The sequence below is a fragment of the Rosa rugosa genome, chromosome 2 (assembly GCF_958449725.1).
Source record: "Rosa rugosa chromosome 2, drRosRugo1.1, whole genome shotgun sequence".
In the NCBI taxonomy this organism is placed as follows: domain Eukaryota; kingdom Viridiplantae; phylum Streptophyta; class Magnoliopsida; order Rosales; family Rosaceae; genus Rosa; species Rosa rugosa.
In genome coordinates, this window is record NC_084821.1 from 50,460,174 (window position 1) to 50,531,992 (window position 71,819).

General features: G+C 40.1%; 5 protein-coding genes and 2 long non-coding RNA genes across 8 annotated transcripts in view; 5 read left to right on the forward strand and 2 right to left on the reverse strand.

The window, feature by feature from the left end:
- LOC133730929 (uncharacterized) overlaps positions 1–256 on the forward strand; it is a 1,525-nt gene extending 1,269 nt beyond the window's left edge. Inside the window, exon 2 of the mRNA XM_062158428.1 lies at positions 1–256. This exon is cut by the window's left edge and continues 482 nt beyond it. Coding sequence (XP_062014412.1) covers positions 1–256 — 256 coding nt within the window.
- A 541-nt stretch (positions 257–797) lies between these two features.
- On the forward strand, positions 798–3,530 carry LOC133732169 (uncharacterized). Its single transcript, XR_009856971.1, has 2 exons — positions 798–2,200; positions 3,069–3,530. It is a non-coding gene; the product is annotated as an uncharacterized LOC133732169 (long non-coding RNA).
- A 9,658-nt stretch (positions 3,531–13,188) lies between these two features.
- LOC133729050 (uncharacterized) lies at positions 13,189–13,979 on the forward strand. The gene is made up of 2 exons (XM_062156529.1): positions 13,189–13,629; positions 13,838–13,979. The coding sequence occupies exons 1-2, from the start codon at positions 13,217–13,219 to the stop codon at positions 13,923–13,925; spliced, it is 501 nt and encodes a 166-aa protein (XP_062012513.1). The 5' UTR covers positions 13,189–13,216; the 3' UTR covers positions 13,926–13,979.
- A 14,071-nt stretch (positions 13,980–28,050) lies between these two features.
- On the reverse strand, positions 28,051–29,739 carry LOC133734665 (uncharacterized). Of its 2 annotated transcripts, none has more exons than XM_062162280.1 (2): positions 28,648–29,739; positions 28,051–28,327 (listed from the first exon to the last, which is right to left on the reverse strand). In XM_062162280.1, the coding sequence occupies exons 1-2, from the start codon at positions 29,672–29,674 to the stop codon at positions 28,203–28,205; spliced, it is 1,152 nt and encodes a 383-aa protein (XP_062018264.1). In that variant the 5' UTR covers positions 29,675–29,739; the 3' UTR covers positions 28,051–28,202. The 2 variants fall into 2 exon arrangements, with proteins under 2 accessions (XP_062018264.1, XP_062018263.1); XM_062162279.1 differs by having other exon boundaries at positions 28,639–29,739.
- Positions 29,740–31,436: 1,697 nt separating this feature from the next.
- On the forward strand, positions 31,437–33,332 carry LOC133733434 (uncharacterized). The gene is made up of 2 exons (XR_009857714.1): positions 31,437–31,900; positions 32,869–33,332. It is a non-coding gene; the product is annotated as an uncharacterized LOC133733434 (long non-coding RNA).
- A 6,932-nt stretch (positions 33,333–40,264) lies between these two features.
- LOC133728451 (protein GRIM REAPER) lies at positions 40,265–41,044 on the reverse strand. Its single transcript, XM_062155866.1, has one exon. It carries the CDS (start codon positions 41,036–41,038, stop codon positions 40,580–40,582), a length of 459 nt encoding a protein of 152 aa, XP_062011850.1. The 5' UTR covers positions 41,039–41,044; the 3' UTR covers positions 40,265–40,579.
- Positions 41,045–52,239: 11,195 nt separating this feature from the next.
- LOC133732415 (dynamin-related protein 5A) lies at positions 52,240–57,310 on the forward strand. The gene is made up of 8 exons (XM_062159957.1): positions 52,240–52,611; positions 53,135–53,326; positions 53,406–53,612; positions 53,779–54,207; positions 54,554–54,781; positions 54,871–55,066; positions 55,387–56,053; positions 56,839–57,310. Exons 1-8 carry the CDS (start codon positions 52,240–52,242, stop codon positions 57,023–57,025), a joined length of 2,478 nt encoding a protein of 825 aa, XP_062015941.1. The 3' UTR covers positions 57,026–57,310.
- Positions 57,311–71,819: the final 14,509 nt, after the last annotated feature.

Below are 71,819 nucleotides of genomic sequence, written 5' to 3' on the forward strand. Positions count from 1 at the left end.
TTGTCTTGAAGCAGTGCAAGAGATTTCATGCAGTGATCATGACCTAACTAAGTTTGGAGCTATTTTGGATGACATACATGAACTTATGACCAGTATTCATGGAGTGCAAATTCTACATGCACCTAGAAGTTGTAATACTGTGGCACATAGACTAGCTAGCATAGCTTTTGAGTCTGATCAACAGGAGTTTTGGCTCCATAGTGCGCCAAATTGCATACTTGATGTAGTGCAACACGATTGTAACCATGACACTTAATCATCAATGAAATTCAGTCTTTTACTCAAAAAAAAAAAAAAAAAAAAAAACTATAGCTCCTTTTCTAATATGGATGTCTTTTTAGTCATTTCATTTACCCATATAATCTTATTTTAAATGTAGAAAAATTAGAATTTGTATTAAGTATCTAGGGATGTGTTAATAAAATTTCTCAAACTTTTATTACCCCTCCCCCCAATAAATTTTTTATTTTATTTGGGGGGGGGGGGGGGGGGGGGGGGGGCAACAAAAGTCTCTAACGACCTCTTCGAAGATCTCCGGCGAAGTCTAGCAACTGGTTACAAGAGTCCCGCAAAGTCTCCGATGACTTCTCTCTCTCTCTCTCTGTGTAACAAAGGGAGATGGGGCAACATTGTCCAAAAAATAAACAAACAACAATTAAAAAAAGTTAATTGGGTATTATAATTTGTTAGGTAAGTGGGCAACATCCAGAACAATTCTTGGAGTGTTATCAAACGAGAATGAATTTGTACTAGCATCAAGCCAGAGTGACCATTATATATCCTTCCACTGTCTTCCACTGTTATCTATAGACAAAACAAAATGTGTTAGTACCCACGAGGAGTCGTTCAACACCCACCGACTCTCTCGTCTTTAATCCACCTTGGTGCAGTCCCGTTGCCAAAATCGCGTTGGATTGACGCCACCTCACCTAGAGGCCTTGATCCAATCCTCTGCTGCCAAAGGTCGTCCAAGCCAGATTCGATTATCAGAGTCCTTGAGTCTAGCCCGATGCGGTCGGCTCTTCCATCCCAACCTAGCAACAACCATTGGGAACTCGCTCAACCACCGAGTTCTCATAGGGAAACAAGACCTGATGTCCAAACTACGAGGCTTCGAAATGGGTTGGATGCTTGTCGAGCAAGACCGATCGACCTTAGATAGCTGTATAGAGGCAGCGAGAATACAACTTCGTTTAAGACCCGCGCCGAACACCAAAGATAGAACATGGAAAACTTAGGCATCAAATGAACAAAGAACATGAAATTTTCATCAAATTAGACTTAAATATTGCTTGAACGAAGGCTTTAAAGAACCGACATATTAATCACGTCTAGAAAAGTTATAAAAATAATAATAATAAAAGAATAAAAATAAGCGTCACTACATCACAATGTAAAATACACCGCTCATAAAGCATAAAGCAGAATTCTCAGAAAAATAAAGAAAGAAACAGACACCTCTTACATTACTCGTTCTGATTGAGAAGGAAGAAAATCAAGAAAGAAACACACACCGAAAACTCAAGCTTGCATCAATGGCGACGGCGCTTCTGTCTGAGATTACCGCCCTCATTCCGATCAAGCTCGACTTCTCTCGACCTTATCAGGTGTGGAGGTACGCGATGACGGCCGTTCTTGAGTCCATGAACTTGATGGGGTATGTTGATTCGACAACTGATCTAAAGGGGCATTCGTCCGATTCAGAAGACGTGCGTATGTGGTGTTCTGATGGAGAGCTCAGTCATTGGCATGAGGCTGAAGACAGGGCGGTAATGGCTGTGATAAACGCGACGCTTGCCCCTTCAGTTCTTGCTTGAGTCATCAGGTGCGTGTCGGCCCGAAGCCTTTGGCTTGAGCTTGAGGAAATCTTCACAAAGATGGAACCTTTTCATGTCAAGTGTCTTTACAACAAGCTGAGCAACCTGGTTTATAAACGTGGGCAGACGGTGGAGGGTTTTGTTGGAGAAGTTGAGAGTGTCCGGTTCGATATGGTTTCTAGAGATGCTGCAATTCCAGAGGCTGACATGGTGGATTTTGTTCTGAGTCGCTTTCCATTTCCCATCTCTAATGGAGAGGAATTCCAGCGTCCTCAAAGCCTGAGACAATTATATACCTTGCTTCTGCAAGAGACAATTGTCCAAGACGGAAGGACCAGAGCTGAGACCCAGGCTGTTCTGTTCAGCCATTATATCTGATTCAGGTAAACAAATTGTTCGTCTTTCACCTGCCTTGATATGTATATTCAGATTCAGATGATGGGTGTCTTTCGTTTATGGTGGTCTGTGAATTGATGATGGCTTTAAAGTTCCATTCTTTTTCATTTTCTTGCTAGTCTGGATGACTTTTGCCGTTGCACTTTGCGCACACACATATTGCACCACTAAGCCAATTGGTTGGTTTGTTGCTACTATAATGATGCTTTAGGGTGATGGTGTTGTGTTGCATTTAGGGTGATTCTGTGTGATTCCACCATGTTTCCTTTTCCTGTTGATTTTGCGTTTGCATTGTGTTTGCCAAGCTTACTCGGTCCTCCATTAGTCCCAATTGGCATTTCACTAAATGGGTTTCCCCGTTCAGCCTCCCATATTATCTGGCATATATTCATGTGTAGGTTTTCACATTGGATTTCGGTTGCTGGCACTTTTGGTTAAGTAATGTTTAATTTTATAGGCTAGATTCAAGCAACAATTATACAATGAGGATACTCTTTGATCTTTACTGACTTGTGAGTAGTATTGCCCAATTGCACTTTCGCCAACTGGGTTTCCCTGGTTGGCCTCCCAAGCCTCCAAAACTCAATGCATGAGGCATCCAGGAACTTAAGCTTTGAGCAATCAGGAACTAGTCTTGATGGCATTTTGGAATATTTGGATTGTATATATGTTTAATTTTATACAATGAGGGTAGTCTTTGTTCGTACTGACTTGTGAGTAGCATTGCCCAATTGCACTTTTGCCAACAAGTATATAAAACATAGAGGTGTCAATTTGGGTCATATGTGTAGTTTGTTTAGATTATATATGTAGTTTATGCTACAACTGACTCAAATCTTTACATCGATATTGCAGGAAGGAGTACTTTGCTGTTCTAGAATGTCAGTGAGTAGAGAGCATTATGTTTTTGAATTGAAAAAGTGGTGTTCTTTATGTTCAAAGGATCAATTCAAAGGATCAACAGGTGACGTCCAATTCAAAGGATCATTCTTTACATTCTTCATTTCATTTTGGAGTAGATGATGAGACTTAAGCAATTTAATGTTAAGCTGTAGGCAGTGTAGATTCTGTTAATTGATAGTCCAGTTGAGTTAGTCAGTGGGGTGTTTCCTGTTAATATGAGTTGATGATTCTGATTAGGGATTGTTAATTCCGAGTGCAGTTACTCAATCTCTTAAACTTTCATGATATAATGTGGTGTTTCCTGTTAATATGAAATTCATGACTCTTGGAATTGATGTCATAGTAAACCCCTGTTTTGATGACAATACAGCTAAATGTGTTAGCTTGATGATTTTGAAAGTGCCATTTTTTTCATTTTCCTACTGGTCTGATGCTTTTTATCTTGAATTCAAAATATTTGGTTGGATTTTTGGTACTATACTGATGCTCAAGGGTGATTGTGTTGTGGTGCATTTAAATTATCTGTAGTGTCATTCGACCATGTTCACTGTTCGAAGCAACTCAAACCCTGCCTCATTTTGCATTTTCATTGTGTTTGCCACCCTACTCGGTCTTCCATAGTCCCAAATAGCATTTCATAACTCGGGTTTCCCAGGTTGGCCTCCCAAACCCAACCCCATCAGGGACTCCCAACACCTCAACCCCTTTCCCTTTGGTTTGGGGAGGCGGTGATTTTAGACAGCATACGATAGTGACTTGGGTTATCCGTCTTCCTTATGAATGCCAAAAGCCTCCTCTTAAGTCACTTGCGAGGTGTCATTGTATCCTTCTGCATTACCTCCCTCTCAGGTAATACAGGTGGACCTCCTCCTAACTTCTGTATTAGACTTGAGTGTGGTGGTGTGATGATGTTACAGAAAATTTCAGATGACTCAAAGTAGTGGGATATCTATAAAGAACAGGGATATATATGGTATTCAAATACAAACCACAGAGTGCTTCAGATTTTAGGAAACCTCTTTTTCATCTACTAGCTCATATAAGTGCTTCAGTTATCTCCTCTGTTTTCTGATTGTAAAATTTCCACAAACCCAGAACTTTTAGCTTTGCAAGCGCCTGCTTATTTTGAAACTCTCACTAATTCCTTTAGAAGGGTAGGAATCGGAAGTTCAAACGGGTTGACTAAGGTTAATGTGTGTAAGGGTACATTGCTCATCTAGTCACAGTGGAAATCCTAATGTTTCACGATGCTTAAGAACTTCTTCTTCCTCTCTGTATTCTAATCAGTTATTTAAATGAGGCAACATAAAAGATATCAAATTGTGTATGCTTTGCTCAGTCCCTTTGTTTCGTCGAGTATAGATGTTTGCAAAAGTAGTACGGACTTGATCTTAACCAGAAGGTGTTGCCCAATGAATAGTGCTTGACAAAAGCTCGGCTAGCTAAAACAAGAGTTACTTCCAATTTTTCTTTCAGGAAAAAAAAAAAAAAAAAAACAAGAGTAACACCGCGTTGCTCAAGAACTAACTGTTAAACAGTTAAACTTAAGGAAAAATTTCAGTTTAGTACCCTGAGGTTTGGGGGTAACATCATGTCAGTCCTTGCCATTTCAATTTAATCAGCAACACCCCTATACTTTCAATTTCAATCAGCCGTGTCCAAATTTTACTGTTCCGTCCAAATCAGATGTTAAATGCTGACGTGGCAGCGACAAACTCAGCTAGTGGGCCCAGATAGAGGGGTAAATTCGACATTTCACTTAATGGTTTTCTTCTTTTGTCCTCCTCTCTCTCAGCTCTGAATCCTCTGATGGTTTCTCTCTCTTTATCTCTTTCTCTCCTCCCTCTCTGTCCTCTCCTCCTTCTGTCTTGTCCGATCGAGCTCTCTCCTCACCTCAACCACCATCGCCTTCTTCTTTCTCTCCCTCCTGTACTCTGCTCAGTCGTTCGACCTGGCTAGATCGTACTCTTCTGGCATCTTCATCTTCGTCTTCTGGGATTTTTTGGTTTCGTTTTTCCGTTTTGGTCTTTTCCCCAAGGAATGGATCGGAGAATGGCCAAATTGATTGGAGGTGTTTGGCTTGGGATTATCGATCTCCATAGACGACATCGGATTGGGATTGTCGATCTCCATAGACGACATCGGATTGGGATTGTCGATCTCCATAGACGACATCGGCTTGGGATTGTCGATCTCCGATGTTTCTGCATTTTCCGATGACTCCAACCACTGTTTGACATGCACTCCACTTTAGTCTACTTAGTTTTTCAATTCGATCGATTTTGACTGATTTTGGTTTTGGGGTTGCTTCTGCCTCATGGCTGTCTTTGACGCCGGCAAGTTTTTCCGGCGCTTCTGGGCTTTTTCTGGCTTGGCAGCACTTGTGGATCAAACATTGAGAAGCTTGCCGGGTTGTAGCATCAAACATCATCAGTTCATCATCAACCCAGTTTCGGCAGTGAGTCAGGGGAGCTGAATTCGGTTGATCGAAGTCGATTTTCGAAGGTATATCCCGAACTTTGAATCAAAGTGTGGAAGTTGAATGTATTGTGGTTGATTAAGTTCAGATCAAGTTCTCCCTGATTATTGCTTTTATCAGATTGCCATAACTATACTAGTTATTTGAGTTGAGAAGGAAATTTGGATGAGTTAATGAATTTGTTATTGGTTTTTGGACTGGAATTGGTTGCTTGCGTTGTATGCTGATTGTAAAGTGCAGTAGAAAATGGTGATTTGAGTTTGTTTCAGATTTGGTGGTTAATTTGCAGGTGAATTGGGATATGTATCAATGATAGGGCTTGAATTTTTGTGATACAAGAGACAATCAGATTCGGTGTAGTGTGATTGCCGCTCGTGGTGGCGAGCGAGGAATCGAATTCAGAATTTGGCAGAAGCTGGCGGAGGCCACCTCAACATTCCCTTCATCTTCATTTGGATTTGCTGGGCGCCGGAGATAGTTGCGGGGAGAGGAGGATCAGAGGAAGAGAAGAATAAGAGTGTTTTTTTTTTTTAATGTGGAAATTAAGTGAAATGTCGAATTTACCCCTCTATCTGGGCCCACTAGCTGAGTTTGTCGCTGCCACGTCAGCATTTAACATCTTATTTGGACGAAACAGTAAAATTTGGACACGGCTGATTGAAATTGAAAGCACAGGGGTGTTGCTGATCAAATTGAAAGGGCAGGGACTGACATGATGTTACCCCCAAACCTCAGGGTACTAAACTGAAATTTTTCCTAAACTTAAACTATTATAATGTTTGGATTTGATTTTGAAACGCTTAAAAACGATTTTCAAATTATTGAAAAACGTTTTTTTATACAAACCATCTCAACAATGTTTAAGGAAAATGAAATTGGGAGAGAATTTGTTGTGTTTTCGTTGATAATAGGACCCCTTTTATATAAAGGATTACAAACTTAGAAGTAGTGTTATACATGGAAATATAATCGTACAATGATTGGATATCTACGAATATCTTCGAGAATATCTCTAAGATTAACCCTATTACAACTTGCACAAGTAACCTAGAGTTTGGGCCAGACACATATTCTGGATTTACTTGAACACTCTCCCTTGTGTCACCCAAACGTAGTGCTTCTCTCGTTGCCTCGTCAAAAACCTTGCCGAATAACAAAAACTCAGTGGGACAAAAATAAGCTAAATCGAAGGAGAAAAAGAGTACAACACACCTTTCACGTTTTGAGACCATACATGTAAACATCTCTCCCTGATGTCTGCATCTTCTCTTGATGACTACGGTCATGGGAGTTCGGATAACTTTCGCACACGATGCTACCAACATGTTTCTCAAAAGTGGAATTTAGGCAATGACTTAGCGAACAAGTCTGCCACACTGCCCTCAGATTGAACCTAATTCACTCTGATCTTGAGGAGAGTCTGTTGTTGCTGATTATGCTTGGTGTTGTCGCTTTTGATGTAGCCTTACTTCATTTGTTCAATACAAGCAACATTATCCTCATAAATGCTAGTAGGCTCATCTGTGGTAGACTTCAAACCACAATTGCTTCGAACATGCGTAATTATGGATCCAATCCACATACATTCACGAACCGCTTCGTGAAGAGAAACAATCTCTGCATGGTTCGAAGATATGGCGACTAGGGTCTGTTTTATAGACCTCCAAGATATCGTGGTCTTACCCATGGTGAACACATAACCAGTTTGGGAACGACCTTTATGTGGGTCAGAGAGGTACCCAGTATCAGCAAAACCTTCCAAAACACTAATATTGTTTTGGGATGGGGATAAAGGATGCAGACCAGTGTTGGAAGCGTTCCTGGTGTATGATGGGTCCAAATCCATCATCTCTCTGTAGGGATAGAACAAGCCCATATCACCAGTCCAATGGCGTCGCGTTGGCGCAAAGCTATATCTAGCTAACAAGTTTTCTGGAAATGAGATGTCCGGTCTTGTGCATGCAGTTAAGTACAATAATGCGCCTATTTTACTTAAGTAAGGCACTTCTACCTCTAGCACATCTTCATCATCATCCTTCGGACGAAGAGGACCCTTTTTAGGATCAAGACTACGGACAATCATGGGTGTGCTTAAAGGCTTGACCTTGTCAAAAAGTCTAAGCAGGCATCAACACGATGCTCAAGTTCCAAACCGAGGCATAATCGTGTTCTCCCAAGATCCTTCATCTCAAAGTCGAATTTCAAGTGTTCAGCGGTTTCCCTTAACTTTTTAAGGGCTTCCAATGAAGATTATGTTACCAACGTGAACCGCGATAGAATCCAGAACCTGTCATAGAAACGCGTGGGCATTTACATATCCCTTCCCAATCAAGTAATCACTTAGTGAGCATTTCAACCTATTTGCAAACGAGCTCCGTGGTCTAGAGCACTTGACTTGGGTAAATGAAGTTCACCATGAACCTTCACGTATATTCTGTATCTAAATCCTCATAGAAATACGTAGTGATCACATTCGTAAGCTGCATGTTCAGTTATTTTGAAACTACCAAACTGACAAGGTAGTGGAGTGCAAAGACATCCATTACGAGAGAATATGTCTCATCGTAGTCGATTCCAGGACGCTTTGTGAGAAGTCTTGCACCATAAGGCGAGATTACCATCTCCTTTTCTCATCACTCTTTCTAACGAAGACCCATTAGTCAACAGGTTTTATGTTAGGAGGTGTTGGTAACATTGGCTCGAAAACCTTCCTATTCGTTAGAGAGTTCAACTTAACCTGGATCGCATCTTTCCATTTAGGCCAAATTTCTCTACATTGGCATCATTCATCAACGGAACATAGTTCGATATCATCGGACTCAACAAACTCATGCGCAATGAAATGCATAAATACATCATTAATCATGATGGAGTTTTTATTCCACGTCTCATGTACACTAGTGTAATTTTCATAGAGTTCTATATTCTCAGGAATAGGTTCTAACATTGAGGCGTCCCCCAACGATAACCATAATCCGGAAAATTATCATGAGACGGATTTTGAGTGTCGATGATCCAATGATTGAGTTGTGCCAAAGTATCATTCGAATGCACGGGTCTCCCACGCATCCTAGCTGGGGCCATGGCCTGTAACGCCAGAGTGTCATTCTCTATGATGTTAGCGTCATGCCTACCTCCATGTAGGGTGGCACTACGTCCTCTTGTAGAGACGTCCATCCTTGCAGGCATGTTTGCAGCAGATATTTATGATCTTATCACTTTAGCGGGGATCGAGATGAGACATAGTGGAGACAGACCATGACAACTCTTGTCATTCCTGCGGAACATCCATGTTCTTATCTCCCCCTAACGATGGAAAGATTGTCTCATCAAAGTGACAATCCGCAAATATAGCGGTAAGGAGATCGCCTAGCAAGGGCATTAAGTGGCGGACGATTGTTCGAGTTTCAAATCCAACTTAGTTGCCCATTCGTTTGTAAGGATCCATCATAGTGCGTTGTGGTGGTGTAATTGGCACATAAATGGCACACTCAAATATGCGTAAGTACGAGATACTGGTAGCTGCATGCGATATTGCATCACCCCAAGCGGATATAAAGAGATTGGTGCGCATTATCAATTTCCGGGCTACCATTGTAGTCATTTCCGCGAGACCATTTGGGTGTGTACATGGGAATATGATGTCCAACATCAATCCTATTGCAATAATCATTTAAAGTCTTCGATGTAAACTCTCTAGCATTGTCAAGTCCAATTGACTGAATAGGATGATATGGGGAGTGAGCCCGTCGTCATATGATATGTGCTAGGAGTGTAGTATAAGCAGCATTTACAGGTGGACAATGACACACCACGTGACCAGCATGTTTGCGTGTCAACCAACATCATGAAATATTTAAACGTCCGCAAGTTGGTTGAATCAGTCCACAGAATCCCCACGGATTCTATGTAAGAACAGAATGCGTATTTTCATATCCTTTGCATAGGACGGTCTCAGTCCTAATTTCCCTAAGGAACGGGCTTTGTAGAACGAGCGAGAGGCCTTAGAAGCAACCAATGAGGATTTTGGTTGGGCCAGAGCGTTTGAAAACGCTATTAGAAGCAAAGTTTGTAATCACAACATCACCTAGGGCGCCATTACCATGATATAAGCCATCCATGGCATCATGGATAGGGACTGCGCCAGCCCTAGGTTGGTGTTCGACGGCGGCAGCGCCAGAGGCAGCGGCGGCGGTCTCACTTAGTCCAGGAATCAACTTTTGGTTCATGCTTCGTTTTGCTCGAAAGATTGGATGTCCATGTGAAGTCTTTAGTAGATGGATCATCATATCATGACTAGGATGACCTATCTCGTGGTGACAATGCCAATATATGTCTAAATCTAAGAGATCTTTTTTCATAACTTTATTAGATTTAATAGCTTGAATAGTGGTGACATAAAATCCACTAAAGAGACACATAAGTTTCTCTAAGATGCGTCTTTATTCGCAATGATTAGAGGTAGTGCAAAGGAACTCTTTTCCGTTCTCTACATGCATTTCTGCATGGAGTCCGTTGGCCATTCATAGAGTGCAATTTGCCCTAGGAGCGTAGAGAGTTTCTATGACAGTAATCAAGGTGCCATTTGGTAAGGGGAACTTGGGCTATACCATGTCCTTGAACTAATACTGATGGCCCAACCATTGTAGTTACAAAGTAATATGCTTAGAATCAAAATGGAGTCATAATGAAAAGAACTCGAAATTTTATTCATAAGCCAATGGAGTACATCATTGTTTCTTAACCATTAAGAGAATCTAATCCAAATTCTAACTAATGCAAAACAATGGTAGTCTTTTGATTTCTTTCGGTAACTCCAAAATAAATATGATCAGGTGAGTAGAGAGATGTCGGTGGAGCAAAGCTCACTTACGTTCCACTTATCTCAAAACCTTCCTAGACATCATACTCACTTTGGATGAGCCTAGTGGAAGAAAAACTAAACCAATGGCATTTACTACAAAATATATGGCAATTGCCTATTACATCTCTTGGAAAAATAAAGACTTAAACAGAATTGGCAATCTATTGATCCTAGCCAGATTTGAAGTCTTCAACCCTTCACTCTAGATCACCTTCTTGATCTTCTTGTTCCACATAGTGAGCTTCTCTTGCTTCACAATATGCTTTGTAAGCAGTGACAATATCTTCACGAGTTCTACAAATGTGTGCTCAATGACCGGATAACCCACATCAGGAACATACATCTCTGTGCTCAGACTCCATTGATTGATGCGCTTTGAAAGCATCATTTGGATGGCTCTTAGTGTTGGTGGCGCCACCAACATGGCCAGAGGCGGCGCCTCCCTCTCTCTTTCCACGTTGACCTCTTCGGTTCCGTGTTCGCCTATTTTAGCTGTTACATTCCTCATTAGAGCGAGAATATAGACCAAAACGTCCAGAAATGTCCCTAGATTTAGGGTTTTGCTCTTGGCACCCTCCCTTAGGGGCGCGACTATAATTGGACTCCGGAATATGCTCTTTTCAACAACATTTATAGCTCCAATGAGCTCATGAAACCTTGTGTTCCGTCCTGCAGTAACATCGATTCGATAGTTCTTAGCAACCATCACAACAGAGACGGGAAAGGTAAAGAGAGTCTTCTCAATCAACATATCGCATTTGTGACATCTTTTCTACAGAATTCCATTAAAGATTTAATGCGAAGTGATTCCGAGCTGTAGTCAATAACTGACTTGAAATCACAAAAGCGGAGGCTATTCCATCTCACTTTTAGGTCAGGAAGCAGGTAGTCACGGACGTTGCCAAATCTTTCTTCGAGTGAGATCCACAGCCTTCTGGGGTCTTCTTCATTCATATACTTGTATTGAAGTGAATCATCCATATGACGAGTCACGAGTCATTAGGATGATGGCTTTCGCCTTATTTGCCTCCAAGGCTGCTTTATTTGTTTCTAAATCTTGAGCTTGCTCAACAATTAGCACGTCCTGGCTAGGCTCAAGAATCGTATCCAGGATTCCTTCAGCCTTGAGATGCTGGTGAACATCATGGACCCACTTGTGATATCTAGAGCCAGTTGTTCCAAATGGAGCAAAGTCCAGTTTGTTAAGGTTACTCATCCTAAAAAGAGAGCAAGAAATTAGGGTTTGTTTCGGAGCAAAAAAAGGCTACCACGAAAACATATAAAATTTCTGAGCGTAGTCGCTCCTAAGAAATTAGAAGTTTCTGAGCGTAGATGTTTCCAAGAAATCCAATTCCAAGAGGTATTGGATTGGATCGAAACAATGATGTGTTTGTGGTCGATCATAACTTCTCAACAAACTCTAAGTTTGGAGGACTCTACAAACTCCAAGCTTGGAGTAAGCACGAACCCCCACAGTTCGGCTTTTGGTCTCCCCTATGAAGAAGAAAGGGCGGTAGAAGAAAAGAGGTTGCAAGTCCCCGAGAAAAAGAAGAGAAATTGAAAAAACTCAAAAACGGAAACTTTTAGTAAAACATACCTCTTAGGGTTGCAGAGTGCCTTTGATCCTTATTGTAAGATTGCAGACGAGCTTCAGTCCTAGTTATGTGCAGGCGGACGGACTTGCAGGATTGCAGTGTGCTTTCGATCCTTGGTCGGGATTACAGAGGCTGCTTCAATCCTGATTATGTGCAGGTGCTTTTTCGATGTAGGATTGTAGTATAACTTCAATCCTAATCTAGGATTGCAACTAGTTTGCAATCCTGGTTGCGGCAGATGGCGAAGCAGGTACTAGGTGGATGCGGTGCTACAAGGGCAAGCGACAAAACTTGTGCATAGGCTTGTAGCGGTAGAGGTTTGCAGCAGGAACAGGCGCACGGGCGCGCAAGGGAGGTGCACGGCGAATGGCAACGAACGAGAAAAAAGATTTTTGGGTTTTTGGCTTCTTGAAGCTAGGGTTAGGACTCATACTAATAACGTACGCGTGTTTAAGGAAAATGAAATTGGGAGAGAATTTGTTGTGTTTTCATAGAGGATCTTGTATAGTTGTACATAGAAACATAATCGTATAATGATTAGATATTTACGAATATCTCCGAGAATATCTAAGATTAACCCTATTACAACTTGCACAAGTAACCTAGAGTTTGGGCCAGACACATATTCTGGATTTACTTGAACAGACTTTTTTTTTTTTTTTTGATCAATTGAACAGACATTTTTTAGTAGAGGGTAAATTGATAGGAAAATAAATATTAAAAGTTATTGCTCCATCGAAATATAAAATTCAAACTCGAGTCCTAGAGTGAAAAGATAATCAAACCAACCCGGGTTTGGACTAAAGGATAATTATAACTCGAAGTAATAATCCGAGAAGGAAACCAACTCCCCCAAACCAATCAACTTGAACCAAATCACTGTATACACACAAGAACATACACGCATATATATATTTTTTATTTTATTTTATTTTTTTATGACATATATACACGCATATATTCATTCTGTGATTTCTGTCCAACTAATTATGGTCCTGCAAGTTCTGAATGACCCGGGTTTGGACTACGAGGATAATTATAACTCGAAGTAATAATCCGAGAAGGAAACCAACTCCCCAACCAATCAACATGCACCAAGTCACTATATATACAGACAGATATACACGCACATGTTCATTCTGTGATATCTGTCCAACTAATTATGGTCCTGCAAGTTCTGAATAATTCCTCATCATCAAGCTCAGAATTGCCTGATCTGCTTTCGAACGTACACAATCTCGTACCCTTCAAATTGGAAAACGAAAACTTCTTCGCTTGGAGGTATGTAATTATCACCATACTCAAGGCTTACAATCTCTTCGGCTACTTGGATGGTTCACTCGAGTGCCCTGAGAAATTTGTTCGAGTCCGGAACGACGATGAAGGAGAATCATCATCAACAACTACTGCACAGATTAATCCAAGCTACGAAATTTGGTGCAGGGAGGATCTAAGAGTGATGTTGTTCATCAATGCTACACTGTCAGCAGACGCACTCCGGGGCATGCGCCTAAACTGCCCCACTACGACTAGACAGCTATGGATTCAACTTTGTGAGGCCACCCATATCTCAAAGTATTGATAAATCCATCTAATTATTTCATGTCGTAATTTCCTATGTAGTTTTTTTCGATTAAGTAATTTCCTGTGTAGTTTCAGTATTGATTTTTCATACTTTTCAAGTCGGATTAATATACACAGATTGTTGTCTTCTTAGTTACTTGTTAATGTTTTCAACGTTGATATTAACTTGTGATCCGTGTTTTCTTTTTTCTTTTTCTAGGAAAATGAGTTTTGTTCATAACGATGTACCGTACCTCGAGAGCATAAAGGCTGGTCTTGAGGGTTGTGGGATGAAGCCGCCACCTTAGGTTACCGAAAAATTGGGGGAAAAGAGATTCTGATGGTGAGGCGCAAGTTGGGAGTCTTGCTAGTATCATGTGTTTTGTTTAATAATAATTTATTGTTTTTTTTTGTTTGTTTTTTAGAAAACATTTTGTGTTAGCAAATATAATAATAATTAGAGGTTGGCTTTATTTTTTATTTTTTGAATAAATCATCTTTAGAGATTTCATTTATTAAAAAGGTCAGGCCAGAATGATCATTACATACCATTTCGCTGCCATTTGTAGACAGATAAGAAGTTGTGGTGAGACCACAGTGATACATAGGATAGGTCCATTCATTAGATATGTCTTACTCACTTATTTAAATTAAGCATAATGCATAGTAATAGGCCAAGTCTAAAACATAAACTAGCTAAAAAAGAAGGCCATGAAAACCCAATAGCCATTCTGGACCCAAGAAAATCAAGCCTGAAAGCTATCTTCAAGGCTCCAGGCCCAGCAAGGGGCCCAAGGAGCCCATTAAGGCCGAAACCTAGCTGCCTCCAAGATGTCCTCGTCGCCATTAGAAAAGTTGATGTTGGTCGCCAAACAACCATTGTCCGACGCATGCTAACCAATTCGAAGCTGCCTCATTGTCAACTCCAAAATCATCAAGAGATGGGCAAGGATTTGAGCCATAAAACTAGGGTAGGCACGGTGCGGGGCGGTGCGGGGCAGTGCGGTTTGAGGCCCAAACCGCAACCAAACAACTTCTATTGGTTAGACCATATTTCAAACTGCAACCGCGTTTCAAATGGGCTAGACCAATTAATTTTGTTGCATCGTTTTTCAGTGCAGTGCTGTGCGATTCAGTTTCGGGTTGGACGCGATTACTGTTTTTACTTTTTAAGTCCAAAAAATGAGATCCAAAAGGCCAGACCCAATTTGGCCCAACTTGTAAAATTGCTACGCTCTGCTACATAATTTGTAAAATTTCCAAGTTTCAAGTCTTTTCTATTTGTCCAAACACCTAATACATTGTGCAACAACTGCCTACTAAACTAATAGCACAATAGCCTCCTATACACATAACTTTCTGCTAAGAAACAACTCGTAAAAGAAATTCACAGCCAAAGGAGAGATCAATCTTTCATAACTGTTGTTAAGATGTAATAATGATTCAAAATAGGGAATAAAGGAAAATCAATAATGAGGATTCAAATAAATAAAATAAAATGTGGGTCGGTGCGGTTTAAATTAGGCGGGTCAAGATCTGAAACTGAATCTGCACCGTATTCACTCGGGTCAGTGCAGTTTGGTGTCAAAACGATGACGCTTTGTTTCAATTTGGTTTCCAACCCGCTTTTTCTGGTGCGAAACAGTGCGTTACAGCATTTCCAGTGCATAATGTCCACCCCTACAAAAAACGGCCCATCCACATGACTCGCCTCACTGATCTAAACACCCAGATCCAACTACGCTCCACCATAAGGTCCGGCATCATCTGGACCTCTGGCCACGACCAGCCCGACATTGATGATAGTGCAATGTGATGACGGTCGGCAAATTTTCTGTCAAAATTACAGAGAATAAGAGATCTCCTTCAGCTTGACTGCAACACCACGATCTACATAGCTTGGAATATTGTCTCCCTCATTGAGAACATAGAGCCCATCCTTCATTGTCAACCATGGTGCGACATGTCTCCCCCCAAAATCAAGTTCGGGACACCCAAACTGCATCCCATGTCTAGGGATTTGGAAATTTGGCTGCCACAAATATTCAAGCCGCCTATCGAGCCACTGTGATGCATCCTACACGAGAAGACAACAGTTGGAGCATAAAGACCATAGGGGTTATGGGCCTCCTTACAGCAACCATAGAGAGAGATTGGATGAAAACAACCTTGTATTAAAGAGTAGCTAAAGCCACCACTATAGAACCTGTCGCCATCACAAGTTGGCAATACTAGGGTTACCGCAAAGAAGAGTGCGACTAGAGAGAGAGAAAAGGGTTTCTTATAGTTTTTTTTTTTAGTATGCAAATGTGGTGAATATCAAAAAATTATTTGTTCTTGGTTAAGGAAAACTAAAATTGGGAGAGAATTGAGTCGTGCTTTCATTGACAATAGGGGCCTCTTTATATAGAAGATTACAAAGCATAGAATCAGAGTTGTACAAGGAAAGATAATCGTACAATTAATCGGATATCTATGAATATCTCCGAGAATATCTCCGAGAATATCTCTTCAAAACTCTATTACAACTAGGTCAAGTAATCTAGGGTTTGGGCCAGACACATATTCTGGATTTACTTGAACACTCCCCCTTGTGTCGCTCAAACGTGGTGCTCCTCTCGTTGCCTCATTAAAAACCTTGCCAAGTAACAAAAACCTAGTGGGACAAAAATAACCTCAGTCGAAGGGGAAAAAGTGCACAACGCACCCTTCATGTTTCGAGACCATACATGTAGACATCTCCCCCTGATGTCTGCATCTCCCCCAGATGACAATGGTCATGGGAGTTCGGATAACTTCCGCAAACGATGCTACCAACACGTTTCTCGAAAGTGGAATTTAGGCAATGACTTAGTGAGCAAGTCTGCTACACTGTCCTCAGATCAAACCTAGTTCACTTTGATCTTGAGGGGAGTCTGTTGTTGCTGATTATGCTTGGTGTTGTCGCTTTTGATGTAGCCTTGCTTCATTTGTTCAAAATAAGCAGCATTATCCTATAGGCTCATCTGTGGTAGACTTCAAACAACAATTGTTCGAACAATGCGTAATTATGGATCCAATCCATATACATTCACGAACCACTTCGTGAAGAGCAATAATCTCTGCATGGTTCGAAGATATAGCGAATAGGTTATGTTCTGTAGACCTCCAAGATATCGCAGTCTTACCCATGGTGACCACTTATCCAGTTTGGGAATGACCTTTATGTAGGTTAGAGAGATACCCAACATCAGGAAAACTTTCCAAAACACATGTCGTTTTGGGATGGGGATAGAGGACGCAAGCCAGTGTTGGCGGCGTTCCTGGTGTGTGATGGGTCTGAATCCATCGTCTCTCTGTAGGGATAGAACAAGCCCATAACAATCGATCGTACATATCAAGTACCAAAAGATATCTTTTACACCAATCCAATGGCGTTCCGTTGGCGCAAAGCTATATCTAGCTAACAAGTTCACTGCAAATGAGATGTCCGGTCTTGCGTATTAAGCTAAGTACAATAATGCGCCTATTGTACTTAAGTAAGGCACTTCTGCATCGTCATCATCCTTTGGACGAAGAGGATCCTTTTCAGGATCAAGACTATGGACGATCATGGGGGTGCTTTAAGGCTTGACCTTGTCAAAATGCCTAAGCATCTATCAACACGATGCTCAAGTTCCAAACTGAGACATAATCGTGTTCTCCCAAAATCCTTCATCTCAAAATCAGATTTCAAATGTTCAGCAGTTTCCCTTAACTCTTTAAGGGCTTCCAATGAAGATCATGTCCAGCAGTTTCCCTTAACTCTTTAAGCCAAATTTCTCTACGTTGTCATTCATTCATCAACAGAGTGTGGTTCGATATCATCAGACTCAATAAACTCATGCGCTATAAGTGCGCAAATACATCATCAATCATGATGGAGTTTCTATCCCACGTCTCATGTACACTAGTGTAATTTTCATGGAGCTCTATAGTCTCAAGAGTAGGTTCAGACTCTTTCTCATACCTCCGAGTTACGACCTTTAGGGCCTCCTCTTCTTCTGTTCATTTCTCTCGAACGACAAAGACTTGCTTTAACTTGATCAAACCAGGCTCAAACCCTAGAGCGAAGAGGTCGACGAACTTCGAATTGGTTCCTTCGAGTGCAGACAGGAGCTCCATCAAGCCACGGTGGACATCGATTTTGGAGCTGTCGTCGGCGACGAGGTTGCAGAGCCGCGAACGGATTGGTCGACGGGGGGGGGAGTGGAGTGGAGGCACTGGCAAATGGCGTCTCTGCCGTGTTCGGAGTCAGAGTCTAGATAGTTCTGAGCAAATCGAAGCCTCGAGAAGATTGAAATCACGGCGTATTTTTGGAGGGAGGATTGGGGAACCCGAGTTTTCTCCAGTAGGGGAGTGTAGGAGTCCATAAAGAGAGAGGGAGAGAGTGTGTGTGCAAATCAGAGGAATGAAAGAGAGAGATTGTGTGCAGATCGGAGGAGGAAGGAGAGAGACATAATGTAATTGTTTAATTTGGTTGAGGGTAAAATTGTCTTTTTACATTAAATTGAGTATCTGGTAATAAAAATCTGTTGTTGGAGTAAGTGAGATAATTTTTACTTATTTTAGTATTTTAGTACTTATTTTCTAATGATGCTTCTTCGTTATAGAGTTATCTTTCCGGTATGTCACCGCTATATCAAAGCAAATGGAGTAGCCATTCGTGCACTCTTTGCTAATTGGTGCTTTAGAATACATAGATTTTGTGGAGAGTTCTGGTATTATTTCAGGATGTTCTCTCTATGCTTATTGTAATCTGGGGTTCAGGCTCTATGTCCCCCCCCCCCTTGTATTCTGCAATTTCATTAATCAAGGCTTGAGGGCAGCCGCACCAGTCCTTTTTCAAAAAAGAAAAAAAAAAAATCAAACTCAAGTCCTAGAGTGGAAAGATAATCAAACCAACGCGCTGCTGATCACCTGCTCACTGAAATCATTTGGTCATTTGGTCACTCACCGTCTGATTTCAATCGGACGGTTGACAGAAGTCAGCATATATCTGAGTACTTACCTGTCAACCGTCCGATTTCAATCGGACGGTGAGTGACCAAATGACCAAATGATTTCAGTGAGCAGGGGAACAGCACACTCAAACCAATCCTAACTCTTTTCTTATTTGAGTTTGGACTACGAGGATAATTATAACTCGAAGTAATAATCCGAGAAGGAAACCAACTCCCCCAACCAATCAACATGGACCAAGTCACTATATATACACGCACATGTTCATTCTGTGATATCATGTCCAACTAATTATGGTCCTGCAAGTTCTGAATAATTCCTCATCATCAAGCTCAGAATTGCCTGATCTGCTTTCGAACGTACACAACCTCGTACCCTTCAAATTGGAAAACGAAAACTTCTTCGCTTGGAGGTATGTAATAATCACCATTCTCAAGGCTTACAATCTCCTCGGCTACTTGGATGGTTCACTTGAGTGCCCTGAGAAATTCGTTCGAGCCCAGGACGACGATGAAGGAGAATCATCATCAACAACTACTGCACAGATTAATCCAAGCTACGAAATCTGGTGCAGAGAGGATCTAAGAGTAATGTTGTTCATCAATGCTACACTGTCAGCAGACGCACTCTGGGGCATGCGCCTAAACTGCCCCACTACGACTAGACAGCTGTGGATTCAACTTTGTGACCATATCTCACAGTATTATTAAATCCCTCTAAATATTGTATGTCGCAGTTTCCTATCATTTAGTTCCATTATTGATTTTTCATACCTTTCAAGTCGGATTACTTTGCACACAGATTGTTGTCTTCCAGTTGTTCAATTTCTTCTTCGTATGCTTTCTCCGGTGGCATGAACTTGGTGATTATTTTTTTTATATATATTTTTTTTTTGGAGGAGAATGAGTTTCGTTCATATATAACGATATACCCATCATCGAGAGCATAACTAGATAGTATAGTATTACATACCCCAAGATAAGCTACCGGCAGCTTCAAATATGCCTGGACTATTTTGGCAAGAAACGAGAACCAACCCTAGCGATCGAATAAAACTCATTAGGCCAAGAGAGGAGTACACTTTATTGAAAGCAAAATAACTAAAAACAATTGGATCATCACCCATGCAGTCATGTCTAACCTCGCCAAAGCACGCAATTCTGAGACACGTATAGTGCTATCACGGTGTATGGGGGTTGCACTTTGTTTAGGATTTATATAAGCATGGTTGATAAGCTGTCTATTAGAAAAGCCACCCCATATTAGTCACACTTGCCATTAATCTAGTCGAACAATATGCAGCACAACTAATGTTTCGTTGAAATTAGGGAAAAATGCACGAACAGTGTCTGGAGACTCTGAGGACTGTCAAAATGATACCTGAACTTTCAAACGTATCAATGTGATACCTTGACTTATATTTTCTTGTCAACGTAGTACCTATATCAACTTTCCGTCACGGCACCGTTAAATTTACCACTTGTGAGGCCCGTGACATACAAAATGAAGGTAAAAAGACTGATTTGCCCTATAACTGACATTTAAAATGCACGAACAGTGTCTGGAGACTCTTAGGACTGTCAAAATGATACCTGAACTTTCAAACGTATCAATGTGATACCTGGACTTATATTTTCTTGTCAACGTAGTACCTACATCAACTTTCCGTCACGGCACCGTTAAATGTACCACGTGTGACTGTGTGAGGCACATGAGGTACAAAATGAAGGTAAAAAGACTGATTTGCCCTATAACTGAAATTTTAAATATTTTTTTTGGTAAAAACATTTTAAATATTTTTTTTTGGTAAAAAGACTGATTTACCTTTAATTTTTTTAATTAATTTTTTGGGCTAAATACTGGTTACTACCCTGTGGTTTAGGTCCAAAATCAATTCAGTCCCTGGACTTGTAATTTCATCAAAAACACCCCTATACTTTCAATTTTGATATAATAGGTCCAATTCGTTAATATTCTGCTATGGTTCAACTTATAGTTGGATTATTTGATGAAAAACTTTTTATTTGATAGATTTCTAATAGTGAGATCCACTCCTAAATTGACTCTGCATGCCACCTCAACACCACATCATAAAACATATGTCATATATGAGCCACGTCAACAAGTTAAATGACTCAATTATCGGAAGACTAACAAATTGGACCTATTAGATCAAAATTGAAACTGCAGAGGTGTTTTTGATGAAATTAGAAGTCCAGGGACTGAATTGATTTTGGACCTAAACCACAGGGTAGTAACCAGTATTTCACCCCTCCACCTCTCGTCTTCTTCCTCTCCCCTCGATCAACCACTCTCTAAAAAGACTGGTTGTCCTCGCCAATTCCTCCCGCAACAACACCTTAGTACTCCTCGATTTCAGGCACATAGCGCTGACGCTGTTGACCACGACGAAAGGATCGGCGGCGCACTTCATCGCCGATTTCAGATCTTTGACAAGCGAGGCTTCAAGAAGACTATGTCCTTCATTTTGGAGGACGAAATTGAAATTGAAATTGGGATTGGGATTGGGATTGGGATTGGGATTTGGATTTGGATTTGGATTTGGATTGGGTTCTCTGGAAACTTCGACGGTACTCAAAGCGGGACTTGAGATCGAGGAAGGAGGAGGGCGGAGAGATCATCTATATCATTACTTGCTGGTGTTTTTGTTGTAGTTAATAACTTGATATTAATGGATTTTGAGTTTGAGTTCGAGTTTTGGTGGAGGTGTGGGTGTGGGTGGTGACGAAAAATAAAATTCAGGGTTTCTGCAACGTCTTTTTGGTTCTTCTTCTTTATTGCCCATTTCACAACAGGTCTGCATTGATGTTGTTGAGGCGATTTCAAAAGAGGAATGAAATTTTGTGTTAATTCGATCTGATACATCTGTGATTGTTTTGGTTGTTTTGCAATCCAAGTCTTCGTGCTTTCTCTGTTGGACTTGGAGGTGTTGAAGAGGCCATCGACCTCGCGGCGGAAGTTGATAAGGCAGCGGGTCTTCTCCTAGATCCAATGCTCGGCCCGCTTCTTCGGGGCGCGGACCTCATGGTCCTCGCCGCAGCTGCTGGTGTTGCCACCAATTAAGGCAGACTTGGGAGTTGAATAGGGTTGAATGATTTTGCAGAAACAAGTTGGACTTGGTTTTGTGTTTTAGAAGTGAATCGAACAAGGGAGGAGCTTTGCTAAAAAAAATTATTTCTCATTCTTTTTTGTTCTTGGAGTTCCCAGATCTTTCATTTCTCTTTCAAAATGGGTTTGTCGAGTTTAATTAAGAAGATGAACAAGAATGGGTTCAAGAACATGAACAATTGAGATTTCTTTTGTTTTATTTTTGCCTTTTTGCTGGGTTTGAGAAGATGAACATGAAGAAATGTTAGGTTCATACTTATCGGATTGGGATTTTTTTTTTTTTTTTAGAATATATTGGATTGATCTTGGTTAATAGAAAAAGCAAAAAAAATTAATCATCTTTTATTTTCAATATAATAAATTATTATGTTTTTATTTTAAATTTTAAATTTATTCATTTAGGATTTGATGGAGTGGAAAAGTCTTTTTTGCCCTCATTTTCGGCCTCACATGCGTCGGACGTGACTCGAACTGACGGAGCCGTGACGGAAAGTTGATGTAGGTACTACGTTGACAAGAAAATATAAGTCTAGGTATCACATTGATACGTTTGAAAGTTGAGGTATTATTTTGACAGTCCTCAGAGTCTCCAGACACTGTTCGTGCATTTTTCCCTTTAGGATTTGATGGAGTGGAAAAGTCGTTTTTGCCCTCATTTTCGGCCTCACATGAGTTACACATGACTCGAACTGACGGAGCCGTAACAGAAAGTTGATGTAGGTACTACGTTGACAAGAAAATATAAGTCCAGGTATCACATTGATACGTTTGAAAGTTCAGGTATCATTTTGACAGTCCTCAGAGTCTCCAGACACTGTTCGTGCATTTTTCCCTTGAAATTAAGAAGGTGCCTAATTGTAGGAATATTGTTGAGTCGTTAGAGTTTTAACAGCTGACATTCAACCATCACAATTGCACTTATCAATCTTTCTCTATGCGTCGTGAGTCTGTTGCATTGATCAGCTCTTAAACACAATAACACATACTTAACATTTGAAATGAAATTAGCATCACTAGAAAAGCCAAAATTGAAACGGATTTTTATCAGAAATTTTTGTCTTAAAAGATTTTCTTTTTTCGATGAAGTACTCTTAAAGGATATTGATATTCATAGCAAACTAGACTTGTTGAATCTGGGGTCGTCTTGGGTACCTTGGTGTTTGTCATACCCTTATTTTTTTATCTTTTTTACTTTTAGTAAATTAATATAGTGGAAACCTACTGAACTGGTCAACAGGTTACCCAATTAAATATCGACATGTGTCATTTTAAAAAATAAAATTTACCATATTAACAACACACTCTTTCTTGATATGTAACATTGTTAAAAATCATGTAACAAGTATTGTCAAAATAATAAATTACACATAGTTGAACTACAATTACGACTTATGACAACAGTTGTTGTGGTTATTGTAATTGAGTGGTCAAAGATGTAAATATCATATTTGGACAACTTTTATCAAATTTAGAACCTTGATTATCAAGTGGAGAAGCTCCTTACAATACTGAGTTGTTACATATCTTTTGGTCTAATTTTAATTTTACCATGTTCACAACACAAATTTTGTCTGAATTGTAAAATGGTTGGTAATCTTGTAAATGGTATAGTTTTTGAAGTAATTACTACAATCAGAACAAACGTTACCGCTTTTACACCAATAGTTGCGAGTTATGGTAAAATATGTAGTCATTGAGTAATTATTCCATTAATGATAAAAATATAAAGATTTACCACTTTGACAACAAATTTGTTGTTGCACTTGTTAAATTGTCCATAAATTAGTACATTAGTTTAGGTTGAGTAATTACTATAAATAGGACAAAAGTTTCCGTTTTTACATCAATTGTTGTGATTGTGGTAAAATATATAGTCATTGTAGTAATCATTTCATTAATGATAAAAACATAAAGATTTACCACTCTGACAACAAATTTGTTGTCATACTTGTTAAATTGTCTATAAATTAGTACATTAGTTTAGGTGGAGTAATTACTACAAATAGAATAAAAGTTACCGCTTTTACATCAAGTGTTGTGGGTTGTGATAAAATGTGTAGTCATTGTAGTAATAATTTCACTAATGATAAAAACATAAAGATTCATATATGTTCTATTTTATATAATATTTACCACTTTGAGGACTCATGTAACCACTTTGAGGACACATGTGGTAATTAGAAAAAAAATCCGCATTAAAGTAAATAAGGTCTTCGTTAGAGAAAAGTAGGTTCTCATTTGAGTAATTAAGTCTTAAAAGTGGTAATTGTAATAGGTTCTCGATCATTAGAGTAAAGTAGATTCTCATTTGAGTAAATAAGTCCTAAAGTAGGTTCTCATTTGACTACATTTAAAACAAATATTATTTATTTTTACACTAATTGTTGTCGTTGTCGTAAAATGCATGTAAAAAGAATTATATTTGGTTAAGGAAACTACTAATGATATAATTAATTGGTAATAAAGATTTACTTAACTAATACTAATTTTGCGAACTTAGGTTAGAAGGTTTTTGTTTTTAATAAGGAAAAAACGTAATTTTCAATTGTGTAATTGTTCATTAATAACAAGCATTAATCAAGCATTAATTCACTAATAATAAAATTAATTAGTAATATAGACTATTTAACTAAAAGTAATTCGGTGAACCTAGGATAGAAGGTTCTTTTATTTTTTTTTGAAAAAGGAAAAATCATAATTGTCAATTGTCAATTGATAATCAAACATTAATTGGCTTTATTGTTTTCACTATCTTTATTGTTTTCAATTCAATTAGTAGTTTTTTTTTTTTTAGAATGAATTCAATTAGTAGTTTGTGTTACCAAAAAAATTAGAAAGGCTAAGGGCTAAACAAGTTACCAATTTGTTAAATATTTTGAACCATTGGATATATTACTAATCCAATGGTCCAAAATATTTAACAAAATGAGGGTATGGAAAACACCAAGGTACCCAAGAATTCTCCGTTGAATCTAGTTTTTAAGACACACATAATGTAGATTTCCTTCGGGCAAGTTCTTAGATCATTTCATCATTTCAATATCTTCCTATATTTTAATCTATATGCACATATTACCAACTTCTTCCCATATCTCAATCCAAACGGATGGACATACGGGCAGTTAATTATTAAGAACATTTAGCAAGCTTTTCAATTTCTTCCTATATCTCAATTTATAGACACACAACTTCAGAACAAGAAATACATGCAGTTAATAACTAAGAACATAATAATGATAAGAGATACAACATCCACAAGAGTTGTTAAATGCAAGGTTAACAGACTTTCAATTCTATAGGAAGAAGACATCAGTTCCAAAAGTTAGGAATAGTAAACCCCAAGGTTGGCTGAAGATTAACATGGATGGAGCCAGTCAAATAAGACAAGATTGAGAAAATAATTTTCTGATATGTTATTACACCCATTCTATGGTGTATATAAACAGATTACAATCGTACTACAACTATTGTGTACTACTGTACTACAACATATACAAGGTAAGTATTTACAACAATATATTCTCTTGTAGTCTATTCCTAATAGGGAACGATGACTCACACTAACACTCCCCCTCAAGTTGGCGCATATACATCAACCATGCCCAACTTGCTTAGTGAGTCATAAAACGCCTTCCTGGAAACTCCTTTGGTAAGTACATCTGCAAGTTGCTCTTCAGTTGGAACAAAAGGAAAGCTAATGATTTTGGCATCTAGCTTCTCCTTTATAAAGTGACGATCAACCTCCACATGCTTAGTACGATCATGCTGTACTGGATTCTGTGATATGTCAATAGCTGCCTTGTTGTCACAATACAACTGCATGGAATTTTTGAGTATGAAACCTAGATCACGTAACAGATTTCTCAGCCACAACAATTCACACACTCCGTGAGCCATACCTCTATACTCCGCCTCAGCACTAGAACGTGCCACAACTTTCTGTTTCTTACTCTTCCATGTAACCAAATTACCTCCCACAAAGGTAAAGTAACCTGATGTCGACCTCCTGTCTGTGATATTTCCAGCCCAATCTGCATCTGTGAAGCCACAAATCTCAAGAATGTTGTTGTGTTTAGAAAATAGTACTCCCCTACCTGGAGCTGACTTCAAGTACTTCAGAATTCGCATAACAGCATCCATGTGACTCTCACTCGGATTATGCATGAACTGACTCACCACGCTCACTGCATACGCAACGTCAGGTCTGGTATGAGCCAAATAAATCAAGCGCCCAACTAACCTCTGATAGCGAGCTCGATCAGTAGGTACCTGATCTGGATACTCAGCTAAACCATGGTTCTGCTCAATAGGAGTATCAATAGGTCTGCAATCTAATAAACCTGTCTCTGTCAGCAAGTCAAGAACATACTTCCTCTGGCACAGATAGATTCCTTCTCTCCCCCTGGCTACCTCAATTCCTAAGAAGTACTTAAGCTCACCCAAGTCCTTCATCTCAAACTCAGAAGCTAGCTGTCTCTGCAGTCTATCCATCTCAACAGTGTCATTACCAGTGATTACCATATCATCCACATAGATAATTAGAGCTGTTACCTTCCCCTGTTGATGCTTGAGAAACAAGGTATGGTCTGAGTTGCTCTGCCTGTAACCAACCTTCCGCATGAACTGTGAAAATCTTCCAAACCAAGCACGAGGTGACTGTTTGAGACCATACAGAGACTTTCTCAATTTGCATACAAACTCACCAGGAGAAGCAACTACATACCCTGGTGGGAGGCTCATGTATACTTCCTCGGCTAACTCTCCATGAAGAAATGCATTCTTGACATCAAACTGTCGGAATGGCCAGTTTAAACTAGCAGCGAACGAGAGCAGAACCCGAATAGTATTCATCTTGGCAACAGGAGCAAAAGTTTCATCATAGTCTATACCATACGTCTGAGTAAATCCCTTTGCTACAAGACGTGCTTTGTATCGATTCACTGATCCATCTGCATTATGCTTCACGGTAAACACCCAACGACAGCCTACAGCCTTCTTGCCTTGTGGTGGAGGCACAAGTTGCCAAGTACTGTTCTTCTGCAACGCCTCCATCTCTTCATCCATAGCCTTCCTCCACTTTGGATCCCCCAATGCATCCTGCACTTTGTTAGGTACTGATACAGCAGATATTTGATTCACAAATGATGCATATGACTTAGACAACCTCCTAGTGGACATATAGTTGGCTACTGGATATGTTGATTTGGCAGTAAGAGTAGGTTCATATCTTTTGGCTGATTGACCTCGAGTGGTCCTATGTGGTAACACATATTGCTCAACATTAGACTCACTACTACTAGTATCAGTGGTAACACAAATGGATGATCTTCAGTACCCGGAAGCTGTGGGTCAGGGGTAGAAGCGATGGCAGGAGGGGCAGCTGTGTCTTCAACCTCATTCTGAGTGATGGGAACTGGTGCTTCTGCTGCTGGAGGAGGCGAGCTAATAGTTTCAACCGGATCCGTCAAAATACCTCCTGGCTATGTGCCTTCTCCTCCTCCCTCTGATTCCTCCCCCTCTCCATGATATAGCTCTTCAAAATATGAATTCTCCCCCTGAAGAGCTGTATCTGAAGAGGAGAAATAACTCATGTCTTCAAAGAAAGTAACATCCATAGTGACATAATACTTTCTGGTGGGTGGATGATAACACTTGTACCCCTTCTGATGACCTCCGTAGCCAACAAACACACACTTAAGGGCCCGGGCATCCAACTTAGACCTCTGATTTTTTGGTACATGGACAAAGGCAACATAACCAAAAACACGAGCTGGAAGATTGTGAAAAGATGGTAAGGAGACATGAGAGGCGAGAACCTCAAATGGAATTTTGCCCTGAAGGACACTAGATGGAAGACGATTGATAAGATGAGAGGAAGCATGTATAGCATCGCCCCAAAGATACTTAGGCATATGAGCACTAAAAAGAAGGGCACGAGCCATATCAAGTAAATGACGGTTTTTCCGTTCGGACACTCCATTCTGTTCTGGTGTTTGTGGACACGTGGTTTGGTGAACAATCCCATGGTTTTGAAAAAACTCTTGGAACACATGATTAACATACTCCCTCCCCCCCCATTGTCAGAACGAAGGACTTTAATGGTGCTATGATATTGTGTTTGAACAAGATTACGAAAGGTTTGAAAAGCAGGGAAGACTTCATCTTTGGTTTTAAGAAGAGCAACCCATGACAATCTTGTACAATCATCAATAAACAACACAAAATATCACATACCCGATACAGTAGGCTCTCTAGAAGGTCCCCAAACATCAGAATGAATCAACTCAAAAGAAATAACACTTTTATTAGAAATACTAGGAGAATAAGTAGCACGATGACTCTTGGCCAAGACACATGTTTCACAATGTAAAACTGACTCATCCACACCAATAAACAGAGTAGGCATGGTTTTCTTCATAAGACTAAAAGATGGATGCCCTAAACGGCGATGCCACAACCAAATCTCACTTAGCTTATCAGAAGTCGAAGTCAAAGCGGCTCGGGACGGTGCTCCTGGTTTCTCTCCTGCGTATGTCTGATCCAGATGGAACAACCGGCCCCTCAGATACCCCCGACCGACTATCTCCCTGGTGAGAAGATCCTGAAAAATCACATACATAGGATAAAAGGTTACAGAGCATTTAGACTCAGTGTTCAATTGTGGGACAGATATCAAGTGATGAGATAAGTCAGGCACATATAACACATTATGAAGTTCTAAGGTAGGAGTAATACGCACTGACCCTGACCCTAACACAGGAAAAGCCTCACCATTGGCATTGGTTACATAGGACACTGATGGGGAAGACAATTCAGTAAAATATGATTTATCATAAGTCATATGATCGGAGGCACCAGAATCAATAATCCATGTATCAGAACCAACAAAGTTAGAAATCTGTAAAGCCATACCAATTTTACCTCGACCAGCTATAGAGGCTGTAGGGGTAGCTCCACCTGCTGTATGATGATCTTGGCCAGCCACTCCATAGAAATCCGGTTCTTGGACCAAGTGAACCGCAACTGCTTTCCCCTTAAGGCGATAACCTTGTTTTTTAGGTTTAAGGTGTGGGTTCAACTTCCAACAAGTCTCCCGAACATGCCCAAGATCGTTGCAATAAGAGCATTGAGGACGAGGACGGTTGGAGAAGCCTTGCGGGAAACCTTGCTGATGAAGTGGGGCTGGACTCTGTTGCTGAAGGAAAGGTGCAGGTGACTTGGCCTGAATGGCTAGGCTAGATACTTCAACCTGTGCATGTTTGACACTTTCCTGCTGAGACTCATCCTTGCGGATGTATGTAAAAGCTGTGTTCAAACTAGGAGCGTCTGTCATTCTGAGCAATTCTCCCTTGGCACTGCTATGCTTCTCATCAAGCCCTCTCAGGAAGACATGAACCCTTTCTAGCTCCTTCTCCTTCTGGTACCACACAAGATCTTCCTGATTCTTGATCTTGCAAGGACGCTTCTGATCAATTTCAGCCCATACATTCTTCAGCTTGGTGAAAAACACTGACACTGGTTGCCCATTCTGTTGCATTCCTGCAGCTTTGCACATCAGTTCATGAACCTGTATAAAATCAGACTCATTTGTATAGAGATCTCCTAACGTCTTCCATATTGCCTCAGCAGTTTCACATTCCTCTACCATCTGGAGCACATCATCAGTCATGGCTCTGAATAAAATAGACATTACTAACCCATCATCATCTTCCCACTTAGCATAGGCTTCTATGTCATCTTCACTAGGAACCTTGATTGTTCCTGTCACATGTCCCATCTTGTGTATCCCGCGAAGATAAACGGACATAATCTTCTTCCATGTTCGGAAATTGGTACCAGTGAGTTTGGTACCACCAAAAGAACCACCTTCTGAGCTCTTAACAGAGACCTCAACTTTCTGAACCTCATTGGTCTTAGAACCCTGACCTTCACTTTGATCACCACCCATCACAACAATTCAGTAGTAAAAATCACAGAGTATGCAGCGGAAAAAGAGGATATTCCAACAATTGCAGCGATATATATATATATATATATATATATATATATATATATATATATATATATTTTTTTTTTTTTTTTTTTTTTTTTTTTTTGAAAACTGTTGGAATTGACCGAGTTGGTCGAGTTGACCGAGTTACTGGGTTACCGAGTGGAGCTGGTTCTGACGGAGGGAGAGGGACGACCGGAAGCGGGGCGACGCCGGACTGATGGGAGGGAGAGGAACGACCGGAAGCGGGGCGACGCCGGACTGATGGGATTCGGCGATCTGTCTGTTGCTGAAGAGATGGAGGCGATCTGGGACGCAAGACGAGCCGGTCTGGACTGAAGGTCTGGGCGATCTGTCTGTTGCTGAAGACGCAGTCGAGCGAGCGAAGGCTGTTGCTGAAGACGAAGTCGAGCGAACAAACAAGATGAAGAGGACGTCTAAACGACGTCGTTTCAGAGCCTGACCAAAGAATTGGCTTTTAACCCAATAGTTTTTCCTTGGATTGAGAAAAAAACTGAAAGAAAGAGACAAAGTCCTTTTCGGATCTTTGCTCTGATACCAAGTCAAATAAGACAAGATTGAGAAAATAATTTTCTGATATGTTATTACACCCATTCTGTGGTGTATATAAACAAATTACAATCGTACTACAACTATTGTGTACTACTGTACTACAACATATACAAGGTAAGTATTTACAACAATATATTCTCTTGTAGTCTATTCCTAATAGGGAACGATGACTCACACTAACAGAGCCTGTGTAAGGGAGACATCTTTGGGCGGGATTGGTTATTGGTATTATTGTTCGAGATGCTGAGGGTAACTGTGTTGGAGGGTTATACCAAGCAGTCTCTTCAATTAGCTGAACATGTGGAAGCCCTAGCAAGTAGAGCTGATATGAGTCTTGCGCAGAACCAAGGTTGGTTTCCTCGGATTTTTGAAACTGATTTTTTGGTACTTGCGAATGCAACAAAGCAGGTGATCATTCCCCATAAGTCTGCGTTAGGACGTGTATTGTGATGACATTATAGAGGGACTCACGTTGATTTCCCAACTCTATTTTTCGCTAATGAAGTGCACATAATTTAACTAAGTTTGCTTTTAACTTAACTAAGTTTAATTATTGAAGATGCTCTCAGATAAATAAATAAATAATAAAATTAATAATTTTAATAGTTTAAAATTTAAATAAAAAATTTTGGTGTGCTAGCAAATTTTATACATTTTTATTACATGCTTTTTCTTTTTTTGGACAAGTTTTTTATTAACATATATGCTTAGAAAATAAAATTTTGAGAGAGAAAAGGTCTATGCTTTTGGCCTTACACGTGTCAGGCAGCTGGCCGTCCGATCGAAGAGAAGTTAGGGCCTGAGGCATCGCTGAACGTCGACTGACCAATCAATCGTAGACTAACACGGAGAAGAGTGAGGGTGGTAGTGACATTTCTTTTCCACAGTACGAGGGTAGTTTAGGTACGAAGGTAATTAGGTGGGGGTTTCCCCACCACGTGGCTTTAGGGCCACCCAATCAGAAGAAAGAAAAGTTTTCCTCTTTTCCGAAACTGCCCCTGCTCTTTGAATGTACAATATCCAAAAGACCCCTCTGCTGAGCAGTGATTGATATGCCGCACCGCCATGCGGGTACCCCACGCAAGTCTTTCTCGGTAAATATAACACAGTAGTCCTCGATCTCATTTCCAGAAACAGAAAGAAAAAAATCAAGAAAAAGAATTTGCAATTACGTCATCTGGAAGTACGCAATGGCGACGCTTCTTCAAGCCTTCAACCTCTACGGTTACGTAGATGGGACCTTCGAGAACGACAACGGCGAATTTGATGCCGCCGGCGACAAGGCCGTCATGGCTCTTATCAACGCCACTCTTGCACCGCCGACAAGAACCTGGAACTCACTGCTAACGTCTCGACTGAGTCTTACGTGGCCGCCATTGAAGATCTCCGAGTGAACTTGGCTGCCTTGGGAAGGAGATACACGGACGCCGAGGTCATTGAGGTCGTCAAGAACAATATAGCTGGGGGACTTCGTTTTGCAGTTTTCGGCGGAGAAGCTCAAGCTGAAACTCCTCCCATGGAGTTGCACGACTTCTATGTGAAGCTTCTTGATGAAAATTTCAGGCTTTCCAAGACAAGGTTTCCACCCCCTGGCTCTCTCTATGCCTAAAGGTGCACTCTTGATATTCATTTCTGATTAGGGTTTTAACTGGAGCATCTAATGTTAGGGATTGATAATCCAAGTGGAATTAGGGTGTTTCTTGTTAATATGAGTTCATGATTGTGATTAGGGATTGTAATTGAAAGTCCTTGGTCAATCTTCCAAACTTTCTTTTGATAATGCGGTGTTTCCTGTTAATATGAGATTGATGACTCTGGGAATTTATGTCAGAGTAAACCCCTGTTTTGATGCCAATACAATGACTATGAAAGTATCATTTTTTTTTTCCCTTCACTTTCCTATTATTCTGATGCTGTTTGTGTTCAACTCGATTAATTTGGTTGGTTTGTTGGTACTATAATGATGCTTTAGGGTGATTTGTGTTGTGTTGCATTTAGTGTGATTCGACCATGATTGCTTTTCCTATTGATTTTGCGTTTGTGTTTGCATTGTGTTTGCCAAGCTTACTCCCAATTGCCATTTCACTAACTGGGTTTCCCCGATCAGCCTCCCAACCCCATCACAGGGATTCCACCATTATGTCTGCATATATTCATGTTTAGGTTTTCGCTTTGGATTTCGGTTGCTGTTACTTTTGGGTTAAGTAATGTTTGATTTTATAGGCTAGATTCAAGCAACAATTATACAATGAGGGTACTCTTTGATCTTCACTGACTTGTGAGTATCATTGCCCAATTGCACTTTCGCCAACTGGGTTTCCCTGGTTGGCCTCCAAAACCCAATGCATGGGGCATCCAGGAACTTAAGCTTTGAGCAATCAGGAACTAGTGTTGATGGCATTTTGGATTATACATGTTTAATTTTTCACAATGAGGATAGTCTTTGTTCTTACTGACTTGTGAGTAGCATTGCCCAATTGCACTTTCGCCAACAACTATATAAAACACAGAGGTGTCATTTTGCATTATATGTGTAGTTTATGCTACAACTGACTCAAATCTTTATATTGATATTGCAGGAAGGACTCCTCGTTCTGGACGAGAATGTTAGTCAGTGAGTACAGAGCATTTTGTTTTGGAACTGAAAGAGTGGTATTCTTTATATTCAAAGGATCAACACGTCTCCAAGGTGACATACAATTCAAAGGATCATTGTTGACGTTCTTTCATTTCATTTTGGAGTAGATGATGAGAGTTATGCAATTTAATGTTCTAGGCAGTGTACATTCTGTTAATTGATAGTCCAGGTCGAGTTAGTCAGTGGGGTGTTTCCTGTTAATATCAGTTGATAATTCCGATTAGGGATTAACAATTCCAAGTGCAGTTACTCAGTCTCGTAAACTTTCATGAGATAATGTGGTGTTTCCTGTTCATATGAGATTCATGACTCTTGGAATTGATGTCAGGGTAAACCCCTGTTTTGATGACAATACAGTATTGTAAATGTGTTAGCTTGATGATTTTGAAGGTGCCATTTTTTTCATTTTCCTACTGGTCTGATGCTGTTTATCTTGAATTCAATATATTTGGTTGGTATTTTTTGGTACTATAATGATGCTCAAGGATGATTGTGTTGTGGTGCATTTAAATTATACTGTAGTGCCATTCAACCATGTTTACTGTTCGAAGCAACTCAAACCCTGCCCCATTTTGCATTTGCATTGTATTTGCCACCCTACTCGGTCCTCCATTAGTCCCAAATAGCATTTCACTAACTCGGGTTTCCCCGGTTGGCCTCCCACACCCAACCCCATCAGGGACTACCAACACCTCAACCCCTTTCCCTTTGGTTTGGGGAGCCGGTGACTTTAGATAGCTTGTGATATTGACTTGGATTATCCGTCTTTCATGTGAATGCCGAAATCCTTCATCTTAATCTTCCATCTACATAGTTGCGAGGTGTCATTGTATTCGTCTGCATTACCTCTCTCAGGTTATACAGGTGGACCTCCTCTTAAACTTCTGTATTAGACTTAAGTGTGGTGGTGGTGGGTAGTGAGCAAGGACTAGTGGTGTTCCACAAGTGTAGGGAAAGTCATGTTGGAGAATCAGCTCAAAACAAGTCTTGGTTTTGGGTACTGGCATGGGTTGGGTTACTTCGTAGTATAGGGTTGGGTGGGGTGTCATTGAGAGAAGTGGGTTGGGAGATGATCTCTGATATGAGTTGGTTGAGTTTGCCAATGGAGAAGAGATATTGGAGCTTCATCGAGAGGCAATAGAGTAGCCATGAGTAGTCGTTGAGTTGTGATTGCTTTGGGGGTCTACTTTGTTATATCAGCTCCTACATTGGGGCCTTGGGAATCTTTGTTCTGTTTTTTTGAGTTGCTTGGAGTGGTAAACAATGCTGAGCTGCGGTGATCCTAAATTCTTGTATCCATTACCGTTGAAGGAAAGTTGCTTCATTGTAAATTTTTTTGGGTAAAATTTACTTGAACCAAACCTGATAGGAGGCTTTTGGTAAAATTTTGATGAGGGTGTCTGCCTTTGTTTGGCCTTTTGGCATGTCTGAAATATTGTCCATTGTTGTGAAAGAAACTATAGGGACTTATGCATGGCCTCTGTGTTTTCTTGTCTATAATAATTTCTTGATATATAAAGAAATTAAGTGTGGTGGTGTGATTTCATTACACCCAAAATAAAGACCTTCCACCTCCTCAGTTATGCTAGATCACACAAAATCAGCAAGTTAGTCCTTTGTTGGAAGCAACTCGAACCCTGCCCAATTTGCGTTTGCATTGTGTTTGCAACCTTACTCGGTCCTCCATTAGTTCCAAATAGCATTTCACTAACTCGGTTTTCCCGGTTGGCCTCCCAAACCCAACCCCATCAGGGAATCACCAACGCCTCAACCCCTTTCCCTTTGGTTTGGGGAAGCCGTCACTTTAGACAGCATACGATAGTAACTTTGGTTATCCGTCTTCCCACACCCAACCCCATCAGGGAATCCCAACACCCTTTTCCTTTTGGTTTGGGGAGGCGGTGACTTCAGACAGTGACTTGGGTTATCCGTCTTCCCTATGAATGCCAAAAACCTCCTCTTAAGTCACTTGCGAGGTGTCTTTGTATCCTTGTGCATTACCTCTCTCAGGTGATACAGATGGACCTCCGCTTAACCGTTGTATTAGACTAGAGTGTGGTGGTGTGATCACGTCACAGAAATTTCAGATAACTCAAAAGTAGTGGGATATCTATAAAGAACACGGATATATATGGTATTTCAGACCCAAAAAAAAAGAGGGATGGATCAACACACTTTTCTCTATCCATTGTCAGGAGCTTATTTATATTGTATAGCCATTGCTGTGTTTATGGCCACTAATAGCTTGACTTCAATTACAAATCACAGAGTGCTTCAGATTTTAGGACACTTCTTTTTCATCAACTAGTACATAAAAGTGCTTCAGTTTTCTCCTGTTTTTTTATTGTAAACTTTCCACAAACCCAGAACTTCTAGCTTTGCAAGCACCACCTTATTTTGAAACTCTAACTCCTTGAAAACGGTGGGAATCGGAAGTTAGGTTTACAGGGAATGATAATGGGGGTGAAGAAGAAAAGGCTAATTTGAAGTCCAAATGGGTTGACTAAGGTTATTGTGTGTAAGGGTACATTGCTCATCTAGTCACAGTAGAAATCCTAATGTTTCACGATGCTTAAGAACTTTATCTGTGTATTCTAGTCGGTTATTTACTAGTTCACAGTATGCACAAATTATGGCTCCTCCTGAGAAGTAAGAGCGGACAATTGCTCATCCAGAATGATTAATTGACGGGGATCCTCATATCATCTTCCCCATCTACTAGTCTTGAAATGTAATCGTCTGCAACATTTCTTTTCTGGTCAATCTCTTGAAGAGGACTGACCTTACGAGTCCCGGCTTCACTTCTTTCTTGGCTAGTAAGTACCTCAAGGGTGCGAGTACGCCACCACTTGGGAACCAGGAAGGTAGCAAACTTATCTACAAAGACAATGGCCAAGAGCTCATTTTTTGTTGCAGTATATTTACTCGAGCTTTATTAAGGGTGCGGCTCTTTGACCAGAAATCGCTTCCATAAGCATTATCTCAAGTATCACAAATTAGTTGAGGGTAAGCTCCAAGCGGGTCGCAATGATGGAATGTCAGGTAAGCACGAAAACCAAGTCATTTAAATGAGGCAGCATCATAAAAGATACTAAAGTTGTGTATGCTTTGCTCAGTCCCTTTGTTTCGTCAAGTATAGATGTTTGCAAAAGTAGTACGGACTTGATCTTACCCAGAAGGTGTTGCCCAATGAATAATGCTTGACAAAAGCTCGGCTAGCTAAAACAAGAGCTACACCGCGATTCTCAAAAACTAACTGTCAATCTATTATAATGTTTGGTATCCTAAAAACTATTTTCAAATTTTTGAAAAACGTTTTTTTTACAAAGAATCTCGACTACATTTTTTAGTAGACGGTAAGTAAATATTAAAAATTGATAGGAAAATAAATATTAGAAGTTATTGCTCCATCGAAATATAAAAATCAGTCCTAGAGTGAAAAGATAATCAAACAAACTCTAACTCTTTTCATTTTTGGAGTTTGGACTACGAGGATAATTATAAGAAGTAATAATCCGAGAAGGAAACCAACTCCCCCAAACCAATCAACTTGGACCAAATCACCATATGTACACACAGATATACACGCATATATTCATTCTGTGATTTTTGTCCAACTAATTAAGCTCCTGCAAGTTCCAAATAATAACCATGGCTGCTCCGAATTCATCATCATCAAGCTCCGAATTGCTTGATTTGCTTTCGAACGTACACAATCTCGTACCCTTCAAATTGAAAATAGAAAACTACGCAGTCAGAAGTAACCTAAGTTTACCAGCAATAAACCTAAAACAAGAATTCTGGAGTTCACCAGAGATAGATGAGAAAACCCTCAATTTGATTGATAATATGATAAAAGATAGGTTCTTCAACCGTTTAAAGTTTACTTATATATGAGAAAATGAACCTTAGGGCAACTAACAATGAAACCCTAAAGCCCATGGGTTAAAACAAAACAAATCCAAAACGAATTAGAAAACCTAAAATGCTGAAAAATAATGAATTACAGTTTCACGATCTCGAAAGCCCAAAAAAGCCTACACCTCGTGACAAAGCGACTAGTTTTGTTCCTAGCGCCGTTCCCTTCTCAAAAAGGTATAACAATTAAGATTCTGACACCGAACGCCAAATTTGCAGCAAACCGATTTTTCCGAACGCCATGATCAAGCCGCTCTTCGATCCTTATCACCATCCGTTCTACAACAATACTCAAGTCTTACAGTCTCCTAGGCTACTTGGATGGTTCACTTGAGTTTTGTGAAGCCACCCATATCTCAAAATATTGATAAATTCATCTAGATATTCTATGCCAGTAATTTCCTAAATAGTTTTTTTTCAATTAAGTAATTTTCTGTGTAGTTTTCGATTAATAATTTCCTATGTAGTTTCAATACTGATTTTTCATACTTTTCAAGTCCGATTAATTTACATAGACTGTTGTTTTGTTAGTTACTTGTCAATGCTTTTACTGTTGATATTAACTTGGGATTCGTGTTTTCCTTTTCTTTTCTTTTTGTGTAGGAAAATGAGTTTCGTTCATAACAATATCATTAGCAGTTTGTTTCCTTCCTTAGGGGTGAGCAAATTCGAATCCCGACAACTATAAGTTATATATATTTTTTTCTTAGTTTCCTCCACTGTCTGAATTGTTTAGGACTCCCGTGTTTAGTCTTGCTTGACCTATAATTGTTAAAGGAAATTCCTATAAACCAATTCCCTTTTCTTTTACCCATACTTGTTTCCTCCACTATCTGAATTGTTTAGGACTCCCATGTTTAGTCTTGCTTGACCTATAATTGTTAAAGGAAATTTCTATAAACCAATTCCCTTTTCTTTTACCCATATATACTTGCTATTTATTGAGTAGCAAATTTTACACTGATGGAAGATAACAATAATACATGTTCGGCGCATGATAAGTAAATCATGTAAGACAAATATAAGGTAACTGAGTTATAGAAATTGTGACTGTACGTATGGTTTGGGACATGGGAGAGTACAACCAACTGAAAATGCATGAATCTCTAGTCTAATGTGAACCTATGAGGCTATGATTCTGTTGAGACAAATCGAAAGACTCATTTCCTTTTTAGGTTTAGAAGACTTGGGAGAGCATAGTTAGTTAAAACGCGCCCAAAACTTCAGTACGACGTATTGTAATTGCAGTTTCCGTTCTTTTCGCATTTTATTGAGTTCAACCTTTTCAAACATGCTTTCCGTTTATATAGAGTAAAAATACTTGGAAGGTGAAAACATTTTTAATAGGAGAATGTGTTAAAGTGATACACTCAAAACTTGTAGTTGATGATTGAAGGATTAATTTGCGCTCGTTTTAATTGAAAAAGTAAACTTCTTGAAATATAATTGCTATATTAATATGATGTTCTTCTCCGCCTGGGGGGAGATTTGTATATCTAATAAAGCAGTTGTTTGATACATCACAGTCCTCTTAAACTTTTTTTTTTTTTTTGTTGAGACTGTCCTCTTAAACTAACTTAATGCGTTTGGATGAGAAATTTTTTAATTCTTCAGAAATGTTGAAATGATGGAATCTAAAACTCCGTCAATTAAAATTTCATTAGTTGCAATTTCTATTGTTTGGTTGTAAGTTTTTAGAGATTGGGATGTCTAATAAATTAAGAAAGTTTAAAACAAACTAAAATATTAAAAAAATATATATTGTTTTGGAAACTAATAAAGAGATCAGAAGAAACTTTGCAAGAAATTCGAAGAAAAAAACACATATTTTGATGGAAATTGAAGTGAGGAATTCAGACAATCAATTCCTTCATTTTTTTTTTTCCATAGAGAAATTTATAATTTCCACGTTTAGAATGTCAAACAAGGTAATTCATGTTTAGGAATTATTTTTTTTGAAAAATATCACGTCGATATATTAATATTACTCAGGCCAGAAAGGACCATTACATATCCTCCCTCTACCATCTCTGGGCAGATAAAGAGTTTGTGGTAAAACCACAGCGATACATAGATTAGGTCCGATCATTTGACGGTACCCATGCTCACTTATTCAAGAAAGCCTATAAACTATGTTACAAAGACAAGTGAATAGGCTAGGTAAATAAAACCTAAATGAGACTCAGCCCTAGAAGGCTGACCCATTCCTCATGAGGCCCAAGATAAGGCCCAAAGACCTCATCCCAGTCCCAAAAAGAGTAAGCAAGCCCAAAAGGCCCAGCCAATCTCGGCGCCGCGCAACCTTCTAGCAGCTCCGTGCCTCGGACTCCACTGCCACATGACGCTGCGACGACCACCAAGTGCAACCACAGAGACAGTTGCACCATCAGGACATCCCCGCCCAAGCCATTGAACATCGAATCTGATCGGAACCAGATTGACGAGAAAGGCTGGATGAGGAGTTTGATCAGCCAAATCAACAGCACCAGCGCCGATAGCGTTAAAACCATCCACCAGAGCAGGAGCCATCCACCACTGTGCACCACCGCAATCGAGAGCCCCACTCCATCTCTGCATGCTTCATCGCCGGCAGCGCCCAAGCGGAGCATCTCACCTCGCCTTGACGTCCCTGGCCAGGACGAAGTAGAGCGATCCACAGTCCCCATTAAAACCAGGGCTTCAGCAGCAAATTGGGATTGAGAGAGGCCTAGCCTTGGCCTCGTGGAGGAGACAGTAGCCGTCATGCTCAATGAGTCCGATGACAAAGAGATTGGAATAGGTTGCCATCGATGATGGAGGAGAGGCCAAGGGCGCAATCCTAGTAGACTTCCAATGCGATCGCCCATATCCCAACACCCCGCGCCAGATCTGATCGAGATCATCTTGACAAGGAGTGCCTCGATTTGGGGTTGATCGATCTTGTTCCGTCCTTCGTCGGAGAAGACTAGGTTCCCCAGATCAGGTAAAGCAATAGGCAGAGGGCAATCAGGTTGCTCTGCACTTCCATGGTGTTGAGTCGGAACCCGCACCATCATATTCCATCCTTTGTTGCTGTGTAATGGCCAGAGCCATGGCTGGCTTAGAGATCGGCTGTTGGTGGCCGGAGGTAGATAGCCTAGCCTCGGTGGGCTAGGGTTGAGGAAGAGCGGCGCTGCTCTCATAGGGTTTTGCTTCACAATTGATCACACACCCAGTGAGAGCATCTTTAACAAACTCACAACTTTAACTTCATGTTTAGGAATTATGAATTCCTCATTTTCATTTAAATTCCCTCTTATATTTTCTTCATCCATACACACCAAATGAGTAGCTATCAAAGAAGTTAGATGATCAAAATAAATCTCTTTTTCTTTTTGTTGAAAGATAACTTTATTAGATAATAAAGAAAACATCCAAAACAGGAACAAAACCCCTCGTAAAAATTAAAAATGTATGAGGTGTTATTAGATGATCAAAATAACACTAGACACTCAAACGCACGTATCTTGCATGAGTTCTTATTAATATATTGTGACACAAATAGCTAATTAAGCATACACGCAGCAAAGAAATACAAAACTTGGGAGCTGTATCTTCTAGCTAGCTAGCTCAGTTCAGTGTAAACCACTTATTCATCTTCCTCTATACATGCATGGTAAGAGTTCGATTCTGTCCACTCTAATCTGCTTCTCGTGTGAGTATAACCACAAACATCACGTACGTAATTAATCAATATTTATTAACGAATCTATAGTTTAAGCATACCCACAGTATCCAGACTCACATTTAACCCCAGCCGAGCACTTCCTAGCACACTTGCCACAGTGATTGGCGTTGTAAGCAACATACGTACAACTTCCATTGCAGCAAAGCTGTCCCTGATTGCACTTGCGCCCGCACTTCCCGCAGTTATTCCGGTCTCCGAGAATGTTACGACAATGAGTCTTACAGCAGTGCAGAATGCTCGTTCCATTGTTTGCCGAAATCCCATTGCAGATGTTGTACTTGACGGGGTCGCAATGCGCTCCTTTCTTGATAATGCTGGCCAAGAACCTGCTTTTGGATCTGAAGTTCGGATTCGGAGCATCGAGCACGTACTCCTCGTCGTCTTCGTCCTCGAGCTCGGACGAGAAGGCCATTGGGTATTGCGAAGCTAGGAGCAAAGCCAAAACCATAAGGGAGAGAATGGTGGTGAGCTTCAGGAAGTTTGCCATTCTCTCCAAAATGAGTATTGGCTACAAGAGTGTAAAGTAAGGGAAGGTGGGTATTTTAAGGTGCAAACTTCTCATAAAATATCAATTTAATTAACTAATTAAGTACATTCTCAAAATTCTGTTTAATGGAGATATGTTAGTTTAATAAGCTATGAGAATAATCCCATGCCATTAGAGTTGAGCATTAATAATTAGTGCAATGGAGCACATGAGATACTTGACTAAAGAGGGGTGGCTTCCAAATTCTCCGCCATGGGAAGAGCCTTAGATTTGTTGTCTCAATGCCACCCTCAAATTAGGGTTTGCAGGTTTTGAATGTATGTATACGTTACCCATACTCGACTAATTAAGAATTTAATTATTTACTTGTTTAATAGCAAATGCTTTAAGATCGATCTGCATGAGCTTGTGCTACAAGAGTATAATATATATATAGTTTGGCACCCTTATGTAATTAAGCTTTTCTTTGTTCAAACTCTGAGATCCAAGAGCATGATCTTATTAAGATAGAACTGAAATATTCAATATTGTTGGCGTGAGTCACTCTCCATAATTGTAGGAATTGTAGTATAATTAGGATTGTATAGTTAAGGAGGATATCATGTAGTTAAGGGGGAGAATATCACGGTGTAATTAGTTTCCTATTAGGAATGTGTATACTTTGTATATGTACTCCATCTTTGGAGAAGATCAATACATCAGAAAATTCTCAATCTCTTATTCTTTCGTTCTATTTGACTTGGTATCAGAGCCGAGATCCATTCGGACTCGGTTTGTTCTTTCCGCTGCAAATATAGGGTTCTTTTGATTCGGTCCTTTTTGATTTGGTTGACTTGGTTCTTTTGGTCAGTTGATTCTCTTGCCTTGGTTCTTTTTTGTTGAATTGGTTCTTTTGCTTCTGCAAGTCGTGAATTGGTTCTTTTGCTTCTACAAGTCGATTTCATCCTTTGTCCATCAGTTCATCCTTTTTGTTCTTGTGTCCGTCCATATCCATCCTGGTTCTTTGGTATTCTTTTTATTACAATTTGTAGGGTCTAAAAAAAAAAAAAAATGGTGGATCTGACTCTTACTGACGGGAATACTGGAGGATCTCAGGATGGAGGGGTGAACTCTGTGGCCCGTGAGGTTGTGATTGTTCAGAATGTGACAGATAATTCAAGTTTTGGTGTAAAGCTCGATGGCACCAATTATCAGTTATGGCAGAGGCTTATGAAGATCCATATTCAGGGGATTGGAAAGTGGAGTTATGTTACCGGTAGTGCAGCACGACCTGCTGCAGGACCAAAAGCCGATGAATGGGATACGACAAATACTAATGTGATGGGAATTCTTCTCAAGGCTATGACTCCGGAGGTAATGAGATTATTTGCTAACTATGATTCTCCCAAAGCAATTTGGGATTCTGTTGCTGCTACATATTATGATGGGAGTGACTTTGCTCGTGTTCATGAATTGAATGTCAAAGCTTTCAAAATAACTCAGAGTGGACAGCCTGTTGCAACCTTTTATGCGAATTTGAAGACAATTTGGCAGGAGCTTGATCAGAGAAACCCTAGTCCTATGACTTGTGAAGTTGATATTAATTCCTATCGGACTGAGCAGGATAAGATGCGTGTCCATATTTTTCTTGCTGGCCTGGACCCTCACTTTGAAGGGGCAAAGAATGAGTTATTGCGTCTTGCAACTCCACCTACATTGGAACAAGCTTTTGCCTATATCCGAAGAGATGAAGGTAATAAGGCTGCTGCTCAGAACCTTCATTCTGAAATTTCTGGTTTAGCAATCCATGCTACACCTCCACCTCAACCTCAGATTGGGAACTCTACCCTAGTTCCATCTCAGAGTCAGTATCAGCCACGGAATCAGGGATATCAGCAGAACCAGAATTATAATCAAATGGCTTGCAACTATTGCAAGGAAGTTGGCCATTTCAAGAATCAATGTCCTAAGCTGCGAAGATTTAATTACAACAACTCTGGTTGGAGAGGAGGCAATAATACTGGAGGACGTGGAGGACGTGGTGGTGGTCAAAGAGGCAAAGCGGCAGTCCAATTGGTGCCAGAACCTGACTTCTACGGCATTGCAGGGCAAGATCCCTCACAGGGTAATGTTTCCTTGACTAAGGGAACTCGAGGTAAAATTGGTGTTGCTTTACATGTTGCTGACTTTACTGGTAGTGATACATGGATAATTGATTCTGGTGCGTCTGACCATATGACCTATGATAAGTCCTTCTTTATGTCTATGTCATCCCCTTCTATATCCCATGTTTCTAATGCGAATGGTGCGTCTTTTCCAGTCTTAGGTATTGGGTCTGTTCAGGTTACACCATCCATTGTATTGCATGATGTGCTTTATGTACCCTCATTGTCTCATCATCTTTTGTCTGTATCCCAGTTGGGGTCACAAAATAAATGCTCTGTAACCTTTTATCCAATGTATGTTATTTTTCAGAATCTGTGCACCAGGGTGATCATGGGCAAGGGAGACCTGAGGGGGAGACTGTTTCACTTGGATTGTATGTACGCAGAGCCAACACAAGCACCGGAACAGCCTTTAGCCCTGACATTGAATTCTGACAGATTAAGTGAGCTTTGGTTGTGGCATAGGCGTTTGGGTCATCCATCTTTTGGAGTTATGAAGAAGTCCATGCCTTCATTGTTTCTGGGAGTTAGTGAGTCTAGCCTGCATTGTGAAACTTGTGCTTTGGCTAAGAGTCATAGGTCTAGTTATCCTTCGAGTTTTCATTCTAGTACTATGCCTTTTGAGTTAATTCATTCAGATGTATGGGGTCCTTCTAAACATTCTACCCTTTCTGGAATGCGATATTTTGTGTTATTCATTGATGACTTTACTCGATTATCCTGGGTGGTTTTACTTAAGTCCAAAGATTCTGTTTTCTCTGCTTTTACAGCATTCCATAAGCTTGTTCGTACTCAATATGATGCTCATGTTAAGGTCTTTCGTTCCGATAATGGGGGTGAGTTTGTCAATCATTCTTTTCATGAATATTTCCAACACCATGGCATCATACATCAAACTTCATGCCCACAGACACCTGAGCAAAATGGGGTGTCTGAACGGAAAAATCGTCATCTTCTGGACATGGCTCGGTCTCTTCTACTTAGTGCTAACATGCCTAAGTATCTTTGGGGAGAGGCCGTATTGTGTGCTTCGCATCTAATCAATCGTCTTCCGTCTGTCCCTCTTCAAGGTCGTGTCCCACTTGAGGTCCTGTCTAACTATGTTTCTATTCCATCTTCTAATACTCTTCCTGCTCGTGTCTTTGGTTGTATTGCTTATGTTCATCTATATAAGAATCAGAGGTCAAAGTTGGATGCTAGAGCCCTTAAGTGTGTGTTTGTAGGGTATGGTTCTCATCAGAAAGGTTACAAATGTTATCATCCTCAATCCCAGAAGTTTTATGTCACCATGGATGTTACGTTCAGTGAAGATGCATGTTATTTTTTGCCTCCTGTGACTCCTCGTCAGGGGGAGAAGTCTTGTTATTATGAAGATTTGTTTAGTGGGCAAGATGGGAGACTAGCATCCGAGTTCTCAAGGCTGGAGTGTTTTGGAACGGAACTTGAAAAACAGGACAGTAGCCCACCGAATGGAGAAGAGAATTTGGGTAGTCAGCTACTGACCAGTCTACCGGATCAGTCTGACCGGTCAGTTGAAGAGGAAGTTTCTGATTCTGTTTCCGATGAAATTCCCGATGTCACCAATGCCGTTTTGAACAGTTCTTCTGTCTCTCCCTCTCCTTCAGTGGTCTCGCCTGCTCAATCATCACCCGAGGTATGTTCTAATCCTTCTTTATCTAATACCCCTTCTGTGTCAACTAGTGTTCCTTCTTCTATGTCAGATATTGTTCCCACCAAAACTCTGCCTAGTCGTTCCACCCGTGGTCAACCCCCGAAACACTATGAACCTACTCTAAATGCCAAAGCTAAATACCCCGTTGCTAATTATGTGTCGACCCATAGGCTGTCTAAACCATATGTAGCCTTTGTGAATCAATTATCTTCTGTGTCTCTTCCTAGTAAAGTGCAGGATGCAATGAGGGATGAGAAGTGGATGCAAGCAATGACAGTCGAAATGGATGCTCTTGAGAAGAATTGTACGTGGGATCTAGTATCATTACCACCCGGGAAGAAGACAGTTGGTTGTCGGTGGGTGTATACTGTGAAACACAATTCAGATGGATCGGTGGACAGGTACAAGGCAAGACTAGTGGCTAAAGGCTATAAGTATGGAGTGGATTATGATGAGACATTTGCTCCAGTGGCCAAAATTAACACAATTCGGGTACTTCTTTCGTTAGCTGCTAATCTTGATTGGCCTTTACAACAATTTGATGTTAAGAATGCATTCTTGCATGGTGATTTGCATGAAGAGGTTTATATGGATTTGCCTCCTGGATATGGTACTTCTACTGGAGAGCAGGTGGTGTGCAGATTAAAAAAATCTCTTTATGGTTTGAAGCAGTCTCCCAGAGCTTGGTTTGGCAGGTTCACCAAGTTCATGAAGAAAATTGGCTACCGGCAAAGCAATTCAGATCACACCTTGTTCCTTAAACATCGGTGTGGTAAAGTAACTGCCTTGATTATTTATGTTGATGACATGGTTGTGACAGGTGATGACTTTGAGGAGATTCAAAGGTTACAAGGTCAGTTATTTTTAGAATTTGAGATGAAAGATTTGGGTAATTTGAAATATTTCTTGGGAATTGAAGTTGCTCGTGGGAAGGATTGTATTGTGTTGAGTCAGAGGAAGTATGTTCTCGACTTGCTGGCAGAAACAGGTATGCTTGACTGTCAACCTGTTGATACTCCTATTGAGCAAAACCATCGGTTAGCAGAGTACTTGGATCAAGTACCTACGAATAAAGCAAGATACCAGAGGTTAGTTGGCCGGTTGATTTATTTATCCCACACTAGACCAGATTTAGCCTATGCTGTTAGTGTGGTGAGTCAGTTTATGCATAATCCCAGTAAGACTCATATGGATGCTGTATTTCGTATTTTGCGGTATTTAAAGTCTGCTCCAGGGAAGGGATTACTCTTTTCAAAACACAGTCACTTGGATGTTTCTGGGTACACAGACGCGGACTGGACAGGTAATATTACAGATCGTAGGTCTACTTCGGGCTACTTCACATTTGTGGGTGGTAACTTGGTTACTTGGAAGAGCAAGAAACAAAAGGTGGTGGCTCGTTCTAGTGTAGAAGCAGAGTATAGAGGAATGGCCCGAGGACTTTGTGAGTTGTTGTGGTTGAGAAATCTGTTGAGGGATTTGGGGTTCAGGCAGGAAAAGGCTATACCGCTTTATTGTGATAATAAGGCTGCAATTGAAATTGCTCACAATCCTGTTCAGCATGATCGCACGAAGCATGTGGAGGTAGATCGACATTTCATTAAAGAAAAGCTGGATGGACAGATCATTATGTTTCCCTTTGTTCCTACTGAGGAGCAGTTGGCGGACATTCTTACAAATGCAGTTTCTCGCAAGGCGTTTTGTGACTCACTTGACAAGTTGGGCATCCATGATCTGTATGCTCCAACTTGAGGGGGAGTGTTGGCGTGAGTCACTCTCCATAATTGTAGGAATTGTAGTATAATTAGGATTGTATAGTTAAGGAGGATATCATGTAGTTAAAGGGGAGAATATCACGGTGTAATTAGTTTCCTATTAGGAATGTGTATACTTTGTATATGTACTCCATCTTTGGAGAAGATCAATACATCAGAAAATTCTCAATCTCTTATTCTTTCGTTCTATTTGACTAATATACTCCTTAAACATGTATTTGAGTAAGAGATGACCCAATTACAATATGTGTTTAACCTGGTGGGAATTATCAGAAGTAGGAAGAAGAGACACACATAGAAATGCATGTATTGATCCAATAAAGAAATTTTTTTATCATAAGAGATGTTTTGAACTTGTTTATTATATCCGGTTACAAATTTTGATCACACATGACCACACCAACAGAGTGCAAATTTATCAGACGCCATGACAACACAATCTACATTTACTTTCAGAAAATCTGCAAAAAGTCTTTCAAGGCATCTTCATCCGTGAAGAGCGAGTAGTTGACGAATGACTTCCGGGAAATATCAATAAACCAACTTAAAGTCAAAATTAGCAGAAAATAAAAGAATATCAGATTAATGGTGGACATATATCAGAGCTAATAAATCGATGTGCTTGTTCATGGACGGACGCAAAGTGACAGATCCACTGTGTAGGTGATCTTCTACTTCGGCGGATACTGCGTTAAAGTCACAAGTGGTCACGTTACCGATCCAATTATTGTTGACGTGTCCAGTTTTGCTTGGCTGGTCGAGGTTTCGTGTATACGAATAAACAAATCAGGACCGCTCTATTTAGAGGGTTGACAACTACGGCTGTATGGCAGAACCTTTGCATGCCTTAGTTTTCTGACCAAATCAGACCGAGATTACGCGTGTTGACCCAATCACCTACTCTTATTCTGGCTTGCTAGATCATAGTGTCATATGTCTCCATGTGATACTAGCACTCACCTATCAGACTATATCACAGATTTATTAGTGTATGTATGACCAATTCTTTTCTATAGTTAAATTATGGCCAGAATATGGCGGACTTGCGTACTTTTGTATTATATATCGTTTTGAATGATGTATTTATACGGTTCAAATGGTACAGCAAATTTGTAGGTCACGATTTGCTCTAAAACCACATTCATTGTTTGATAAATTCTTGTTCGATGTTCCAAAACAAATAGAGGCGCCAACACCAAATGAAGCAATTTTATATACGAAAGCATAGTATTTAAGGTGGTGGAACGAAAAATGTGGTTAGCTTTAGAGTGTTTATACATGTGTATATGCAAAACATGCAGTATGTTATAGAGTGAGAACGTTAATTTATACAATCAGAACCCTGGACTATAGCCTCTACAAAATGAAATTGGTATACTTGGATCGATAGGATATAAGAAGTCTCCATATATAACTGCAAGAGCATCAAAACTTTGTTGAAACACTTGAACACCTTGTCAAAAGTTCTCCTCAATTCTAACAAATCTACATGCTTATAAATTGGATCATTTGACAAAAGGTTAGGGTTTATACTTGCATAAAATTCTACCTCAAATTACCAGACTACAAAATTCGACTATCATTATCCTCATCAAGAATAATGACATCATGCCATCGATCACCTATGGTGAATTATTATATTGTCGCCATCCACAGGAGACCACAGTCCCTTACTTGCCATGAAAGAAAGAAATTCTGTCTTCGATTCTGGGTAGCCTTCCGGAAGACTTGGAGAATACAAATTAAGGACAGTAGCATGGCGTCTGTAAATTGTAAAAGGTGTAAAAAGTCTCGAAAGAGATCGACATCGGTGAGACAAATATGGTTCCAAATTTTAAGGTGATCCTTTTTCCGGTACCAATTTTTTAAGGTGACTTTGATAGGACTCATGTGTCTTCTTTTGATGGTGGAAGTGACATGACAAAATTACAACAATATTTCTGTTACTCTGGAAGTTATCGTTTTCTATTTTTTTTTTTGTAAAATCAGTTGGACAGAAAGAAAGAGAGTATTTCAGAAAGAGAAACGATGGAGGAACAGGAAGTAGCTGTATCATATGAACTTTTCTCTTTTTTTTCTATATTAGAAGAGAGTATGTCAAACAATATTTCGTATTCATCATGTTCCGGCATTTATGAGAAACATGAGCTGGTTCTCCAAGGTTTATTTTGGAGACGATTGGGTCGGTGCTGGCATGGATTTCCATTTTCCACATTCTGCTCAAAGAGATGACGGGAGATAGGGCATCAAGTTATTTACTCATGCTTTTAGTGGGTGGCCGGTTATCGGGTTAATGGATGGTAATTGGTAGGGCAAACACATAAAATTGGGTTAATTATATGCTGGATAAATTATTTACTGCATACTGATCTCCAGATGAAGTCATTTTCGTTCTCACTTTAGCCCCTTCACTCTCTACTAATTAGATCCCGACGACCTCCATTCCAAACCTGTTAGGCTGTCACTTCTTTTTTTTGTCAATTTGTTTTCGGTCATTTTGATACCCTAGATTTTCATAATGAACCAATTTGCTACCATATGTTTTATTTAAGCTAATTTACTACCCTAAGTATTCAAAATTAGCCAATTTACAACTCTTCTATCACAATAACTTATTTTAATTCATCCTTTTTTGTACAAACATTGATTAACTTATTTTGATGGTTGTTTGAGATCCGATATGGGGAGGGTGGTGGTTAGGATTTGTGCAGTTGCTTGCTGAAGGGACGAGAATGATGGTGCGACGACAGCGGTCCGGCAAAGATGGTGGTGCAACACAAGCCTTGGTACGTTGGGGGTGGCCCTGCAAAAGTTGGGCTAGGCTCGGCTATTGGGTCGCGATCTCTTTCCACCGTTGGTGGATGCTTGGGGTTGGGCCCATTTCTTTGGCCCTGCCTAGTTTCAGTTTTCTATCGTCTTTATTACTTTTATTGTTTTTATTTACTTTATTATTGTTGTTTTTTCTTTCAATTGGTCGCAACCTCCTAGTGGCATGACGACACATAGTGTCATCTGATTTATTATTCGATGGTAACATAGTTAGAAAAGCGTTTTAGCTTTCTTTTATTATACTGTATGGGCCCTTTATGCCGGGAAGCATTCACTCTCTAATGACAGAAAATCAACAATTAAGGTGTTAAACGTTACCTGGCAGCAGGCTCGACTTGACAAACTGATCAATGAGAAAACTCATTCAGTCATTTTGACTTGACTATGTCAAATTGGAGTATGGGTATTCTAATTTTTTTTTCCTTTGCTTTGTACTCTGTAATTTTTATGGGTTTAATTATGAGCGAACAAACGTATGTAAGTGTAATGTTATGTGTGTGAGGCTTATTTTTACGGGCCACTATGTGATATGTCTCTTTGTAATGTTACGATTGATAAATAAAGTTATCGGTTCTACTAAAAAAAAGTAGTAAATTTGACAACAGGGTAGTGAATTAACTAAAATAAAATTTAGGGTAGCAGATTGGTTAATTTTGAAAACTTACTGTAGCAAATTGGCAATTATGTCTTTTTTTTTAAACTTCAACCTCATCAACGATACTATTTGTCATCGCCAATCATCAACCCAAGAGTAAACCCTAAATTCCCATTTCTTGTATCTCCAATACGGAAATTGTAGTTTAAACTTTGCTCCGTATTCACATTCAAGTCCAACTTTGAAGTAGCTATTACCTTCAACCTCATCAACGATACTATTTTTCTATAATCGGTTGCTTAAAATTGGAAAAATTGATCAACCTCAACGTTCCAAAGGGAATTGAAACTGACCTGCATTGAAACGAGTTTGTTGGTTTTGTCCATCTCATTTTTAGAATTCTACTAACCAATAAGGCAGTTCGATGGTCGATTTTAGCCAAAAAAACGGAACGCCTTTGTCAATTCCACCATGTTAATATGAAGATAATTAGAATGATCAGCGAATTCTCTCCTCAACCCTAATTGCCATATGCTAGACCTTCAATGACTTCATCTTTCATCGAGAATCTCTGTAGCTACCATCATCATTTCGTTGTTGCCTTTAATGCCTTGTGTGTGTGACCAACAATTCTTATCGGCGATAGAACTAGTACGTACCATTAAGGTTAGAGATGGAGTAGGCCATTTTTCTTGGTTTGCGTTGTCATCCTAATTTGGGTCTTCACTGGACTACTGTGCACTTTCGAAATATGATCCAGAGTGTCAATGTTAATGGTAGCAATATTTTTGCTATAGAATTTCTTTGTGTGTTAGTCTTTGATGTGTGTGCTGTTTTTTTTTTTTTTTTTGAGGTAAAGAGTTCATAAATTAATTAATATGACCCTTGATTATAGTCAAAGAATAGTACGAGTAGTCTACTCTAAATAGACAATGTAAGCTCTGAGTAGTCTATGCCAACAAAATCAACTCACCTTGTAGGCAAACTATTCTATCTAACGCTACTATGCCAAGCACGACATTGTGGCACGAGAGAGCAAGTTACTTCTACAAAGGCTTCTGGAGAAGCTTCTACTAGCATAGACAAAAATCTAAATAAAGCACCTAGACTAAAAACTCAATGGCCCAAAACCTGAGACCAAGCCCAAAAGCCAAGTCCCAAGCCCAGGCCCAGGCCAAACCCGAGCTAGCAAGGAGATGAAATCTCTGCGCCTCCTGCCAAGCTTTCTGGAGGTCGGCCTTTCCACCACTTTATCAGGCAGGAATCCTTCAAGTACCGTTGCCTCTTCTCTGAACTCGCCGGCCGAAAGAAACAACCCGCACTAGTTAATCACAACCAGAACCAATGCAGAAAGACCCAATCAAATCGCCGACACCACCTTCCCACAGGTCAGTCGTCTCTCAACCCGGTTCCAAAATCCCCAGAACCCACTAAATCGTTGCAACCTGAGAGCGACCCGGATCACCAACGTTGAGGGGCCGTTGCCGCACCGCAACCTGCACCTTACGTACTTCACAAACACTGAAACACCACGATCACACAAATCCACCTCCAAGAACCTTCTCACCCAGCCGAGGCCGGTGCTGGACGCAATCGGTCACGACCTCCAGTGTGCATGAAACCCTAAGAGGTAGGGTTCCTCTCTATTGAGTTCATGGTTTTTTTCACAAAATTATCAATCGGTGATGGTTCCTTAATGTGTGTGCTGTTCTGGCGATGGTAAACAATAAAATCATATGATTCTTAAAAAAAAAAAAAGACTCATTGTATTAATGGGTATGAACTGAACTTGTAATATTACAAGTTACCTACCATCTTAAGGGAGATATTAATAATATATAGTTCAGGTGATCCGGGTTAATGTGATTAGTCCACGTGCACGTAGTAACCACTTATTTCTGTCGTTATTTTTTTGTTTCCATATATTCATTTTTATCCAAAATATATTGTTCCTATTGACCTAGACCACCACCAGACCATCAAATAAATAAGATGGGAACTTATTTCAAGTGGCCCGTAACATTGGACTCAAAGTCTCAAAACCCACTAACCCAAACCCAGCCGCGACCCGGCCGACCCAACCAGCAAGATCATCCCTAACGTAGGCTTCATTTCTCAAAGGCAAAATTCAAATTCAAAACCCCGACGCTCCTTCCCTTCCCGCTCTCTCTCTCTCCCTCCCTCCGATGGCCACCACAAACGCCTTCCTCACCACACCAACCAAAACCCCATCGGACAAATCATCCCACTCCCGGAAACACCCCCACCCCAGTTCCACCGCCGCAAACGACATGTCGTCCTTCTCCTCCCTCTCCAACTCCAAGTCCCGGTTCGAGGCCTACAACCGCCTCCAAGCAGCCACGGTGGCCTTCGGCGAGAAGCTCCCGATCCCCGAGATCGTCGCCCTCGGCGGCCAATCCGACGGCAAGAGCTCCCTCCTCGAAGCTCTCTTAGGGTTTCGATTCAATGTCCGCGAGGTCGAGATGGGGACTCGCAGACCTCTCATTCTCCAGATGATCCACGACCCCACCGCTCTCGAGCCCCGGTGCCGATTCCAGGTCATTTCCTTTTTCTCCTGTGCAATTTCATGGTTTTTGCCCTGACATTTTGTGGTCTTAGGAGTTAGGATGTTGTTCTAGGGTTTTTTAGTGGATTGGGCTAAAATTGCAGATAATTGATGAGGAGAACTTGAATTTAATTTTAAGGCCTTGTGATTTTCGGAAATCTGGAATACGAAACTAGTTATGGCAAAGAAGAAAAAATTTGCTGAAGAATGGCTGAAGGATTGGATTTTAGGATGTTAATGTAACAAGATTAGAATGTTAGGCAGGATTGTTTGAGAATTGTGTTCAATTTGCTCTTTTTGTTCGTATCCGTGGTAAAGTAAGACCTAAAAGAGACAAGGGAAACTTGTTCTTGCACTGCACATTTGACGTTTTAGGGGTGTCTGGCTGTGGTGGTGACTTCTTTTTTTTGTATTTGTGTATTATCTTGGTTTTCCTTCACTAGAGTGTCTCTTACTTCTGCTGTAGATGATGGTTTAATCTAGAAACTTACTTATTGTTAGCGTTTTGAAAACAGGAGGAGGATTCTGAAGAATATGGAAGTCCGATCGTGTTGCCATCTGCAATTGCGGATGTTATAAAGTCCAGAACAGATGGGCTTTTGAAGAAGACTAAAACTGCAGTTTCTTCCAAGCCAATTGTGATGAGAGCGGAATATGCTCATTGTCCAAATCTAACAATTATTGATACTCCAGGCTTTGTTCTTAAGGTGAGTTTTAGTTTGAGATGCTGCAACTTAAACGTGAGATATTTAGATTTGGGTTGAGGGTGTGAAATATTGTTGGCAGGCGAAGAAAGGAGAACCTGAAAGGACACCTGAAGAAATTCTTTCGATGGTGAAGTCATTGGCTAGTCCTCCCCATCGCATTCTCCTCTTCCTTCAACAAAGTAGTGTGGAGTGGTGCTCATCCTTGTGGTTGGATTCCATTCGTGAAATTGATCCAACATTTAAAAGGACTATAATTGTTGTCTCGAAATTTGATAATCGTCTAAAGGTATGACCAGTTCAGCATATCTACAGTATGGTACATAATGTTGGTAAAAAATGGAAAGATCGAATAGTTCACTGATAAAACTTATTTCAGTTGCCTCATATAAAGTACTCAACTAGATTTTATCTTGTTTGAAACATTGATTTTGATTGTAAAGTAACATATGCAGGAATTTTCTGACCGGTGGGAAGTGGACCGCTATCTGAGTGCAAGTGGTTACCTTGGAGATAACACTCACCCATATTTTGTTGCCTTGCCAAAGGATAGGAATACCATTTCAAATGACGAGTTCCGCAAGCAAATATCTCAGGTAGACTCAGAAGTTCTACGACATCTGCGTGAAGGTGTGAAGGGAGGATTTGATGAAGAAAAGTTTAGGCCTTACATTGGTTTTGGCTCTTTGAGAGAATATTTGGAGTCTGAACTACAAAAAAGGTATAAAGAAGCTGCCCCAGCTACTCTTGCTTTGCTTGAAGAGCGCTGCAGTCAAGTCACTACCGAACTAGCCACGATGGATTCAAAAATACAGGCCACCTCTGATGTTTCTCAGCTTAGAAGATCTGCAATGTTGTACACAGCTTCTATAAGCAATCATGTGGTGGGTAATCTTAGTCAAAACTTCTAAGATTTAGCACAAAATCTTAAATTGATTCTTTTACCTGTTTGTTACTTTATTTATTTATTTATTTTACGTATGAATAAGTTTTCGTATTGTTTTGGATAATCCATAATACGTATATGTCAGGGAATTTTATCAAAATTTTCAGTTCAGTTCTATTGACAAGTATCTTCCTTGGCAATCATTATCTTTGAATTATATTCTAAATTAATCTAATCTCTTTTAAACTTCTAATTAATTCTAATCTTTATAGGTATAATCTTGTTGAAGTTCCCTGTTATTGATAAATGTTTATTTTGGTTTGTGTTATTGATAAATGTTGAAGGGGGCTTTGATTGATGGAGCAGCAGATCCTGCCCCCGAGCAATGGGGAAAAACAACTTTTGATGAGCGGTCAGAAAGTGGTATTGGGGGTTGGCCTGGTGTTACAGCAGATATAAGGCCTCCCAATGCTACTCTTCGACTGTATGGAGGAGCTGCATTTGAAAGGGTGATGCATGAATTCCACTGTGCTGCATATTCAATTGAATGCCCTCCAGTGTCGAGGGAGAAGGTATGCTCTTGCTGCTAAAGCAATTTAGCTTAGAAGTTTTGATTTTGATTATATGTAGACAGGTTAGTTATAAAGTCTTCTTCTAACAGGTAGCAAATATACTACTTGCCCATGCTAGCAGAGGTGGGGGTAGAGGGGTGACAGAGGCAGCTGCAGAGATTGCACGTGCTGCTGCCCGATCATGGCTTGCTCCTCTTCTTGACACTGCATGTGATCGGCTTTCTTTTGTTTTGGGAAATCTCTTTGAGCTTGCTCTAGAACGGACTCGCTACCGTGATTCAGAAAGTAAGTAGTTATATGTGCTATTAAACTTTTTCTTCTCTTTTTTCCTTTTAATTATTAGTCTTCTTCCGTTTATCAGTGACCCCAAAGAGTTGTGAACAAGTTGGTACAGTTTTTTTTGTTTTGTTTTTGAACTCTTTTCCTTCTCAGCTTAGGGAAGTAAATAGGTAATTTGGAATCTGAAATACACATAAAGGGGATGGTATGCTGTGGAACTAGTTAAGAATGTGTATTCAATGTGCATTGTAATTTGAGCTTCCTGCATATTCATCAATTATGTTTTTCTGATATCAAAACTGTGGCCTTTTTGTTCACTGTGTTAGATGGGAGGAAATCAGGAAATATGGATGGGTATGTTGGTTTTCATGCTGCTCTAAGGCAGGCTTACAATCGCTTTGTAAAAGATCTATCTAAACAGTGCAAGCAACTAGTCCGCCACCACCTGGACTCGGTTACAAGTCCATACTCATTGGTTGGTTATGAGAATGATTTCCAAGGAGGCTATGGCTCCAGTGCAACCTCTTTTGTCAGATCTAACCAATCCTCAGTCAATTCATTTTTACTAGAGTTGTCTGATGTGACAATGATAGATCAGGAGAATATCCCTCCAGAAAAGAATGCACAGCAAACAACACCAGGAAAAGGTTCAGAGGCCAGAGATTCTCTTCGAGAATGCCAAATGACTGTGCCTGAGACCCCATCACCTGATCAGCCCTGTGATGGTGCTGCAAAGAAGGATCTTGGAAATGGCATTGATATTGGACCCAGAAAGCGGGTATCAAGAATGGCAGGCAATAACAAATATTTTGACAATGTAAGAGCACAAAATGGGGGTGCTCTTCTCTTTGGAAATGGTGATGATGCTTTAAGATCAGGCTCGCCTTATTCAGAAATCTGTTCATCTGCTGCACAGCATTTTGCACGCATACGCGAAGTTCTTGTTGAGAGAAATGTAGCCTCAGCTCTGAATTCTGGGTTCCTAACCCCTTGGTGAGTTGCATTTTGATACATACCTTTAAGCCCACCTTTTCAGCTTCCCCCCAGTATTTACTTTCCCTGTGTCATAATAAGCAACATATTGAGGTTATAGCGTGATTTGTTGTTTGCTTTTGCTACATTTATTTTAGTATGAGACCTAGTTAAAATTAAGATTACCAGTAGAGTGAAGTGTTTTGACTTTTGTCTTACTTGGGAAAGCCTCTGAGTTTGATTTCCTTTTTTTTTCTCGTTCTTAGAATTTGAAATATTCTTAATTCCACTTGCTGATCTTGAAATTTCCATTTCATTTAGTTATAGTTTACTTTTGCAAATCAGAAATTGTGGTTTTTGTTGTCTTTGTTTTAATGTTTTTCATAAAAGTGGTTTCCCATAAAAGTGAGAAAAAAAAATCCACTGGTTAAATACTCCAGCATTTCCAGATTCGCTTTGTTTTAATGTTTTTCCTTTTTGTACGAAACTACTAGCATTCTTTTGTTATAGACTTATAGTTTGTCTGCTTTGATATGGCTAGATACTTTAAATTGCTGCAGAGGCCTTTTGTATATACTAGAGAGTAGAGGTTAGAGAATTACCCTTGACCTTTCTTTTAATCAATTTCACTTAGATTTAGGCTTTTAGCTTAGAATTAGGGTCTTAGAGAGTGCGCGAAGTAGCCTAGCTCCTAGATCCCTTGTGCCAAATCAAATCAATACCTGCTTTTTCATTGGAATATATTCTTTACATGTATTAGTTTAAAAGGGTTATAATGAGTTGTTACTTCTGTCTTATCCCTGCAGTCGGGATCGGCTTGTTCTGGCACTTGGTCTGGATTTGTTTGCTGTGAATGATGACAAATTCATGGACATGTTTATTGTCCCTGGTGCCATTGATCTACTACAAAACGAGCGGCAGTCACTCCAGAAGCGCCAAAAGACACTCCAGTCTTGCTTGACTGAGTTTAAAACTCTTGCTCGAGCACTTTGATGGTGGAAACAAAGTTTTGGAAAGGTTATTCCCGAGTGTATCGCATCTAGTGATCATTTGAAGTTTTCGCTCAGCTGCCTGGTAGAATCTGTTGTTAATTTCTTGCTACTGTATGAAGGATTGAGTTCTCTGTAAGGCCATGTTGTTGTTGTGGTTACTGTAAGGCCATGTTGTTCACGTAGGTTGTAGCTGCAGAATAGTACTATAGATTCGTGTTTGTATATAAGGATTATAAAAGCAAAGCATTTTGTTGAGTATTCAATGACTACTATTCATTCAGCATTTAACTTAGCAGTGCAGCCTCATAAAAGCATATCCTAGATTTTCTCTGTAAAGTGTAAACGACTATAGTTGTGGTCCTTGTGAATAGTTGATACCGTGATCCCGTTTAATGATAAAAGTTTGCAGCAACATCGACAATAGGTAAAGAATTCTCATCTCCTAGTAGAGTCGGGACAAAGGAAAACCCAAAATGATATCACATAAGAATTATGTGGGCTGGGCTGCAAAATGAATGGGTTGGATAAGAAAGGTTATCCGTTTTCGAAGATGCAAGAACTAGGAACTTTTGAAAGCAATAAGTTGTTATTCACTAAATCACACTATAAGAAAACCATTATGCAGCTCAAAGTTGGACTTTATAACTTCCATAATACCAATAACTTCTTCATAATACTTGTTAGAGCCCTCGTCTTTACATAGGTCTTTAGCATCTCCACAACAGACGATACTCCAACATACCAACTAAACACTAAATTAACGGGATTGATGAGACTGATAATAGTTTCATATCCTCAAACGCGCTACAATTTGTTTTTTGAGTGACTGTAATATAGGCGATTCTCCGAAAGTAAATACATATCGTAATTTTGGAGCTTTTACAACTTAACATAGCTCAAATTCAACTTCGTACTTGTTGGGACTGCTGTTATAAGATGGTTTGAATGTGGCGGATGACTCCAACTGAGCAGTAGTTGGGTGTTTTTTATTTTTCTAAACAAAAAACAATAATAATTGCACTATTTGACCCTAAGTCTGAAAAGTAAAGGGGAAGACAGCTACAATAATATGTGGTGGACTGACTGAAAATAGAGACTATTCATGAACCTGTGACAAAGGAAGATGATATGACTGGTCCCCGCCTCCAACCTCGCATGTTCCATCCCCAAGCGTCTCTAATCTCAGGGGACCTAGTCCGACATTATAAATTTTACTATTATTACAATAATCAATGGGGTTTAGTTGTAATCCCTCCAATCACTGATCACTACTGCCCACCATTCACTCACAACCTCATTGTAGGTTTTAATGACTGCCCAACATCACCACATTACTGTGAGCTAAAAAATTATCACGTCTTAGTTTTGATGATCAAAGTTAATAGGAATGGGGATGTATGCCTTTCCTTTGAGAAACAATGAGGCTGCATTTTGAGTCTTCAAGAAAAATGGGAAGAAATTAGAAATTTGACCTAGTTAGCTTTTGGCAATTGGTTTATGGGAAATTAGGTTGTGATCGATAGTTAAACAGTTTATTCATTCAGTGACAGAGTTAAGAAATTTTGTTTCTAAAAGAAAAATATACATGTTCTTATACTAGTTTATTTTATTTTGTATGATTGTCTTGTCTTAATTTTTTTGAGACAATTTGTCAAACAATTTACTGTAAAACATGTAATACGTTTACTTAAATAGGCAAAATGACAGACAAGAAGCTAGTGGTAGTACTCACAAGTGGTACGTACGTACATATAGTCCTACTCATTATACAATCAAATACGTAGAGGTAGCGGAGACCCTCATTTGGTACTACTTCAGAGGCGCTAGAGAAATATAGAGTTTACATCGGTGCTTAGCTTCCTAAATACAAGGAATTTATTGTTAAAGACAAAACTAAAACATAGTAAAGAACTAGGGCAACAACCCTAGCCCAAAATAGTGAGCCCAACACCGTCCAAGAGAAGTCCACCGCCTGAGCCTATCAAGCGGGCTTGGTCCCGGCCCATCATCTTCTAACATCATGTCGTACGCCACAAGTTCAGCACCTCCGCCCAACCCCCTCTGCCACGACCCATGACGCTAGACCTGTAAATGGACCGGATTTTGATCCAGACCCGCTCAAGATGTGTGGCTATTGGACGGGTTTGGATCGAAAATTTTGATCCATTGATCCGTTAACCCGTTTATTTAACGGATCAAATGCGGATTTAGGTCGATCCGACTGTTGATGATCCGGCCCGTTTTTGTAATAATAAAATATTATTTTTTTAAAATAAAAAATAAAAAATATGAAGAATTTCTAATACAAATTTTTTGCAGAAATCTAAGGGACAGTTCATCACTCAAGATTCCAAGAAGCATTAACAATTTTGATAACGTAATTCTACTTTTGGTGATAGTTTTCATGTTGTTTTAATATTTTATTAATATCTTATGAGGTATAATGATATAAATTTAATATTACTATTTAAAATTTTAAAATATTTGAAATTATAAACGGGTCGGATTAGCGGATCGGGTATCCGTTAACCCGGCGGATACGGATTTGGATCAAGCTATCAACGATCCGCCGGGTTAACGGAGCGGGTTTGGATCGAATTTTTTTTTTAAGTAAACGGATTTGGATTTAGGTCGATCCGATCCAAATCCGATCCATTTACAGGTTTATATGACGCCAAGATCTACGCCGCTGCGACCTCCAGCCGCATCGACCCAAACAGCTGCGCCTCGTCGTACGGATCCGGGCCTGAATCACGCTGATGCAGCGCCTCACCTTATCGCCTTAAATGACAGCGGAAGGATATGTAACGGCCTATTCTGGCTTGTGATAAATATACTATTTATTTAACTAAAAAAAAAAAGAAAAAAAAAAAAGCAAAATGAGATTTTTTTTTTTTTGTCTGTATTTTCTATTGGTCTCCATATAAAACATTTATTGACCCCAATAAACATTTTTTGTCCTTTTTCAATACAATGTTCCAAAGAAAGAATCCTATTGATAAATCTTGAATATATATATATATATATAGGCAAGATCTAGAGCGGACGTCCGCAGTGTCGCTAAAGTGCGGATGGCGACGCTACAACCGCGTTTAGGCGCCAACGGCGGCTCGAATCTTGCCGGATGGAGGCTAGAGGCATCCCAGACCGCTTCTAGGCAGCGATCGAGGTTAAAGGTTCTGGCCAGTGACCTCACCTGCAACTTCAAGGTTTTGGACAGCGACTGCAAACTGATAGCCGGCAACTCCACCAGCAAGAAGAAGGTCGAGATCAACCCTTGGCCTCCATCCGGCAAGTCCTGCGGCGCTGTCGCGGCCTGAACGCTGCTGCAGCGTCGCTGTCCGCACTTTAGCGACAGTGCGGATGTCCGCTCTAGATCGCCTATATATGTGTGGTGTGTGTGTGTGTGTGTGTGTGTGTGTGTAAATATATATAGGGTTTAGGGTGGGGACTTAATGAGGACTTTCTAATCAACGGTTATGACTCAGGGGCGAAACTAGGATTTATAAGTTGGGGGGGTCGAGAAGTAAAAAGTAAATTTAACTATATAGATGATAACAATTGAGTACCTATTATATTTTTGGTGCAAAGTACTATAATTAATTGGCAAAAGAGTGAGGCTATTGCCACCCTACCAAATGCTTAGTTCAGCCTACAATTTTTTTTTAAACCAAATATTCCAATACTAACCCCAAAATTAAAATTTTTTGAGAAAAGATAAAATAAAATAAAGATCTATGCAACCACAACTGCATAAATACTATGTATCTCTCAAATCAAATTTGAATTTCTTTCCACCAGATACTGAGAGAGCCTTGACTTAGTCTCTTGTACATCTCAATTAAGCGTCCAACTAGTGCGTACAAGAAATAGGGAAAGAAAGGGACTAAGATAGTTGAGAATTGCTTCAATCTTCAATGGAATGGTCGTACAGTGCAGTGGGATTGTTCTGCATATATTTGTTTTGTTTTGTTTTTTTTTTTTGTCTTTAGGATCTATGGCTTCTAACGTATAGTCCTTTATATATATATATATATATATATATATATACCCTAAACCCTAACCTCGCTCTGAAATTTCAGAGCGAGGCATCGCTCTGGATAAAATCTATATATATATATATATATATATATATATATATATATATATATATATATATGAAGAAGGAAGAGATCGAGGAAAGCATATGATCATTTGAGAAGGATGGAGGTCTGTATGCAATAAATCGATGATGGTTTGTTTTTATTTATTTTTGAATTTATCTCTTTAATTATTCTTCTTTTTTTATATATTTTTTTAAGAAGGGCCGGTGCGGCTGCGCTTAAGCCTTGATTAATGAAATTGCAGAATACATGGGGGGGGACATGGTGCCTAAACCCCAGATTACAGTATGCATCAAGAGAACTTCCTGAGATAATAACAAGAGTCTCAACTAAAGCAATGTATTCTAACAAGCACCGACTAACGAAGAGTGTTCTACTGGCTACTCCATTCGCTTTACAAATGTGGTGACATACTAGAAAGATAACTCTATTACGAAGAAGCATCATTACAAACAGCACAGCTTTCCCACTATGTTGCCACTGGAATATAGATCTAGTGACACTTAGTTTCACATTGCCACTGGGAGGCTGCGACCATTTGACCAAGCAAGGCAGTCGTCACCTACCCAGAGCAGACATGTTATTGCCACTAGGAGGTTGCGACCAGTTGCCAATGCAAAAAACTCACCGCCTACCTAGAGCAAACAAGGCACACAAGGTGCATAGACTGAGACCAAACCCACTTCGTACTACCAAAAAGTGGTAGCAACTTATTAACCAATCTACTAATAAGTAAACTTGAAAATAATAAGGAAACCATCTTGGACCTAGAGTGGTACCCCAGGCCCAAGACCCACTAGGCCCAGCAAGGGATAAGCCAGAGTTAAACAACCCAATCCAGCACCTCCACAGACTCAACACTGCCATCACCGCGCCTCCGCCTGGCCCCATTCTCCGTCCAGATCCTAGCCACTCGAACAAGCAGATCGCAGACCGATCTAATCCCAAGCAGCCAAATCATAGGCAGAGACATCAAAACCCCAGAAACACATAGCAATGCAGAGGCTTGAACGACATCGACCCCATTCCTCCATCTCAGCCATCGAATCCACCTGTCCCCGGCCACCCCTTGCCAACCGAGGCAACCTATCCCTCCACCCAACACACTCGATCGCATATCAAGACGGATCTGACCTGAATCGAATGGTTCAGTCACAACGAAGGCCAAAGCTCGACCACCACAGTCACCTCGACATGATACCAGGCCAATACAGCCCCTAGTTGCCCATCCGACGACGACGTCAATAGGACGCGTCGTCGGACGGATCATGATCTCTCACAGAAGACGGCGCGTGTAGCGCGTTCTTTTTCGCTCACAGAACCACCTCGATCACTTAAAAGAAAAAAAGAAAAAAAAAACAGTTTTTCTAACTTTTAAGGGCAGAATTGGAATTTTAAGGGTCAAAAGTAAAACGTAGGGTGAACTGAGCATTTGGTAGGGTGGCAATAGCCGCGCCCTTGACAAAACTAGGAAGTTTTTGTATATAAACTTTTTCATCTACATAATTTTTTTATTGAAGACGAGAAATGCAGAAAGAAAATATCAATTACATCTTAATCATAAAATAATTGAAGAAAATAACCATAAATGATCATGTGATTCATTTCTTTCTTTTTTTTGAAATGAGGGCTTTGTGCGGCTACCCTCCAGCCCTGATTAATAAAACTGCCGAATACAAGGGGGGGACATCGAGCCTAAACCCCTGATTACAATAAGCATCTATAACGTGTCCTGAAATAATATCAGAAAACTCTACAAAATACATATATTCTAACAAGCACCAATTAGCAAAGACTGCACAATTGGCTACTCTATTTGATTTGACAAAGCGGTGACATAACGGAAAGATAACTCGATTACAACGAAGCATAAATACCAAAATCACAGCTTTCCTACTATGTTGCCGCCGGAAAACAGATCCGACGACACTTAGTTTCATTCTGCCACTAGGAGGTTGCGACCATTTAATTGATCGTCGCCTCGCTAGGCCAGACAAGGCACTTAGAGTGCACGCACAGGCACAGAGCCCAACTAGCCCTGCACCACAAGTATAGGGACTTATTACTCGCAAAAAGCGCAAATAAACTAAGCAACAAAAAGTAAAAACAGTTTTAAATAAAAAGAGAGCTAGGGCAAGGCCCAAACATGGAGCCCAACCCCAAGCCCAAATAGAAACCATGGAGTCAAGAAGGTCAAAAGCCGCCAGCCAATATTGGCCTGATCCCACTACGGCCACCGCCGGACCACCCACAACGCCGCTCCACCAACGACTCGGGACCGCCGCCGTCATCCTTCCGCTCTCCCCGGCCCGCCATGGAGAAACACCACCCCATTCCACCGTCACCTTCCCCAGATCGTACACCGACAGCCCAACCCAGGTCGGGTTAATCCGATCCGAGGCAAGCCCCGCTGCCACGACCTCCTCACCTCCAGTCCGCCTCCTAGCCCGTGCTACCCCACCAAGCCGCCGACCCTGCATCCATGGCAGTCCAGTCGCCGTTCCAGCCCGCTCCGCTCCCAAACCCGGCCAGTGAGAACAAGACCCCGCGCTAGCAGCCTTGATCTTCCCCTCCATGTCCTCTGCACACCAGCGATCAGATCAAAGGTGCAAACCACAGACCCACAGCCCAAAGGGCCAACAATTCCCGTCCGACGACAGCGTCACCGGACGCGCCGCCGGACGGAGAGAGAGAAATGTTTTGAAAACCCTTGTGCTCTACGGAGAGAGAGATTGTTTTAACATCATTATCATTTGTGCAATACACTTTTTAAATCATTATCATTATCATTTATGATTCATTTCTTTGTGAACCGGGCTGAGAACTAAGAGCAGGAGACAGGAGAGGGGGGGGGGTCCAATCAATTGAGTTTGGTCGGTTTACAATTTCAAAGGTCAATTATATGCTACTTAAGAAGAGAAGTCCTAAAACTATGGGGGGTCTGAACCCTCCCAGACCTTCATATAGTTCCGCCACTAGTTGTGGGACTCACTTTTTTTAACACATTTCAGCAAGTTAATCGTTAGATTTTTCGATATTTATGAGTAGATTATTTCTATAAATTTTCAACTAAATTAATAATCATTAATGCATTTATAATCGTTATTTATCATTTATGAACATGAAAAATTCAAGTTTGTTATTTTTTATTCGTCCAATTATTTGAACGAGTTTGGTACCTTAAAAGATTAGCAATTTGGAAAAAAAAATTTCAGAATTGATCTACTCATGCATACCTAAACATCTAATGATTGATTTGTCGAAATGTAATCGAAAAGTGAGTCTTACAACCATATATTGTTTAGAAAGTCCTCATCATTTTAAAGGTCCTCATTAAAGTCTCTCTCTCTCTCTCTCTCTCTCTCTCTCTCTCTCTCTCTCTCTCTCTCTCTCTCTCTCTCTCTCTCTCTCTCTCTCTCTCTCTCTCTCTCTCTCTCTCTCTCTCTATATATATATATATATATATATATATATATTTCCATCTCAGGATGCTAGTGAAATTGGACATTTGACCTCCACGATATCGGTTATTCCAAATAACCAATAAGCCACACATCACCGATTTCATGGATAATTTCAGCAACAGCTCACTAACAGAATAAGAGAAGACGTACTTGTGAGAAAATAAAACCTCAACTTTTGTCCTTTTGGGTCATTTACCTTCTAGATTTTTTAACTGCTAATTCAAACATGATTTTTACCTGCTAGATTTTCTAACTGCTAATCCAAACATGACTTTTACCTGCTAGATTTTTTAACTGGCAGTGTAAAAATGAACAAGGTGCTCATATTTTATGTAAAAATGAAGAAGATATTTATACGTTTGGTTCGGTGGAAATTTTGTTTCTAGTGTACGTACACCTCAAGCATTTTCGTCCTAGTTTTGACTAGGTAAAAAGGAATTCTCAAGAGCAAGACAAATAAAAGTTGCAATAGTCAGCAAAAAAACAATTAGTGAAAATGACATATATTTCTATCATACATTTGTATTTCAAAGCATTTTTGGTCCAAGTTTTGACTTGGTTCATATGAGAGTGACCTTTGATCAATTTTATCAGCAAAAAGAATTAGGAAGCTATTATATTCCAGAAATAGGCCGGACGTGCTGCATTTTCTTTAGATGATTCACCTCTACAAGGGTTGGTCAAATTGCTTGCATGGGATTGAAAAAATATTCAATTTGAGTTATTAACTTTTTCTTTGTACTTTGAGGAGTACCTCTTTCTCATCATGTTTATCATGGGATGACCTCAATGGCTCTTGGTGATGTGTTGAGAGGGATGGCAATTAATGGGGCGGGTTGGGGATGATGATTACAATATCATTCTTATTTCTAGGGTCATTCTCCACCCTTATTTCTGCCCTAATCCCCAATAAAATATATCGGGAATTCTTCATCCCCATCCCCACTGGAAATTAGGCCTCTAAATCCGCCTCAAATCTCCAATAAACATTTAACATATAAATTTTTTTTTTCTTTCTCACACTGCCTTTTTCAATATCAAAATCCACAACAAACAAAGCTAATGCATGATTAGATTCATAACTCAAAGCGTGTAAAGAAAAACAATTCATTATCCCAATATTAGTAAACAACAAAAAGTCTTGATTAAAAATATATATATATATATATTTCTTTTGTAGAGGCGTCTTTGAGCTTCTCGGAGCGACCTTGGTTTCGAAACCTAGGTTTCGACTGGCGGCGACGCTCTTCCCTCGGGCAAGGCGGTGTCCATGGAGCGACGAGGTAAGGCGGCGGTGCGGGACGAGCTCTAGCGTTGATCATGAGTTGCGGCGAGAGGTGTCTGGATTGGAGACCTCTCTGACCGTTCTTTTCTAGGTTAGAGGGTTCAATCCAGTCTTTGATTGGTGGCTCTAATCGCGACGGTTGACAATGGCGTTTGCTCGAGTGCAGCCTATTTCAGGTGGTTGCTCGAGTGGTGTTGTTCAGCGGCGGCAAATTGGCTCCAGTTGCTTCGATTTGGGCTTCATCTGGGTTTAAGGATCAGGTTCTGAGTCAATCAAGGGCGGTGGTTTGAGGATGCGAATCAATCTCCGGCCGGTTGTGCTGAATCAGGCGTCTGTGGGACAGTTGGATGATATGGGCAGGAAGGCCGCCGAAATTGCTAGCGGTGGTAGAGGCGGAGTGGCAGAAGAGGATCTAGGCTTCTGCTAGGTTGGACTGGCCTTGGGCCTGGGCTTGTGGGCTTGGCTTCAAGGCTGGTTTGGTTGGGCCTGCTCTCTAGGCTGTTTAGGAGGGTGCTTAGCCACCCTTATTCATCACTTAGTGATGAGGGTGGGCCTGACCCAAGAGCTAGACCTTTTTGGATTTTTTAGGCCGATTTATGGTCCACGTCCAATCATTTCAAGTCATGGCTTCTACTGGAGTTGGTAAGTACCTGAAACAAGATTGGCTTTCAAGCGACTTATGCGTAAGGAATTGCTCCTATTTGTTGGATAGGAAGTGGCTTTCTGTTGGTACCACAATTGCGTGCCTAGCTAATGGGGAGCTAGAAGATGATTTTGCCCTAGAAAACATGGAGTTTCTTTGCTTATAAGATAGCTTATTAAAGCGAGCTCATCATAGAATTGTACGGAGTTTGGTTTGCTTAGAATAGGGTTTCCGGTTGTTTGCTAGCTATCTTGTTGTAAGTGTAGCTTCACTCTAGCTTTTAGCTGTTGCCAGCTATTGATTTCAATGACATCAATTTCTATTTCAAAAAAAAAAAAAAGTATCGATTAAAAAGAAAAAAAAATACGAAACAATAAATAAAAATCTCCACAATTAGCCTCTGAATGGAAAACAAAAAAAAATGTTAACAAAAGACTTGGATATAATGCTCCACAATAAGAATTCAGATTGTTATAATATTTGCCAATGCCATTATCCATCATAATGACTGCGGCTTGGCAAGCAATGCAATACCAAAGAAAAACAAAGAACATACAGATTCCAAGTCATGTCTTCCCTCATTTCTCAATCAAAATGTTCCAAGTGCAACCAAAACACTCAACAACCACGATACTTCCTACGTGCTTTGTTCAACTTTTCTATCAACCCCGTTCTCTTCTAGCTTGGAGAGACCTTCCTTTTCTGCGATTTAGGATTAGGGCAGTAGGTATATGCAAGTAGGTTTTTCCCATCACACAGTCATATATTGTGGACCGAATAATATTTTCTTGCCAAACATATTATACCATTTGTAATGTTGGTTATCACTTCAACCAAACTCATTTGTTAAGTAATTAACTTTTCTTCTAAGCGTAAGACGATTGTTTTTTTTAATTATGATAAAGTGAAAGTTCGACCATAATTATACCGAACATGATTCATTTTTAGCATACGTACCTGTAAAAGTTATGTTGCAAGTCATGCTAATTGGTTCTTACATCAAAACCAGTAGGCAAAGAGCCGAAAGGTTTTGCTTTCGGTCTTGCTTAAATTGGACAGCTAGAGTTTATTATATTCGTCATGTTGACTTGTTTCACCAATCTTTGCAACATATCTAAGGAACATTTTCCATTGATCTATAAAAATAAGTTGGATCGATAAAAATATTGATTATCGAATTTTGGAATTAGTATGAAGATATATTTCCTGAGTTCGTAATAAGAATGCAATACCCCTTTGCCTCAATCCCTATTTAGCATTCCCATCTTCCGATGGTGTGTGATTTGTGATCTCATTAGTGAAACAAAAGCGAAATAAAGGGTGTCCTTGAAATGAGTTAAAAGAATGAAGTAGGGAAAAAATCAAATTTAGGCTGTCTATAGATTCTTTTTTTTTTTTTGAATTTTTCAGAAATGGATTTGTTTGGACAGTCAAAGACTTGCAGTCTCCCCTACTTGAGTCATATAAGAGACTAGCAACTAGGTTTCGAGTCTTTTGTGTATTTTTCTAGATGAGCTTAATGAATTAGAAATACAAGTTTATGTAAGTAACTGCTTTTTTGTCGCGTTCTTAAGGATATGTGTACTCGTTAAATTTATTTATTAAGTTTGGCGTATAAGTTATTTTAAGAAAAACTCTATTAATCACTACTAGCGCAAGATATGACGATTACAAATTAGAAATCAATTTGCATGGAACATGCATTCACAAAGTATGGCCAGAAACAATTGATTTGTTCTCTTCTTGATTTCAAGAAGAAATTAGTAATTTTTCATTACGAAAATTCATTGTTTATCATATACGAACTCAAATATGAAAAACGAAAAAATATGGTTCACTACTAATTGGCACAACACTGATATTTTTCTCAAAGTAATAACTTCACTCTTTTATTATTAGTGAATTTATAAGGAAAATACCAATGGATTATAAATAGTGAATCACTAACTGACATACTGCATGTATATTATCCTTCAATGTGTGACTTCATACCTTCACAAAGGATCCTTTAACATCGAGAATATTTCATAAGTTCAAAGACAAGTTGAGTATTGACTGCTGAGTAATGTAAAAGAAACAAGAGGATCAGCAGACAGTGAGAGGTTGATGGATCAACAATTTTTTCTCGCTATTTTAATTTAATTTAGAAGAATACTTTTCATGAACTATCTGATATTTTGAAAAGAAAAAAATTTAGGGCCAAAATTTTGAAAAATAAATGAAATTAAGCTTAAATGATTGTCAAGCAGACTGCAGTTCAATGTTCAAACGAGAATAGTCTTGGCTAATTAATATTGTCCTTTGACTGTCTCCAATTTGAACCAATTCAATGTCAACAACTTCTAGTCTAGCCCAGTCTTTCATGACTAATATCATATTATCTCCGCAGGCCAATCCATTCCAAGTTGAAATTGATGTGAACGTTTTAGAATTAATCATGGAACAGAACTCTTAAATTTAAGGACTAAATTCAGTTTACCCCCTCCAATTTAGGGGTAAATATCAAGTCAGTCCCTAAATTTTTTTTTTAATCAAGATCGTCCCTGAAGTTCTGTTTTTCATCATCCGCGTCCAAATCTCAAAATTCTCTCCGATCATGACGTCACTTGCTGAGTTGGCCTCGACATAGGGCCCCACTTTTCAGTTTTTGGGCCTCAATTTAGATGAAATGTCGAAATTACCCTCTCCTCTACCCCATACTATTTTCCTCGTCTCTCTTCCTCGGTTCCTCCTCTTCTTCTTCTTTTTCTTCTTCTTCTCACTTCGCCGTCTCCACCCATTCGCAGAACTCATAGTCCCCGTCGCCATCCCACTTGGCCTCCACCTCTACTACCTCTTATATCCACAAGCGCAAGCTCGCATCTAAGGACCACACGCCTCCCTTTCCTCCCTCATCCTTCTCCGCTGCCATGCTCGACGACGATCTGACCTCCAGCGACGACCTCGAAACCATCTCAGCACGCGGCAGCGGCCCCGATTCCGACTCATACAATCCCGATTCCAACTCATACAATCCATTCCTAAACTTCAAGTTCGAGTTTGTCTTCAGTGGAGACGACGTGGAGGAGATGGGTTCCGGCGAGCTGGGCATGGGCCAGGCTATGTTCGATGAGTAGGATTTTGTTGTTCGGGGTGGTGGTGTAGGCAGCCATGGTTGTAAAGCACAAGAAGACAAAAACGAAGATGATGAAGATGAAGGTCTCAGATTCGAGCAGCCCCATTTGGCCTTCCACTGACGGGATACCGGCCTCAAAAACTCCCTTAATCAATTTTCCAAGGTAACCCATTTCTAAAGCTTTGATCTTTCTCTTCTGGGTTTCTTTCATTTTGGCTAAAGTTTCAATCTTTGGTTCTAGGCTTTTATTTTTTGTGTAGGTTTGCTCAGCTATGGAATCTGGGTTCTGAATCAGATCACTAAGTATCAGAATTCTTATTTGTTTTGTGTTTCTGTTGGTGGAATATAGTTTCCAGGTGGTTTCTTAAGCACGAGTTTGTTTTTGATGATTTGTTTTTGATGGTGGAATATAGTGCAGCGCGTTGCTTCTTGGAGGTAGAGCAGAAATCTGGTTTTAATGGTAAAGGCGAATTGAATTATGGTTTTGATGGTTTGGGTGGCGAAGGTGAAGTGAAATCTGGTTTTATGGTTTGGGTGGTGGGGGGATGCCTCAGAGAGTGGGTTTGGGGAGATTGGGAGATGAGGGAGAGGAGAGAGTGTGTAGTCGGAGACTGATTTTGATGGTGAAGAGATTGAGAGCGGGAAGTGAGGTAGGAGAGGAGGGTTGTGTTGCGCTCATGGTGGCGGTTGAGCAGAGCTGCGAAGGGATTTGTGTAACCCCAAAGGGGGTTGTGGGATGTAGTAGAGGAGGAGGGAGGAGAGGATCAGAGGAAGAGAGACGAATGACATGAATATGAGAGGAGAGGGTAATTTCGACATTTCATCTAAATTGAGGCCCAAAAACTGAAAAGTGGGGCCCCATGTCGGGGCCAGCTCAGCAAGTGACGTCATGATCGGAGAGAATTTTGAGATTTGGACGCGGATGATGAAAAACAGAACTTCAGGGACGATCTTGATTAAAAAAAAAATTTAGGAACTGACTTGATGTTTACCCCTAAGTTGGAGGGGGTAAACTGAATTTAGTCCTAAATTTAATTTATCAAACCCATCAATAAATTTGTTCATGCAACAGATCGATGACAGATGTATAAAAAGGCTCTACTTTTTTTCTTGCGTATACTTTTACTCAACAATATTTTACACTTAAATTGACCAATAATATATAGCTTTTGTGGCCAATACTCTTTCACTCTTTTTAGCTCGTTTATTTTGTCTTAGCTCATGTTAGAAACATAACAAGTGAAAGTGAATAGAAGTAAATGTACTCTTTTACTCAGGGAAATTATTCGTAAGGACGTTTTCTAGAATTTTATACTCATTTAGTCTTGACGAATTTATGGTTCTCCCATCGATCAGTAAATTACCTAGTGATTTTTTATATATATTTTTTTATTGTGAATTGAAATATTCTATACTTAAAAATGCGAAAATATAATAAGAGTTTTCAACTCTAAATAAGTTGTTAGAGCACCCATTACCTAATGACGAAGTCATGGGTTCGAGTCACCATGGGGGTAAGAGTGAAATCCTTTGATCCTCTTTTGTAAAGAAGGAAAAAAAAAAAAAAAAAAAAAAAAAACTCTAAATCAACTTTTCTCTCAAAACCCTAAGAGGCGCGACAGTTCTTCCAACAAGAGTGTATGCTCAGTCCGATGGCACACCCTCGCTGTGGCGTTGTCGAACGAGTCAAAAAGTACTTCATGTCTGATGATGGATGGTCCAGTCGAATAGCAGGTTGTAGGGTGATGGCGTCCAGAGCGCTTGGAGGATTTCACGATGACGGGCAGTGGAGGGTTGATGGAGGGAAGGTGAGGCCGGGGTCATCTTGTGTTAGGGAGGAGCACATACGGCTTGGTGGGTGTTTCGAGGCGGTGTCACAGGATCTGAGACCACATGATGGTGAAGACAAGGCAGTGGCATCATTGAGATCCTCTGGGTTCTGATCATATCGGTTAGACCCGATCTGATCTGGGTGATTTGGTTCTTGACTGAGGAGGGCAAGCGCGGCTAAATGGCAGGAGGTAGGCGGTGGTGGTGCTGTTGCCGGTGGCGAGATGGTAAGGAAGGCGCTGGTGGATGGGCGTCGTGGTTTCTGCAGCATGTTAATTAGACTTGGGTCCGTTGGGTTTTGGATATGGGTTGTGGCCGTAGACCCATTTTACTTTTTCTTTTTCTTTTATTGTTT

Excerpts from the sequence above, each read along its gene's own strand:
- LOC133729050 (XM_062156529.1), top strand. The coding sequence starts at position 13,217 with ATGGTCCTGCAAGTTCTGAATAATTCCTCATCATCAAGCTCAGAATTG. Across the intron at positions 13,630-13,837 it reads GAGGCCACCCATATCTCAAA|GAAAATGAGTTTTGTTCATA; the intron begins GTATTGATAAAT and ends TTCTTTTTCTAG.
- LOC133734665 (XM_062162279.1), bottom strand. The coding sequence starts at position 29,674 with ATGGGTGGTGATCAAAGTGAAGGTCAGGGTTCTAAGACCAATGAGGTT. Across the intron at positions 28,328-28,638 it reads AGCTGGTCGAGGTAAAATTG|GATCTTCTCACCAGGGAGAT; the intron begins GTATGGCTTTAC and ends GTGATTTTTCAG.
- LOC133728451 (XM_062155866.1), bottom strand. The coding sequence starts at position 41,038 with ATGGCAAACTTCCTGAAGCTCACCACCATTCTCTCCCTTATGGTTTTG.
- LOC133732415 (XM_062159957.1), top strand. The coding sequence starts at position 52,240 with ATGGCCACCACAAACGCCTTCCTCACCACACCAACCAAAACCCCATCG. Across the intron at positions 53,327-53,405 it reads CTCCAGGCTTTGTTCTTAAG|GCGAAGAAAGGAGAACCTGA; the intron begins GTGAGTTTTAGT and ends TATTGTTGGCAG. Across the intron at positions 54,782-54,870 it reads CTCCAGTGTCGAGGGAGAAG|GTAGCAAATATACTACTTGC; the intron begins GTATGCTCTTGC and ends TTCTTCTAACAG.